At 41.2% G+C, this 72,089-nt stretch overlaps 2 protein-coding genes across 2 annotated transcripts; one reads left to right on the forward strand and one right to left on the reverse strand.

Moving 5' to 3' along the window:
- Positions 1–18,751: 18,751 nt before the first annotated feature.
- Positions 18,752–22,038, reverse strand: LOC145284586 (uncharacterized). The gene is made up of 2 exons (XM_080133498.1): positions 21,931–22,038; positions 18,752–20,182 (listed from the first exon to the last, which is right to left on the reverse strand). The coding sequence occupies exons 1-2, from the start codon at positions 22,036–22,038 to the stop codon at positions 18,752–18,754; spliced, it is 1,539 nt and encodes a 512-aa protein (XP_079989624.1).
- Positions 22,039–35,988: 13,950 nt separating this feature from the next.
- Positions 35,989–37,356, forward strand: LOC145284587 (uncharacterized). The gene has a single exon (XM_080133499.1). It carries the CDS (start codon positions 35,989–35,991, stop codon positions 37,354–37,356), a length of 1,368 nt encoding a protein of 455 aa, XP_079989625.1.
- The last annotated feature ends 34,733 nt before the right edge of the window (positions 37,357–72,089 follow it).

A 72,089-nucleotide genomic window follows, 5' to 3' on the forward strand; every position in this document is an offset into this window, starting at 1 on the left:
CCTACTGCATTGAAAAGGTCACATATGGTCATTGTCGATCAGAATAGTGACACAAAGGGAATAGAGTCACAAAGGGAACTTTCTGTCCTGAGTTTGAGATTCATTGTCTCAAATATCAGTCTGCTATTCTTCATCTTTCTTCTGATAATCCATACTATATTTCTTCCTAAAGTTAACAAACCTAAATTTTGTTATGAGCAAACCAACTCACACAACAAAGCATAATGTTGGAACCACTGGTACTCCTGCGTTTTCATTCCCTTGCTGCCTCCCTACAAAGAAATTAAAAGCAGCAAAGTTCAAGGTTAACCACATGCTGTAACTGAGAAGCATACATCTTTGTCCATGGACTTTTCCTCTGTATTTGTTGTCCAACTATCGACAACTGAATGCCATTTGATGGTTACTCAATTCTACATGTGCACGATTCTATTTCATCTTTGCTCGATTGTAAGATTTTCTACAAACTAGATTTGGTTAAAGTCTTAGCATCAAATCACAGCGAATCCAGCTGATATATCAAAAACTGCACTAAGAACTTCATTTGGAGTGTTCAAATGCCTTCCTATGTCTTTTGGTTAGAGTACATCTAGTGTTTCATTGAAGAAGTAGTGCGAGATCTTGAATTTATCTACAATTATATAGATGACATTCTAACCTGAGGAACATTTCACTCATCTCCTTCTACGATTCAAATGGTTTTAGCAATTCCAGGTAAAGATTCATCATCATCATTGGGGGTTTTTATCAATCTTGGGGGAGGAATCTCTCCCTGGTTTTCTTCCACCTTGTTTTACTTCTAGCTAGGTTTGTCCATGGTTTTGGCCTCACTCTATGTCTTTTTCTCGGGGATTCTGTCACTTTATATAATCACCTGTTGTCTATATATCTCATAGGTCATCTGCCCGTCTATGTTTTGCCGTCCATATGTCAAATTAACAAACTTTATAAAAACAATGAACGAAATCTGAATGACACTTGCAGCGTGTTTTGACTATCGGCAACAACAACCACTCATCCAAGTAACAACAATTGAAGTACCCCAAATTCCTAAAATTCCTGTAAACATAACTGCAGTGACAGGTAATCTCTCTCTCTCTCTCTCTCTCTCTCTCTCTCTCTCTCTCTCTCTCTCTCTCTCTCTCTCTCTCACACACACACACACACACACACACACACACACACACACACACACACACATACATACATACATACATACATGCACAATGGAACTTTAAAACAAGCATCCAAACTAGGAAGGCAGAATGTCTCATTAAACCCTATGTATCGCTTTATTGTAGGTCAATATTTTTTTAATTTTGAAATAGCTATGAAACGCACAGAAGTGAAATTTGGTACACTGGAAAAGTATAAAAAGGTGCCTTATTTAATTAATTTTGTGGAATTTGAAGAAGAATATTTTGAAAATTATGCTAATTTTTCTATTTTCTTGTAATTTTAAGTGTGTATTACTTCATTGCAAGTGTCTAAAAATGTATATTTTCGCTAATAAAACAATATTCTAACTTCATATTTCTATTTATATGAAATAAAGAACATATCAAGTAACAATATTAACCAAAAGCAAGAACGAATTTCACATTATTTTGTTTAAGAAAATATTTATTTATCAACATAACTCCCATGCTTCAAAATCACTTTGAATAGCCTCTTGTCGACTGATTTCAATCGGTGGATTTGAAATGATGTTATGCTACAGGAAACTTCCAAAATCTTCCCCCAAAGTTCATCCTTCAACGAAAATTGAACACCTTCCTCAAAAACTTTTATCTTTATTATTGACCAGAGCTGCTCAATGTTGCCATGTCATCAAATTTTCTTCACTAATGCCTAATGACTTAAGGTAGAATGTCATAGCCTTGGCTAAGTGGGATGGCACATTGTCGTGCATAAAAATCAATTTGCGGTGACGCGCCAATGGAAGATCATCAAGCCATGGTGATAAATGCTCATTTAAAAATAAAATAGAAGACTGGCTTGTCAGTTTGACACCTTCTGGCACTTGAAATGGTCCAATTAGTTCATTGCAGATTATTCCAGACCAAAACATGACACCTCCACCTCCCTGTTGACGACAGAATCAATGAGAAGTAGGGAATCCAAATGGACTCCAAACTTAGGCCCACCCATCTGGTCTATCAAGGATTGCTCTGGCCTCATCGGTGAAAAGAACATTTTCAAAGCGGGTTTTCATGTATTTCTGAGCCCAAGCCAAACGTTTTTCCTTATGAGTTTGGTTTAAAACGGGTCCTGCTATGGGTTAAATGCCTCTTGCAATTTCGTTTAAGACATTGCAATGTGTCTTTCTGGGCAAAGAAGGTATTCCAGTCTCCGTCAAATATAGCAGCACTGTTGCTGCCCGGCTGCTTGATAAGTTGACGGCGAAATTTTCTAACATCACAAGCAGAAACTAACTTTCACATGTTCTTGTCCTCCATTGGTTTGATGTTTTGATTTTCAACGAATGAAGACAATGTTCTTCAATCTCTTTCAAGCTCCTTGGCTAGATCTCCGAGAGATAAACCTTCTGCAAGGCCTGCAACAACATGTTCCTTTTCACTAGCTGTCAATCGACCTTTTCATTTTGGGAGACCTGCAATAAAGTGATACACATTTAAATTACTAGAAAATCTTCTTCACAGTTCTTGGTATCAAAATTCAATACACAGCTGATTCTTTTCTTTCTCACAATTCCCAATCTCAACATTCAATACACATCTGACAAAACTCACTTCTGCCAAAAAGAATGCCCTTTATTGATTGTTGTGGGGACATACAAACCCTTATTACCGATAAGATGGACTTGTAACCAGCAAGTCTAGACCGCTCAATGACAGCTATCTCGGATGTCATACAGAGACGACTCCCCACGGACTTACTAACCTTTTCTGTACCGCTAACCCTTGCTTGATATAAATGTTCTTCTTATTCTCACCAAGTCGTCGTGTTCCTACTTTCACCGTTTCCGGCTCCACTACAATGGCGACAAGGATGCAAAAAAAAAAAAAAAAAATTTTTCAAAGAACTCATGCGCAAAACTTCAACTTTCAAACGTATGAAATGATGAATTGCAAACTTTCTAAGTTACAACGCAAAACCACAAAAGTTCAACGACGGAAAATTCCAGTGTAAAAAAAAAAGACTACAAAACTTAAATTTATCTACTCAAAGAAATTGTTAGTGGAATTTCTTTTTTCATGCTTTGCTAAAAAAAGTAATCTTGTTTTAATTTGCCGTAGAACGTGTTGACCCAATTGTTTATGCAAATTACACATGGACTTTATGTTAGAAGATTTTTTTCTTCTGTTACTGAAATTTTGGGAAATGAGTTCTTGTTTTATGACAAAGTGGCTATTGTTGACCGACTAGTTGTTTGTTTGAACTGTACCGAGAAGAAAATAAAAAGAGACAGTTGTGATAAAAAGGGCAAATATTCTTGCTGGGAAGGCATTTTTTTTTGTTTTTGATGATTTGGAAAAAAAAAAAAAATTTTCCGCCCCATTTATTTTTTCAACGGCACGCATGCACACTGAAGAGAAATGGTACCTTCTTTTTTTTTCTTTCACCTGTCAATTTTTTTTAAAGCACTTTTAAAATGAGACTCTTTTAGTTGTTGGATAATTTTTTGCTTGCCAGCGGAGTGAGAAAATATACTACTTGTGCAACAATATCTATTACTGAAAACAGGAATCAGGAACAATTTTTTTTTGTAAAACCGTAACTTTGCTGAAGACAAGTCGACTTGTATATTGTATATTTTATATTGTATATTTTATATTGTATGTTTTATATTGTATGTTGTATGTTGTATATTGTATGGTGTATATTGTACTATTATTTTTCTACGGTAAAACAAAAATCTGTCTCCATTTCCGAACTTGTTGCGAACTAACATAATATTATTTACACACTAACCGCTACAAAATAAAGTATATTAATGAAACAAATGGAAGGAAGGAAGGAAGAAACACAATTGTTGAATAAACAAACGTGTCGTTTATTTTCTGGCGGAAAAATGGTTTAGGGAAACACGTGTTCAGTTCAGTCATTGACGACTATGCACGTGGAAAAGGTATAATGTAGTAGAAAGAGAAATAGCTGTCGAGCATGTAGAAAAAATGAGAGGGAGAATTGACTCCAGTAAATTCGCACATGCATGATAATAGTCAGCTACGTGGGAGTGCCTTCAGACCATAAGCTGTGGACACGACCTTGTTTGGTTGAAGAGCCAAGGCAAAAGCAAAAAAGAGGAAATTGAAACGTGTTGTTATCTTTTATACCGGAGTCAATGTTCTGACTGCACATGTCTGGATTTCACTTAAAAGGAAGTGACGTCACCAAATGTGTGCATATATATATATATATATATATATATATATATATATATATATATATATATATATATAATAAGTTATGTACTGTTTGAAATGTTTGGGCCAATGTATTTTTTGGCCTGTTTTTGTTGTTGTCGGTGTTGTATTTTTTATAATCTCTTTCTGAGTTTTTGTGGGTCTATTTTCTTCTTGTATTGGTATAGGAGATGTATACAGGTTTTGCTACATTGTCTTTTTTTCTCTTTTTAAAACGGTGAAATATTTTTCACTTCTGTCCAAAACTAGATATGGTCCTGAATAATTCAAGCAGGATGGCTTTTTGACAGCGTCGTTCCTGATGAAAGCATATTTACAAGTATGAATGTCGTTTGGAACGAAAATGTTTGCGTCTGACTTTCTGGTGGGAATAAATTTTATCTGTGACATTTTACGTTTCAACTCTGTCACAAAAGTTGTTGTTGGTGAAATGTCTGCCTTGTGTTCACAGTACTGTCCTGGTAAAGTCAGTACCGATCCGAAAACTAATTCTGCAGGTGTGCTCTGTAAGTCTTCTTTCACTGTGTTACAAATTGCCAAGAGAATGAGCGGCAAATGGTCTGACCAGTCTGCGTTGTTTTCATACATCGCCAAGTAAGCCTCAATTGCCTGTAGAACCTTTCTACCATACCGTTTGCATAAGGGTGGTACGCAGTCGTTTTGATGTGTTCCCTTCCTAACAATTGATTAAATTCTGTGAAGAGAATTGATTGGAACTGTGAGCTCCTGTCTGTTGTGATTACCGAGGGTACTCTGAAAGTCGCTATGCAATTAATTAGAATAACTTTGGCTAAGGTTGCGGCTGATGTGTCTCTTACTGCTATCGCTGTCAGCCATCTGCTGAATATATTAACTATAGTAAGGATATGAATGTGTCCTTTTGAGGTGGGCAAGGGTCCAACTAAGTCGATATGAACATTGGTGAATCTAGCATTTGGTCCACTGAAAGTTCCTGACGGAGATTTTGTGTGCCTGTGAACTTTGTTTTTTTGGCACGAAATGCAAGTTTTAGTCCAATTGCACTATTAATTTAACCGTGGCGCGTTTTCCTGGGTGAGATAAATTGTGGAAATGCTCGAAAACTTGTCATCTGATGCTAGGTGAAATATATGGCCGAGGCTGTTTTTGCGATGCATAGCAGTAAAAGTTTGTTGTGCCGAATGGTATCGGCATTTCTTTCAGCTTTAGTGAGGTTTTTTCCATCACCACTGGGAGCGTGATATCGGCTAATTGTTCTTGTGCTGTTAATTCCATACTTAGTGGAGTGGAATCTAAAGAAGCAATTGTTATGTGAGATAAAGCATCAGTTACAATGTTTTCCTGTCCTTTAACATATCGTATATCGGTGGAAAATGGGGCGATATAGTCAAGGTGTCGAATTTCTTGGGGACCATATTTGTTGACATGCGTGTGTAGAGCAAATGTTAAAGGTTTATGGTCAGTATAAATGGAAAAATTCATACCTTCGAGTAGGTGCTTGAAATGTTTAATTGCAAGGTAAATTGCAAGTAACTCTCTCGAAAAAGTGCTGCACTTTGTTTAGCTTGGCAGAAAAGAATGAAATAGGGGTCATTATGTTGTTAGAAATTTGATGAATGACAGCTCCTGCTGCTATTTCAGATGCATCTGTTGTAAGTGTCAGTTTTGTTGTATCGTTATCTTGGATGTATGTTAGTTTAGTAAAATTCGCCTAAGCAGTTTTCGTTTGTTCAAAAGCCTGTAATGCAGGTCCCTCCAAAATTAACTGTTGGTTTTTTGTTCTGTTTTTTTAACATATCCGTTGTTCGAACATGTTTTCCCACACATATACACACCCACACATACGCACGCACATACGCACACACACACACACGCATATACACATCCTCATACACACACTCACATTCATGCACATACACGCACACATACTAACATGCACACACACACACACCCGAGCTGTGATGTCACTTCCTTTAAAGCAAAAACCAGACATGCGCACCCAGAACACTAACTCCAGTATAAAAGTCACCAAAACCTGTTTACTAGCCTTTTTCGTCTGGACCAGCGTTCGAGCTGCTTAGTCAACGAACCGACCATGTGTTCTAACGTCACTTTCCCTGTGAGGTAAGCACAAGCACACTTTATACGCTTTCTCTCTTCATGAACTGGATTGACTTTTCTCACTCTATCTCCCCTTCGCTTTGGCCCATCGACACAGACATGTGCGCGACGTTCTACTGAGCTTAACCCTTTCTTTCTACAGACGGCTTGCCACTTCGCGTTTCTCTATTGCATTCCCTTTCCTTCCATGCGTGTAGTCGTCAACGGCTGAATGAACACGTGTACACCGAAGACTTTCATTTCTCAACAGAAAATAAACGACATGTTTATTTTATTCCAGCATTTGAGTTCTTTGTTTCTTTCATTCAATTCGTTTTATTATTTTTTCTTGTAGCGAGTTAGGGTATTTTATATCCTGGTCCGCAACACCGTTAATGGCGCGAGTAACGTTGAATAGTTAGGCAAAAACGTCTGTAATAGTTAATTATGCCTATAAAATGGTGTCCTTGTCTGACAGATGTGGGTAGTGGTAAATTTGAAATAGCACTTCCTTTTTCAAGTAGAGGTGATACTCTGTCCTTGTCCATTAAATGTCCAAGAAATTTAACTTCTTGATGGCCGAAAACGCATTTTTTGGTGTTTAGTTTCAGATCGAAATGTGACAGTCTTTGGAAGGTCTGTTCTAAGTGTTTCTTGTGTTCATCCAAGTTTCTGCTGGCGATTAAAATGTCATCCACATATGCCATAATATATGCAAATATGAATGGCAGACCTCTGAAAACTTTGTCAATTAACCATTGAAAGGTTTGACAGGCGTTTCGAGGGTCGGATTATTCCCATGTGTAGCAGGTTTTGAAACTCAGATTTTGCAAGCTTGTATTTATCCAGTTTCAAACGTCTGGGAGTGGCATAGAAGGTTGTCCCGTGATCTTAATGTAGTGCTTAGCGCTATGTTTGATGGGAGTCAGTATTTTTAAATGGCTGGGAAAGTTTCGGATATTTTTTAAGTAACCAGCGAACATGCATATCTTCGGGTAAGGCAGTGCTGATTCCAGTGATTAAAAATTTCGAGGTAGTTCCTCTCACTAAAATCTTAGTTTCGTTGTCTGTCAATATGTGATGAGTCATGTCGACAGACAGGTTGAAATTGGCTAAAAAGTCTGCCCCCAAAATAGGAGTGGTCACGCTGGCTATGGTGAAATTCCATAAAAAATTCCTTCGCATTCTTTATCGGCAAAAGTTGGTATTTTCGTTCCATTGGCGGCTTGTAGTGTGAAAAACTGGGTCTTTGTTAGATGACTATGTAGTGGCGGTATCACACTAATTTCTGCTCCAGTGTCTATTAAAAAATTATATCCGTGGATTTTGTCATGGATATTAATAATATATAATAAATTATAATAAAACAGACGACTTTTTCTAGAGCTTCCAGCGACAGTCATCGTTGTCATTGGTTTCTTGAACGAACAAGGTTTTGCACATTCGTCTAGCATTAGCACCAAATTTTTTGTGATAGTAAAATTCATTTTGTCTATCATGTGAAACGGGTCGACTTCCGCTGGAACATCTTCTGTACCATTGGCGAGTGTCGTTGTTGTTTCTGGGGTAACGTCGACGCGTTTGGAGAACGTCCGCCAAATTGTTGCGAAAACTTTTACAGGGTGGACTTTAATTCCACTAATTCCTCATCTCGGGTTTGAACTGGTTGCCGTTGGTGTATACCTGTTGGCTTTGGGAACTTTTGTTATCCGGTCAGCTATGTCGGCGAGTTTTTCTATTGTCGTCTCTTCCGATATTGGTGCGAGGATTTGTTTAGTTGCTGCAGGTAGTTTATCCATCCAAAGGCTTCGCATAATGCTGTCCAACATTTTGTTGTCTCCCAGCAAGGCTTTCATGTTACGGAGTAACTACAACAGCGTGCGGTCTCCCAATTCGACTTGCGTGAACAAGTTTCGCAGCATGGCTTCGTTAGAAACGCCGGTCCGCTGTAAAATTGCCTGCTTGAGTGTGCCATACCGGTTTTCCTCTGGCAGATTTTCTGAAAATCATTTTCAAGCACATCTAAAACTTCTTCAACAATCTCCAAAGCCAGTTTTTTGAGGTAGCAATAATATGCTCTTTGTGACGTTATCCGTTTGGCGTCAAATAAGGCTTGTATCAGAATGAATCATGTCTTTGTATTCACCAGGTTGAAGGGTGGAATGTTTAATGTCATTATTTTGTGCTGGGGTTCTGTCGGTTGTAGCTCCATTGTCTTTTTGTGTTTTGAAATTCGTTTCCTGTTTTTTTCTTTTTTTTTTTTTTTTAGGAAAAATGCACGCTTCCTTCAAAAATATCCATTTAAAAAAAATTGAGGGGTCACCAACTTTGTTGCGGACTAGCGTAATATTATTTACACACTAACCGCTACAAAATAAAGTATATTAATGAAACGAATGGAAGGAAGGAAGAAACACAATTGTTGAATAATTAAACATGTCGTTTATTTTCCGTTGGAAAAATAGTTTAGGGAAACACGTGTTCAGTTCAGTCGTTGATGACTACGCGCGTGGAAAAGGGATAATGTAGTAGAAAGAGAAATAGCAGTCCAGCATGTAGAAAAAATGAGAGGGAGAATTGACTCCAGTAAATTCGCACATGCATGATAGAAGTCTTCAGAGCACAAACTGTGGACGCGACCTTGTTTGGTTGAAGAGCCAAGGCAAAAGAAAAAAGAGGAAGTTGAAACGTGTTGTTGGCTTTTATACCGGAGTCAATGTTCTGACTGCACATGTCTGGATTTCACTTAAAAGGAAGTATGACCTTCACCTTCACCGAGGTGAACGATTTATATGACCTTCACCGAGGTGCGCAACTTGACACACAAAAATAAACCGCCTCTTAATCACCTGCTAACGCACGCGTCACTGTAACGTCCAATGACAACAACAACAACAACCTTCTCACTCGACCTGCCTTTATACCACTATGTCAATCCCTTCTCTTGCGCATGCGCCTGTAGATTCCTGACAACCTCGAGACTTCCGCTTATAAAAACCCAAGTTTTGTTGTCGCACATGCCTATACAAGGCACAAACATGAGGACGTTTGTTGTGTTGGTAAGTACTGCAGGAAGTGACGTCATCAATGTGTACATGTTTGCGTGCACGCGAGCATGCATGTGTGTGTACGTGAATGTGTGTATACGTGCGTTTGTATGTGTGTATGGGGATGTGTGTATATGTGCGGGTGTGTGTGTACATGGATGTGTGTATACGTGCGTGTGCGTGTTTGAAGAAAAGTATGTTGCACAAACTATTGGTATATCTGAGACTAAAGGAACACGTGTCAACGAGTAAATAAGTGTATGCAAAATTAATCAATAATTTTTGTATTTCTGCTACAGCTACTGAAGAGTACACTAGTCCATAAATCATAAAAGATTTCCCTTGCTGTGACTTCAGTTTAAATTACAAATTCCTTTAAAAGAATAGAATTTTCTTCTTTTTTTCTTCTCTTAAAAAGAGACACAATGGAAGATGTGAAAGAGACGATAACACATCTAATTAAATATCAAATGAACCAGAAAAGAAGAGCTCACGATAGACTACAGCAGAAGAAAGAATGATCCAAATGCAAAAGATGATGACAGACTCTTCGCATTAAAAACAGAACAGAAAGAGAGAACTGAAACATGCGCGAGCCTTTTCAAGTCTCACACAAAAACATGCGTTTACATTTCAAGCTATATTACTTGTCGCCGCGTACATACACTCATATTCACATGTATATACACACACGCTAACGTACACACATGTACTCACACACGCACACACGTACGCACACAGATGAACGACGTCACTTCCTTTCTAAGGAAATACACACATGCGCAAAAGACCACCGGAAACAAGTATAAAACAAAGAGCAATAACCGGTTTCTTCCTTTTAGGCCCAGCTTTCGAGCTGGTCGGTCTACAGACTGACCGCGTGCGTCACGTCCACTTACTACTATGTGGGACAAAAAGCTAACAGACCGTATGTACACATTCTCACTCTTTCTCTCTCTATTTACTACTGGTCCCTGAGAACACCTTCCCGTAGCTGACTGCTAACTGACGTCAACTCTCCATTCTATTTCTTTGCCTACACGCTGGTCTATCATTCTCATTTCTACTACTCACTTCTTCTCCCACGCGTGAACAAGCGATAGTGACCCGAACTTGAGATTCCACTCCATTTCCTTTTCTTGCAACACACAACAGTGACATGGTGACCCCGTTATTTTTAAAATGAAATGGATGAGGTTGAACGAAACACTCATACACACACAGACTTTCTCTCTACAACAATAAACCAGCTAACAATGAGAGACGCACGGCAAAATATAGACTCTTTCTCACCAGCTAACAACGAGAGATGCACGCCAAACAATACACTTTTCTTCTCACCAGTTAACAGCGAGAGACGCACGCCAAACTAAACACGTGTGATACCCTTTTCTTTCATTTGTTTCTTTCACGAAAGAAATTCCTGTTCGTTTAATTCAATTTAACACGTCGTTCGTTTTTTCCTTGAGACCATTCATTTTCCCTATTTTGCACCACCACCACAAAATGGTGACAACCGAACGCGAGACGAACAAGCACTGCCTCCTATGCCACAAGTCCACAACAAACTGGCGCCCAATTGATGCGAAACGAACAAGCGTGGCGACCCTATCTTTTTGAAATTAACTTTTTGAGCGAGACGTGCGTTTTATTTGATAAAGAAAAAAACGAACTTTTCAACAAGAAAACTGCTACCGACAAGGACCTCAACGAACAACAATGATGAAACCCTTCGTCAGACTCAGCAGAAAATAAACACGGAGCTCTCGACTTCATACCGAATTTAAAGAAAAATTTGAGCTCGACAAACATTTTTCACAGTTTCCTGACATTACCCTGCAACAAGCGCGACGAGCAAAATCACATAGGCCTATACACATTCCCTCCCGCACAGCAGACGCAACAAAAAAGAAACAGGGCATCCCTATCAACACATAGGAAAAAGTTGAATCAACAATACGAGTTGAAGTTGGAAGTTTCGTTGACAGCCGGCAACCACGAACGAATGCACAACAAACGCCCGTACAGAAAATGTACACACACTACCGCAGATTCACATGCGAAGACAACGGCAACCTGAACCTCGTTCAACAAGAACGAATGCGCAACTAGCACCCGTCCAAACGATGCACACATTACCAGCCTAAAAAAAAAGAGTAAACGCTTTTCCACGCGTAAGTAAATACTTTTTTTACGAACACTCTCCGTTTTTGACATTCCGTTTTTTTTTTTTTGAAGTTTTTCAAACAACCACACCAACAGCAAAAAAAAAACAAAAAAAAACAAGACGAACAGTCAACTGCCGAAAACATTACTTACAAAATATATTTATATATATATATATATATATATATATATATATATATATATAGATAGATAGATAGATAGATAGATAGATATATATATATAGATATATATATATATATATATATAAATATATATACACTGCATATATTTTCTTTTCCTAGGAAGGGGAGTATTGCGCGAGCCTTTTCAAGTCTCACACAAAAACACGCGTTTACATTTCAAGCTATATTACTTGTCACATGCATACGTGCACACAAACATACGCGCCCACGTCCATACACGTACATATATTCACGTTCGCATACATACACTCACATTCACGTGTATATACACACACGCTAACGTACACACATGTACTCACACACACGCACACGTACGCACACAGATGAACGACGTCACTTCCTTTCTAAGGAAATACACACATGCGCAAAAGACCACCGGAAACAAGTATAAAACAAAGAGCAATAACCGGTTTCTTCCTTTTAGGCCCAGCTTTCGAGCTGGTCGTGCGTCACGTCCACTTACTACTATGTGGGACAAAAAGCTAACAGACCGTATGTACACATTCTCACTCTTTCTCTCTCTATTTACTACTGGTCCCTGAGAACACCTTCCCGTAGCTGACTGCTAACTGACGTCAACTCTCCATTCTATTTCTTTGCCTACACGCTGGACTATCATTTTCATTTCTACTACTCACTTCTTCTCCCACGCGCGAACAAACGATAGTGACCCGAACTTGAGATGAACACACATTTCCTTTTCTTTCTACAACACCAGTCCCGCAACGAACATTGGTTACAAACGCGCGGACATGAACACTGTTACATTTTCAACAGTAAATAAACGACGTTTATCTTATCCATCAATTGAGTCTTTGTTTCCTTCAATTCTATTCGTTTCATTATTTTCTTGTAGCGAGTTAGGGTATTATTATATCCTGGTCCACAACAAGCACTACTCCATGTTTTAATGAATAGGAATCAAGCTACAGAGAGCTGTCCTGAACAAAATCAAACGTTTGAAACGTATTTCAGACGGTATGAAGATCTGTACAATATCGACTGTGAAAATTGGGTAGACCAAAAAAATCCGTTTGCTACTCAGCAAATTAGGGGCTATATCCTGCCACAAAACACTAGCGATCTGACGTTTACGGAAACCGTTAAACGACTAACTGAACTATTCAGCTCGAAGACGTTATTGTTCCACAGATGGTGGAAAAGCTTGAACCTTACGGGAAAAGACGATGTGGACTACTTGACTTTCGCTTCGATTGTCAACAAACTCTATGACGATTTCAAATTGTCAGAATTGAGTGCCGATGATTTCAAGTACCTCATATTCGTCCAATGATTAACTTCGACAAGAGATTCTGAGATCCGTCAAAGAGTTTTGTCAAAACTGGAAAGTGAACCAGGCTTAACTGTACAAAAGCTGGTGGAAGATTGCCAAAGGATCATTAGTATCAAGAAGAACTCAAAGAACACCGAAGACGCTGGTATTGCACACATAAAGAACATACAGAGAAGAACTAAGGGGTACTCTCCTAAAACCAAAACGGAAACTGGACGCTATCTTCCACTCAAGCACGAAAGACAAGGTAACCAGAAGCTTTCAACCCCTTGTTTTTGCTGTGGAAACTTGCATTGAATTGCCCCTTTCGCACCAAAGAATATTTTAATTGCAAAGAACTAGGACACAAAAGCTCACACTGCAAATGGCAGAGGAAAAGTAAAATTTGGGTTCAACAGACGAGAATGAATAAGAAAGACGAAAATAACAGTCGAAAATACGTCTTAGTTAGAATTTTAGACAACGAAGTTGACTCAGGGTCGGACTTATCAATAATAAATTTACAGACATGGAGAAATGTAATAGGCTGCAAAAAAGTCAGCAAAAACGGTAACTGGAAAAAAAAACTTTTGAAGGAGAACTAACTACAAATTTCACTTTTAGTAGTACAACGAAAAAACTGAAATTATTTGTGCTCAAGAACACAGAAAATTTATTTGGGACCAACTGGTTTCAGGAATTTGATCTGTGGGATGTACCGATCAACACCTTTTGCCAAAAAGTAGAATCGTTTTCTACATAAAAACAAGAACTTAAAGCTGATCTAAAAAAGCTTTTTCCTGAAATTTTTACAGTGGGCCTGGGTAAATGCAGGAAAGCAATAGCCAAAACAGAAACCCGATGCAGAACCAGTTTTTAGGAAAAAAGGAACGTACCATTTGCTTCGCTAGAGAAAATCAATGAGGAACTTAATAGACTAGTCAAGACAGACATCTTATCAAAAGTGGAATCCAGCCAATGGACAGCTCCTGCCGTGTATGTCCAAAAAAAAAAATCGAAAGAAATCCACGTTTGCACTGATTTTTCTACTGGGCTAAATGCCGTCTTGAAAGACTACTATTACCCACTGCTTAGTCCCAAGGAGATTTTCACAAAACTGAACGGAGGTAAGATCTTCTCTAAGGTCGATCTCAGTGAGGCTTATCTTCAGATTCCGGTTGAGGAAAATAGCTCAAAGCTACTTTGCATAAACACCCACAGGGGTTTATACAAATTTGAGAGACTAGCATTTTGGGTCAAGGTCACTCCGGCGATTTTTCAAGAAATAATGGGCGGACTCGATTTCGCAACTGCACACTTGGACGATATAATTATCATCAGCAAATCCAAGGAACAACATAGAGAGCACATGCAAAAAGTATTTTCACGGATACAGGATTTCGGTTTCAAAGTCAAGGAAGGAAAGGGCGAATTTTTCGTAGAAGAAATTAAATACCTAGGATGCATAATTGACAAAGAGGGAAGGAGATCAGATCCTGACAGGACAACTGCAATAAAGAACATGCCAACGCCCGGGTCTAGAACTGGCCAACTATTAGCAGTCATTTATTCCCAACATGCATAATCTTCGGGCCCTACTTAGCAAACTTTTGAAGAAAGACAGTACTTGGGAATGGACATCTGAATGCCAGGAAGTATTCAACAAAATTAAAACTGCACTGACGTCCGATCTATCTCTTACACATTACAATCCAGAATTAGATATCACAGACCAATCTTGGTCGAGAATGCATGTGGATTTCGCAGGGCCAGTGGAGGATATCTACTACTTGATTGTAGTAGATAGCTATTCGAAATGGCCAGAAGTACTCAGGTGCAAGAAACCCACCACAGGGGTCACTATCTCTTTCCTCCATGAACTTTTTGCCTTATTTGGCGTTTTCGATTGCTTAGTCAGCGACAATGGGATACAGTTCATATCAACTGATTTTAAAGAATTCTGCAACAGTTTTCAAATAAAACACATCACTATACCTCCGTATCATCCAACATCTAATTGACAGACAGAACGCTTCATAGACACTTTGAAAAAAGCATTAAAGAAAGCTTCTGGAACACCTTCAGATAAGGCCTTACTGTTGTATAGCCGGGGTCTTTTTAAAGAGATGGGATGAGGACAGTCATTACTTATGATAGAAAGACACATTACTTAGGATGGGTTATACAAAGTTCATTAAAGATGATTACACATTACCTTTGTTGTTGAAAGACGGCACTACACAGTTTTACAAAAACATGATGATTACTTCTTTATTATCACATCGACCAGTCGAAGGATGATGACGTCAAGGAATTCAAAGTCGTTTTTACATGTTTAAAACGTTCTCCCTTCGCTTCTAAAGGGATCCACCTCTGATTATGTGAGCTCTGTCCGGCGGACTGTGCTGACTTCGATCCGGATTCGACTGCCTCTGATCTTCGTCTCCCCTCTGTCTGCCTAATCTCACTAAAACAAGCAAACTATATTGAGAATCTGCCTTTCTGCTATGACGTCATGTATGGCTCTCAACGTGACCCACTCACGTGGGGAACTCACATGGCCTAAACATACGTGGTTTGGCACATGTTCTCAAACCATTTCTGCAGACAAAGAATTCTCACTAACCTATTTTTCCTAACCTATTTTTTGACATATTTAAATTGTATTGTTCATTATTTGCTAGCTGACCTTATTTTAATTCAATTTTCATAAAAAGAATTGAACAATTAAATTCTTTTTGCAAACAAACATATCTAAACTATTTTATGTGAAATTGAACAATGCGAAATTCTGCATTCCATTTCCGAACCTATTTCTGAACCTTGCTTACAAAGTTCGAATCTCGGTCTATCCTAATCTCATTTTCCACTTATCTAATGTTTTTCTTACTTACAAGAAAAGGTTCCTCTTTTCTTGTAACATTCCTCTCCTTCCTATTTTCAAAAAATGTACGCATTTTTAATTCGAGTACATTTTTTCTATATCTATACAACCACTTGGCTAAGAAAGATCAGACCCCCTTAAAAACTCCTGTCGTTAGCCCTTTCCAACTGACTTCATAATTTTATTTATTTATTTTAGATCAGAACCTCTCTGATCTTCCTGGCATTTACTTTTTGAGTGTAGGGTATACCTCCCCTGGTCCACATCAGCTGCCTCATCCAGCCACCATTACGCCATAAACCGAGGTCTCATTTTACCTCTCTTGAAATCGACGACTTCTTTCGTCCAAAAGTGTCCTGATCGTTTCTTTCGCCTGGGTGTTCTAATTATGGCTTTGTTTCATTTTGTAACTATCTTATTTATTTTGGAGAGATATTCAAAGATCATTTACTTAAATCTTTGTGGTTGGCTTCTAATTATTAAGATATACCTTTTCATCGCACTGATTCGCTCGGATTTCCCTGCTTGAACTCTTGGAACTTGATAAAGACAGAAAATATCACCCTTAACTAAATAACCCTGTTGTAGGGTAAGGAAACTTGGTTGTGCAGACCAAGCTTTACTCAACTTAAATCCAAGGTACAGCCTGCAATACAAAAGAACATAACGCTCCTGAGACATATTGTAAAGACAGTAACATATGAACAATGTACATATACAACAATACATAAATAGTGAGGTAAAGTAAGTAATGAAAGCGAGACACCCATATGTCTGCACCGATGCTGAGTTTGTTTCCCGCCAGTCTCCAAAACATAAACAAATATGAAAACGCTCGCTAGCGAAGTATGAAAATGTCACAGTAACAACAAAGTTAACCTACAAAACCAATATAACATTCTTCCCTCCTAGAAAGAAAATGATAGCACTGTAGGTATGCGCTGACACAGCAGACCTTAGACAAACTAGAACAGAATTAATAACATACACAAACACATGTACACATCACCCCTCCTCTCAGCCAAAGACATCTATACACCTGATTTAGTCCAAGCCATAGCGTATAGGAGGTTTTGAGATACGAGTAGATTTCCTTGTTTCACATGGAGTGTCATTTTCACAGTTCAAGTGTTGTATCTCCTCAGCAGCAGTCTCCTCCTGCACTGAGGCTGTCTGATCCTCTATGTTAGGTACCACAGGTGTTAGATGAGTCTGTCCAGGTTCCTTAAGGTAAGTTCCTTGAATAGTTGAGGTGTCATGACACCGGGCTAGATCACGGACAGATACCGTAGACTCTTGCCCGTCAGAGTACCTGATGGTGGCATAGGTGGGATTGCAGTCAAGAAGTTCAACCTGATCCACAAGAAGGTCATTCTTGCTGCTTCTTACAAACCGTCGCAGCAACACAGTACCAGGTGTCATTAACCAAGAGGGCAGAGAGTTTCCATGAGTCGAACGTCGTTGAAGTGTAAAGAACCTTTCATGTGGCGTGGTGTTGGTAGAGGTAGATAAGAGTGACCTTAAGGAGTGCAGCACATCTGGAAGAACCAGGTTCCAGTGAATATCAGGCAAGTTACGGGACTTGAGAGCTAATTTGACAGATTTCCAAACTATGCCATTACATCGTTCCACTTGAGAGTTGCTTGTGGGGTGGTATGGGGTCATGCAACTCCCTTTTGCGAAAGGTAGTCTTTTAGGTCCTTAGACATGAAGGAAGTCCCTTGGTCAGAATGACTGCAGTGTGGCATTCCACAAAGAGTAAAGATCTGCTCCAGACATTTTATCACTGTCGAAGTGTTCATATTAGGACAAGGGAATGCGAAGGGAAGCGTAAATACTCATCAACCACTTTCAGCATATAAGAGTTACGTGAAGCAGTAGGTAAGGGTCCCTTGAAGTCAATGCTGAGCCGCTCCATCGGTTGTGTTGCTTTTATTAGCCTCCCTTCTGCAGGATTGTAAAACCGAGGTTTTAAGTCTGCACAGATCCTGCAGGAAGCACAAGTTTGTGGAAAAGGGGAGATTTTTTGTTCTCACAAAATGCAGAAGTCTGGTTACCCCTGGATGACAAAGTCCATTATGAAGATCTGTGAGGGTTGATGATGTAAAATCTGAACAACAAAATGCTCGAGTGAGAGTTTCTGGCACCACATTTTCCTTCCCTGGTCGATATCTTATAGTATAACTGAAGGCTGCAAGCTCCAGTCTCCATTCTTGGATCTTGCTATTCTTGATCTTGGTACGTTTTCTACAGTCAAACGTGAATGCCACAGAACGTTGATCAGTCACAAGGTTGAAGTGACGACGTGCTAAGAAGTGGCTCCATTTCCTTACTGCTTCAATAATAGCAGTAGCCTCCTTTTCGACTATGTGGTAATACAGCTCACTCCCTTGTATTGTCCTGGACATAAAAGCAACAGGTCTGCCTCCCTTGTTGAGTACTGCAGAAACAGCAACATCAGATGCATCACACTCAAAGGCAGATTTTCATCCACAGAGTGAAGAATGGCCGCCTCCAGTTCACCTTTGAGTTCATTAAATGCTTGTAGTGCTTTTTCATCAAGTGGAAACTTTTTTACTTTCACCAACGGTTGTATTTTCTGCGAGAAGTTTTGAATCCATTTAGCATAGTAGGCAAACATTCCTAGTGCCCTTTTTAAAGATCCAGCATTTGATGGTGCTGGAAGCTCCTGTAAAGGACGAAGTCTCTCAGGATCTGGCCTTATGACTCCCTCCCCCACACAGTACCCAAGAACATTGATTGACAGATTTTATAGTTTTTGACTCATTTTGGTCGTGCTCCTCTTGCTTGTGACCAGCAATAGTAATATTATCAAGGTATGGGAAGGTATCTTGCAAGTGTTCATCCTTGATTAACTTGTCCATAGCCTGCTGAAAAATGGCTACACCATTTGTGACTCCAAACAGCACCCTGCAAAACTGGTATAGGCAACCATTGGCTTCAAAGGCAGTGTATTTCCTCTCGGCCTCCTTTAATGGTATCTGATGGTAAGCACTTTTCAGGTCGAAAGTAGAGAATACACTGTAGTTTGCCAAGTTGTTGACCATCTCATCAATTCTTGGAAGGGGGTACGCATCCAGTTCTGTGTACTGATTAATTGTCTGTGAGTAGTCAATACACATTCGTTTCTTGTGTCTGTGTGTGGGATCCTTCACCACTACAACTTGAGCTCGCCAAGGGGACAAACTAGTCTCAATTATGTCTTCTTTGAGTAATCTGTTTACTTCTTCCCCAATAAATTCTTTGTCTTCCTTACAGAAGCGTCTTGACCTGGAAGCAATCGGCTTGCAATTAGGTGATAAATTAGGGAACAGAGAGGGCTCATCTAATGATGCTGTAGCAAGAGCACAGTATGCATTGTCTCCTTTCAGAGTCAACTCAGGCCTGGTTCCTCCATACTCAAACTTTACACTCAAATACATCTGCTGGAAATCCTGACCAAGGATCAAGTCTGAACAAAGATCTTTCATTATTCCTAGTCGTATACCTGAATAGTATTGGTTATTAGGGTTGAGTTGAAGGTCTGCTATTACAAATCCTGGAGAACTAGTTGTCAGAGATATCTGGGCCAAAGAGATACCCCTACTGGTTTTGTGCACTTTCAGCCCTAACTCCCGGGCAATCCACTCATCAATGTAGCTGTCCATGCTGCAAGAATCCACGAGAGCACTCACCCTTCGACCACCAATGATTGCCGAGGCAACAGCCTTCGAGAGACCCTGGGGAACATTAGTGGCCAAAATATGAGAGGTGGAGCCGAAAGTTGTGGGCATTAAGCCTAAGGACACCCTTGACTTGAACTCGTCCGACTTACACACCCGGGCAAAATGCCCCTTTTTGGCACATTTGTTACAAGTAGCCTCACGTGCTGGGCAGCGATTCCGTCCGTGGTAAGGACCACCACAAAAGAAGCACTTTTTGGTATTACTACAGGTTGCAGCCACAGCTGATTTCTCAGATGCCAGCACTTCCTGAGCTCCACCCTCCTCAGTAGTAGTCGCCGAAGAACCTTCCGAGGTCCGTGAAGCAACTACAGCAGCAGTGTGAGCAGTGCATGGAGTATAGGCATCAGCATTACACTGAGCCAGGTCTAGTGTGTAGGCTCTGTTGTAAGCAGCCTGCAGATCAAGAGTGTCACTTTCAAGGAGGCGTTCACATATCAGGGGTGAGGCAATGCCATTGATAAAAGCATCGCGAATTGATTCCTCACGGTACTTTTACACACTCACAGCCTTAAAGTTACAATCCTTGCTTAACTTACGGAGTTCTCTGAGAAACTCGTCAAGGGATTCACCCGGCTTCTGCTGTATTGCAGGCTGTACCTTGGGTTTAAGTTGAGTAAATTGTTGTGGGGTAAGGAAACTTGGTTGTGCAGACCAAGCTTTACTCAACTTAAACCCAAGGTACAGCCTGCAATACAAAAGAACATAATGCTCCTGAGACATATCGTAAAGACAGTGACATATGAACAATCCCTTGCGCCAAAATTCCTATTTGCTCACTAAATTCTAAAAAGAATTCTCACTAACCTATTTTTCCTAACCTATTTTTCAACATATTTAAATTGCATTGTTCATTATTTTCTAGCTGACCTTATTTTAATTCAATTTTCATAAAAAGAATTGAACAATTAAATTCTTTTTTGCAAACAAACATATCTAAACTATTTTATGTGAAATTGAACAATGCGAAATTCTACATTCCATTTTCCGAATCTATTTCTGAACTTTGCTTACAAAGTTCGAATCTCGGCTTATCCTAATCTCATTTTCACTTATCTAATGTTCTTCTTACTTACAAGAAAAGGGGACCCATTTTCTTGTAACATTACAACAGTTCTTACAGGTTTTCAGGATTGCATCGAACTCGAATACCCCTGAAGCAACGTCTCCTACAGAGACCATGTTTGCGCAAAAAATATGACCAGTCTTTGAAAAACTACTGCCAAAACAAGCAAATTCGGATAGGACCACTACCGTTCTCACGAAAAAAGTATAACCCAGAAGAAAAAGTTTTCTTTAAAGCATACAGAAACAATACATCGTTTTGGGAACAGGGAACAATTCACAAAAGACTTGGAAATTCAACCTTCATCGTTCTAGGCCCTACCATCACTCATAAGAGACACCTAAATCAAATTAGATGTCGTCGTGACAATGGCAGAAACACACCTCAAAGTCGAGGAAGAAACTAGCGGTACATTATATATGTTCGATATCGAGTCTCCCCAAGCAAACCTAGAACAGCGCCGATCGATAAGAAAGAGAAAGGTTACTGAATCCCTTATCATCGATCCAAAAAGGAAGAAATATTAACGCTTTTTTTTCCTGAACAAAAAACGTGAGAGGGGGGAGTTGTGGGGACATACACACCCTTATAATTGCTAAGATGGACTTGTCCATTAGACATATAACCAGGAAGTCTAGACCACTCAATGACAGCTATCCCGGATGTCATACAGAGAGGACTCCCCACGAACTTACTAACCTTTTCTGTACCATTAACCCTTGCTTAATATAAATGTTCTTCTTATTCTCACCAAGTCGTCGTGTTCCTACTTTCACCCTTTCTGGATCCACTACAGTTAATCAACAGGTTTTTATTGAAACCGTCTGCTTTTCATATGCATATTACATGCCCTGAAGTCTCATTACCTCATAAGATTGCTAGCCTATAAGTAAATACAATGGCTATTTTTTCTTTAGTCTTCTTTGCTGACGCGAACACTGAATGCTGTAAAAAATAAGGTTAGTACTAATTTTTAATCACAGTATTCTCCTCTTATATTATGGTTAAACTATCTCTGTTGTCAAAACTTCCAACTCCACAACTCGACACTCTTTCAAGCTAACTTGCACACACTTACGTACGTAGCAGACGCCTTCTTCCAACTCAATTCCTTTTCTTCACGTCCATTTTTATTCACCTGTCTCATTTGCATAGAAACAGTGTTGCTCACGTGATTGTCGACCATAAAGCCAAGTGGGTGTTGCCATTTTAGCCTTTCTTTCTTTTTGCTTTTTGTTACACGATCGATCCTTTGAAGAACACACATATGCTAGCCAAGTAAGTTACGATTGTCTTTACATATATTGATACCTCAGTCTTCTTTGTCAATTTTATTGTTCATTGAATCTTGCAGGTAGAATGTAAAAAGATTCAATGGACTGTTGTTGCCTTGTCTGGCACCTGTTTCTGTATTAATATTTGTGGGGTATATGCAAAAGGGAAGAAAAAGAAAAGAGTCGTGAACATCTTCTCTTGAAAAGTATTTCGTGTAGCTGACGTTCAGATTGTGCAGTGTGACATTGGTGGTGAGAGGCCAGGTGTGGTCGATTGGAAAAGAAGAGGGCAGAAATATGCTGTTGTCGAGTGAGTGACTCACTCCTTCCCGAACCACAGAACCGAATCCTGATCGTAACCTTAGAAGCTATTTCAGCTTGTCAAGCAGATTAACATGGCTGACTGGAGACTGAACACTCAGATGTTGAGACACTTCAGAGGAGGGTGATCTAATTAAATGGCTGGAAAAATTATACTTAGAGGGGGAAGCCCTCACAATTTACCAGCAGATGTGTGATGAAGATACGGGAGACCTTGCCTCAGTGGAGCAAAGACTGAAATTGGCTTTCACTTAGTCCATTTGAAGCACTCGGCAAGCTTGCAAGTTTGAGGTGGACTGACGAGTCTGTTGGCGTCATGCTGCAGAGATTAGTAGACTGGCAGGATTGGCTGGTTACGTGGGGAGGAGCCTGGAGATGATGGTAAAGCTATACCTAGTGAACGGCTTCCCAGAAGAAATCTCCGCGAATGTACAGAGAATCGCTGAGATCAATACTATGGAAGTGGACGAGCTCTTGGTCCACGCCAGAGTCCTAGTCAAGAATGTCAAGGGCCCAATCATGGCTGCAGCTGTGAGTGGAAATACGTGCACGAGGCCCCACTTGAATGATAAGAGACAGGCGGCGAGGTAACAGGAGGGGAGACCTGTCATCAAGTGCTTCTGGAGCTAGAGTCCTCGCCTACTTAAGGACTGCAAAGATCCGAGACCAGGGGTCACCTGCTACCGATGTAGACGAGTGGGGCACATTAGCTGCTATTGCATCGCTTTGTGGGACCAGGGAAACGAGTGAAGGGGAGCCATTGCACCAGTGGTTTCTCCTTCTATGTGGAAATGGTGCACAATGAAACATTGCCTCAGTTACCGGTAGTAGTCAATGGGAAGAGAGCCATGGCCCTTGTTGACACAGGCTGCACCATGACGTTGGTAGTGAAGAATGTCGCTAGGTCATGGAGCGGAGCCAGGAGTATTAAGACTGTAGATGGCAGGGAGGTGAAATGCCTAGGAGAGACAACAGCGGAAGTACTGGTGCAAGGTGTGCCCATCGCACTGCGAGCCCTGGTGTTGGATCGTCTGGTCAGTGATATTGATGTGGTTTTAGATGTAGGTGCAATCAACCAACTGGGGGGGGGCGCTATGTTGAGAGGGGGCCAAGTAACTTTCAGACACCTCGGCGCAGTAGGGATGGCAGGAGTGGAAGGTGATAGAAACATCAAAACACAAAAACCGGAGGTTTGTTGCATCGAGGATGAGGATTTTCTGGCGAGGTTCGATGGCAAGAGGTGGACGATGAAATGAAAATGGATCTCTGGGCTTCTGGAACTACAAAACAAATTAAGCTGCTCTGAGAAAACACTGTGAGGAGAAATAAGAAAAGGATTCAAGGAAGAAGTTGAGAGGTGGACAGAAGAGGGAATTCTGAAACTGTGGACAGGGGAAGAAAAAGGAGTGCTACCATTACTGGCGGTTGTTCAACCCACCAAGAACAAAATTAGACTGGTACTGGATTTCAGAGAATTAAACAGATACGTAGCCTGCCATACTGAAAAGGGGATTGACGTATGCGAAGAGTTTATGAGGAAATGGAGGAGGATTGAGCAGGCCACTAAGATTGTCGACCTGAAGTCGGCTTATCTCCAGATCCATGTAGATGAAAAACTCTGGCAATATTAATTGGTCCGGTACAAGGGGAAGATGTATTGCCTGACGAAGTTAGGCTTTGGGCTGAGCTCAACCCCCAAAATTATGACTGCCGTGCTGAAGATGGTGCTGAGTAAAGACTGTACAGTGGGCAAGGCCACTAGTTTGTACATTGACGACATTCTTGTGGAGAAAGCAGAGGTGACAGCAGAGAAAGTGAGAGGCCATGTCGAGAGGTATGGGTTGACTGCAAAACCGGCAGAATCCCTGGATGGAGGAGCAGCGTTGGGGTTGAAACTATGCTGAGATGGCAAAGGAAGCCTTGTCTTTAGACGAGGGAATGTGATATCCGAAGTCAGAGCTGACCTGACAAAACAAGAACTCTTCTCGGTCTGCGGGAGACTAGTGAGACACTATCCAATCGCCGGCTGACTCAGGATAGCGTGCAGCTTTATTAAACGACAAACAGGCACTGATGGCTGGGAGGGCCGTGTGACAAATGAGGTCACGAACATGCTACAAGAAATCATCACGAGAGTGACGAAAGAAGACCCAGTGAAGGGGGAATGGTATGTCAGTGGCGGAGACGCGGGGTTTATTTGGTGCGATCCCAGCAGCCTGGCATTGGGCATCGTATTAGGGATGGGAGGTGTAACTGTAGAAGATGCGGTGTGGCTAAGAAAGAAAAACGACTATTCCCATATCAATGTAGCTGAACTGGAGGCCGCTATGAAAGGAATCAATCTGGCCCTGAAATGGGGATTGAAAACAATTGAAATCAAATCCGATTTGACAACGGTAATTTCATGGATCAGGTCAGCAGTGACTGGCGATAAGAGAGTTAGGACCAGAGGTGCTGCAGAAATGCTGATCAAGCGCAGGCTCGGAGCACTCGCAGATTTGATAGGGGAATTCCAGTTGAGGGTATCTGTAATGCTGGTCCCATTGGAAAAGAACAAGACGGATTCAATGATACGGGTAAAAAAAGGCCTGGCTGCAAGAGGGAAAGGAGGTTTCCTCGTTATGCTGTGCAAGGGAGGAAGTTAAAGAGTTACATAAAATGCACCACTTTGGTCGAGAAGGACGTTATTCGTGGCAAGAGAGGTTTACCCAGAAACCACCGAGAAGGAGGTCAAGGAGGTAGTGGAGCACTGTCAGGAGTGCCAATCGGTAGACCCCGGACCGTTCAGACACAAAGCAGGAGAGTTACACATTGTAGAGAACTGGAAGCGATTGGCCATTGATGTGACTCATTATCGCCATAAGCTGTATCTGTTGATGGACCGGGGAAGTTTGCCATCTGGAGAGAGATCAGGGCAGAAGCTGCATGTGCGATCAGAGGGGTCATTGAAGAAATATTTTTGGAGAAAGGGCCGATTGAGGAACTGTTAATGGGCAATGGCCCCGCTTTCCGATCAGAAGCCTTTAAAAAGGTGTGTGATAAGTGGGGAGTAAGGTTGCTGCAGAGAAAAGCAACATTTCACCCATGGAGGCGGTGTTTTGGTGCAACATTTCACCGAAAACCAGACAAGATGAGACAACTGTGCGGCATCTGTGCAACAAAAGGGTAGGAATTGAGGGTGAAGAAGCTACCGTTAAAGTGGGTGAGGAGGTGTGCGTGAAACCCCCCAATGCAAAATGTACCACTCGCTGGGGGAGAGGGTCGTAACAGGAACGCAGTCAAAAAAGAACGTGATGATGAATGGCATTCCCCGGCATATCCTAGACCTGCATGATGTGACCCTGCTGGTATGCAGTGATGGCAGTGAAGAGGAGGAAGTCGAGATCCACTGAGAAGCTAATGATGCACCCCAATTTAACTGTGCCCCACATTGCAGTTCTTTACAACTGGACAAGAATGTCTGTAGTGAACCTGAAAATGTCAACCCCCAAGAAGTTGTCCCCCAGAGGCCTCAACGTGAGAGGAGGAGGCCTGCTTGGATGAAGGATTATGAAGTGTCTTATTGATCTCGAAGATCAGGGGTGCATGTGGGGTATATGCGAAAGGGAAGAAAAAGAAAAGAGTCGTGAACATCTTCTCTTGAAAAGTATTTTGTGTTGCTGACATTCAGATTGTGCGGTGTGACATTGGTGACGAAAGGCCAGGTGTGGTTGATTGGAAAAGAAGAAGGCAGAAACGTGCTGTTGTCGAGCGAGTGACTCACTCCTTCATGAACCCCGGAACTGAATCCTAATCGTAACCTTAGAATATTTTCACTATCCTGTTAAAGTTTTAACGTTTTAACTCTCTCATAAATGTCCTAAGCTGTAGATATAAGAGTGAATCTGATAACTCAAATGCTTTTTCATAACCTACAAAAGCAAAAACAAAGTAGTATACTGTGCTCATTAGCTTCTCCTTGAGTTAGCTTACAAAACCCCAGGTCAAAAACCAACATGTTCTTATGTAAGTTTCTGTCAGATGTAAGAGAACACATAAAAAATAGAAAGTAGGCTTTCTTCTGGAGGATGGTAAATAATGAATTCTTCCAGTTGCTAGGTGAAAATCTCTTCAATTGTGTCACCCCTATTTTGGAAAATGTCTGCAGCAATTCCACTCAATGGGGATTTATCTCTATTTAGTCATTTGATTGCAGACTGTATTTCAACATTAGTGTGGGATGGGTTAGTTTGTTTTTTTTTTTTTTTTTTTTTTTTTTTTTTACAAAGGCATCACCACATTATCAAGGCCCAGAGACCACTCAAGGATAAGGGTTAAAGAGTGTACAGTAGAAATTGGTCAATATAGTAATCATTAGTAATGAAAATTTGGTAAATTTAATAACTTATATGGAACGGCTCATCAAGAACTTATTTACTTTAGACTTGAACACAACCATATTGTAGTCAGCCGGAAAGCAGGAAAACGGAAGACAATTCCACAGGCGTGCAGTTCTAAGAAAGAAGCTTTGTTCATGGAATCTACGTTTAGGTTTAGGCACAGATAAAGAGTGGGGGAAATTATTGATAGTGTTTACAGCTAGACGAGTGTTTCTTGTGAAAGTTTGGCGAGGGGGGACCAAAGATTGAAGCTCAGTTGAACACTTTCCATGAAAATAACGATACATCAGAGACAAACTCGCAACATCTCTTCAGTGAGATAGAGGTTGCAAGGAGGAGAAAAGGACATCTCCTACGAGGCTACGAAGTCTATTTTGAACTCTATCAAGGCAGGACAAGTCCTTTCTAGCAGCTCCTGCCCAGATGTGGCAACAGTATTCCATCCTTGGACGTACCTGGCTCTTATATAGGTAGAGAATAGCATCAGCAGTGAGATATCTACTGGATCGATAGAAAGATCCCACCATTTTTCCAGCGGCCTTGGCAACAGATTTGATATACGTGTTCCATTTAAGATCAGGAGTAATGGTCAAGCCCAGAAGCTTGTCAAAACTTGAGGCCTCCTGAAGACGAGAGCCATTCATTTCAATTGATGACAAATGTGGATTAGAATGTTGATGATGTAAAGAGAGAAGCTTGGTTTTAGATGCATTAAAAGTAACCAGCCACTCCTTTCCCCATTGTACTACGTGCTCAAGATCAGAGGAGAGAGAATTGGAGAGAACTTGGTCGTTTACTGTCTTAGATGTGCTACCATAAATGGTAGTGTCGTCAGCATAAATGTCTACAAATGATGTAAGGATATGATTTGGAAGATCATTAATGTAGATCAGGAAAAGAGTTGGGCCCAGGATGGATCCCTGAGGGACACCGGCATTAATACTGTGAGCTTCTGATTTTTGCCCCTCAACTACTACTCTTATGAACCTATCAGAAAGAAATGATTTAATAATTGAGAAGACTTTTCCAGCTATACCATAGCTAGCGATCTTATGAAGTAAACCTTTATGCCATACCCTATCAAAGGCTTTAGATATGTCAAGAGCAATTGCCCTAGAAAGATTGCCACCGTCGAGAGATTTGCTAATCCTATGCGATATAACTGTAAGGACATCTGCTGTAGATCTAGCAGAACGGAAACCATATTGAGTGTCACTAAGAAGGTAATTTTTGTTGAGATGTTTGATTACTTCGGTATTTAACACAGATTCTAGCAACTTACTCATGACGCACAGGAGACTTATTGGTCTGTACTGAGAGGGGAATGAGCGATCACCTGAATTCTTAAATACAGGGCATACTGATGAGATTTTCCAGGGAGATGGGAAACTATTCTCCTTAAGACAACGTTTAAACAGTTTTGTAAGTATGGGCGCTAATTCAGGTTGAAGTTTTTTGAGTCCCTGTCTCTGTAAAGGGCTAAGTTTGGAGTCTCCTGATTTTGTAGAGTTTCTCATCTTCTGATTGACAAATTTAAATCAGTTGTGAGAATCGTTTTCTTTGAATGATGATATTTTTTTTGTTTTTAATGGTTTTGAGACCTTTGTTCTCTCGCAAAGCTTTTATCTATTTCTCATTATTATAAGCCATTATTTCTTCATCCATTCAATAACGTACGATCTTGCTTACTTCAGAATATTCAATGTTCAGAATATTCGTGCTCCCTCTTTTATATCTGTTTCCTTATTTATCTTAGTAGTTTGGTCTCCTCTGAAAGCTTATCCATGTCTTGGTGGCTTGTCTCTTCCAGCGGTATCTGGTGCCGTTTCTAAAATAGTGGAGGTGATAAAATGCTGTATGGACATCTGATCCTGCTAATGTTGCTTTAAGTGCTTTAAATCTGTTAGAATTCTCAAGCTTTGGCAAATAAAAAGTCATAGTTCGATCTTGGGGATTTTTTCATGAATTTTTCTTTCTCTAATTAGGTGTTGATGCAGAACAGGCACATATCAGACGGTGGACTCTCTCGGTGTTAAATATGCTATGAACTGTGATATCTGTAAGGGTGTGTTTTATTAGTATGTATGCTATCAATTTCGTTCTTTGTGATGCTGTTTGAAGAAATCCAAGTCCAGTATATATATATATATATTTTTTACGCAGGCATCACCACTTATCAAGGCTCAGGGGCCACTCGAGGATCAGGGTAAAAGAGTGTACAGTAGTCAATTGAACAATATAGTAATTGTCAGTAATGGAAATTCAGTAAATTTGTTAACTTAAAGGGAACGGCTTATCAAGAACTTGTTTACATTGGACTTGAAGACAACCATATTGTAGTCAGCTGGAAAGCAGGAAAACGGAAGACAGTTCCACAGGTGTGCAGTTCTAAGAAAGAAGCTTTGTTCATAGAATCTACATTTAGGTTTAGGCACAGATAAAGAGTAGGGGGAATTATTGATAGTGATTTCAGCTCGACAAATGTTTTTGTGAAAGTTTGGCGAGGGGGGACCATAGATTGAACGTGTCGAGCACTTGCCATGAAAATGACGATAAAGCAAAGACAAACTCATTACATCTCTTCTGTGAGATAGAGGTTGCAGAGAAGAGAAAAGGACATCTCCTATGAGGCTACAAAGTCTATTTTGAACTCTATCAAGGCAAGATAAGTCCTTTCTCGCAGCTCCTGCCCAGATGTGGCAACAGTACTCCATCCTTGGACGAACTTGGCTCTTATATAGATAGAGAATTGCATCAGTCGTGAGATATCTACTGGATCGATAGAAGGATCCTACCATTTTTCCAGCGACCTTGGCAACAGATTTGATGTATGTGTTCTATTTCAGATCAGAAGCTTGTCAAAACATGAGGCCTCCCCAAGACGAGAGCTATTCATTTCAATTGATGCCAGATGAAGATCAGAGCGTTGATGATGTAAAGATAGAAGCTTGATTTTAGATGCATTAAAAGTAACCAGCTACTCCTTTCTCCATTGTACTACATGCTCAAGATAAGAGGAGAGAGAATCGGAGAGAACTTGGTCGTTTACGATCTTAGATGTGCTACCATAGATGGTAGTGTCGTCAGCATAAATGTCTACGAATGATCTTAGGATGTGATTTGGAAGATCATTAATGCAAATCAGGAAGAGAGTTGGGCCCAAGATAGAACCCTGAGGGACTCCAGCATTAATACTGTGAGCTTCTGATTTCTGCCCATCAACTACTACTCTTATGAACCTATCAGAGAGAAATGATTTGATAATTGAGAAGACATTTCCAGCTATACCATAGCTGGAGATCTTGTGAAGTAAACCTTTATGCCATACCCTATCAAAGGCTTTTGATATGTCAAGAGCAATTGCCCTAGAAAGTTGCCTCCGGCGAGAGATTCGCTAATCCTATGTGATATAACTGTAAGCACATCTCTTGTAGATCTAGCACAACGGAAACCATATTGTGTGTCACTAAGAAGGTTATTTTTGCTGATAGGGTTGATTACTTCTCTATTTAACAAAGATTCCAACAACTTACTCATGACGCACAGGTGACTTATTGGCCTGTACTGAGAGGGAGATGAGCGATTATCTGAATTCTTAAATACAGGGCAAACTGATGAAATTTTCCAGAGCGATGGGAAGCAATTCTCCTTAAGACAACATTTAAACAGTTTTGTAAGTATGGGCGCTAGTTCTGGTTGAAGTTTTTTGAGTACTATAATTGGATTACCGTCAGGGCGGTTGCTTTACTGGAATCAAGGTTTTTGATTAGCTTGGCAACAAGAATGTGTTCATGATCTTCAGCTGATGTCTCTCAGAAAAATTAATAGATATTCTGTTCTCTGAGACTAAAAATGATCAGTACTGGTTGCCCTCTCCTAACTTAAGCATGGCATCACTCATTGCTATTTTATAATAAATTTTGCTGTTTGTTATAAAGTCTTTTATTTCCTCGTGCGATTTATTCGTCTGTGTGGTTGAAAGGTATAACTGTATCTGACACTGATTTTCATGATAATTTGGGTTACTCTATCTGACTTGCTTTTGAAGCTTGTAATGTTGCCTAAGATGTTCTTATTTATCACAGAATCAACGCCACCATAACAGGTGTCTCCACATTTCTGGTATAAGTTTTGGCCACTTTTATTGAGGCTTATGAAGGTCCTTTAAGGTTTTGCTAATGATATCAAAATTTATTCTAATCAGCTCATCCTCCAGTTCTTCAATGTGCATATATGAAGGTCTCGACATTTTATATTCCAATCGTTAAGTTTCAATGGTAGCCTGTTGAAACAAAGGGATTCTTAGGAGCCTCTATTCTATTGTTCTTCATCTGAATGTCTTGGTGGTGACTCCAGAGCTGCTGGAACTGAAGATTTGTTGTTTTTTTATGGTGTCTATCTTTAAGAGTTACAACATTATTTAGTTACAACATTATTTATCAAGATGGCCTCTTCTCTCTCATCCTGGTCAACTTGATCCAAACAACTGAAGATATTTTGCTTCAAGACTTTTCTTACTTTCTTCACTGTTTTGATAACCTACACCCAACGGTGTACGTCACAATCGTTGTAATTTATAGAATAGCGTTTTTCTCTTCAGTTGATGATTCTGATATTACAAAATACTATAGAAATTGGTCTTTTAATCAATGTGAAGACAGGTTCCTATAAAACTATAGCAATTATTTGAATCCTGTAACATTGTGGAGATCTCTTAAATGTGTCATATGAAATATAAAGAAACATTTTGAACTATGAAGACAAATTTTAACAATTATTCAACTGTTACAATTTATTGCGTAACAAAGACCATTTTTTCTAAAATTACCTATGCCACACTAAAAACAACCTTACGTTCAATCTTACTTTAATGAAGAGCGATGAGCGTAAATGCATTCGGTACAAAGATAAAAGTTTGAATGTTATTGTACGGATAGTAAGACAAAAAGAAAAACTAACCCATTTGATTCAGTGACATTTTCAAGTCGTGTGTGTGTGTGTGTGTGTGTGTGTGTGTGTGTGTGTGTGTGTGTGTGTGTGTGTGTGTGTGTGTGTGTGCGTGTGTGTGCACACGCAAGCATACAAGCATGCATGGGATGAGAACATTAGAGAAAAATGCAATTGAAGAAAATTTTAAGGGATTATATAACGAAAAAAATGTTCTGAGATCAAATTTGTGTTTTTTTGTTAATAATATTTAAATATTGTGCATCGGATCAATTTTTTCAGGAAAACCTGACCTCGTTTCAACAAAGCTTATTTTGATTTATTTGAAGTTAGAAACTTCTTTTTACATCAACTGTTCTCTCATAGCTTCATTTTATTATTGGTTATTTTACATTTCTATTGAAGTTGAAATTGCACCATCTGCATTGCAGACATATTCTGTATTTATACATGAACATGCAAACAATATTATATGTTAAAGATGATTGCATCGGACATAACATCATGATGATGATGATGATGATGATGATGATGATGATGATCGTCGTCGTCGTCGTCGTTATCATCGTCGTCGTGGAAACGTTGTTTGTTCTAAAATATAAAAATGAATAAACTGTCTTTAAATCTAGACAAGAAGGGAGGTAAAAAAGAAAAAGAACGCATGTGAATTGTACAAATTTATTGCTAGAAACTGGTACAAATAAGAAAATACAATTCACATTTCGCGCTAAGCAAACATGTTTCTCTTGCTAGTATGAACAATACGACGAAATCTTACACACATGCATACAAATGTGTGTGTGTGTGTGTGTGTGTGTGTGTGTGTGTGTGTGTGTGTGTGTGTGTGTGTTCTCTGTTTAGCAACACTGTGACACTAGGGTTTCTACTGCTGCCTTGTTTGTCTTTATGTCTGTAATGCTGTAAATGCCCCAGCTCGCGGTTGTCAACAAGACAATAGAACAGAACAATAATAGTATAATTAATAACAGCAAGCTCGCCAAGTAACTGACTTGCATGCTTTTTTTTTATCATATCATTTCAGGGATAGGTAACTCTCTTGGGACATTTCCCTTTAATTGCAAGATTACATCCCTCCCATTCTCATTCTTGGTGGAATGTATTATCCACTTGTTTTTTTTTCTTTTCTTGTTTTTTTGTTTTTTTTTTTTGCATATATGTTATTTCATTAGGAAGTCTTTGAGTCTGGCTGAGGGCAGTTTTTTCCGTAATGGGTTTCATCTCAGAAGTTGGCCAGCCATTATGGTTGATGGTGTTTCATAAGGTTTTTCTTGTATGCGCAGGTTGCATTCACTCTTAGAGTCAGAGTCGGACTCCTCTTCCTTATGGGTTGTGTTCAAGCTTAATCGCATCAACAGAGATAAGTTTCTGGTGACTTGGTTTCCTCTCTGCACGGTTATCATGATACTTTTTTGTGTGACTGTATATGGTTTAAGGTTGTACGATGGGGGTAGCTTGTTTTGTTTCTTTTGCCTAACCAGAACTTTATCACCTAGGCAGAGGCGTGTTGGCTTTGCATTTTTGTTTTTGTCTGCATAAGATTGTCATGCATCACGTGTTTCAGTTTCTTCTTGCCTTTGGAATCATTTCTTCTATACTATCATGCATCGGCTTTAGTGTTAGTTTCTCAACAGTATTAAGTATATCGATATTCATTTTTCTGCCAGTATAGGCTTCAAAAGGAGATATTATTGTGGTGACATGAGGGTAGCTCTATATTGAGGCAACTGGGTTTTCAATTGTGACCTTCCACCATGGTAGCAAGTATAAATCTTTTTAATGTACATATGAAGCGCTCCACTTCTCCATTTGCCTCAGGCCATAGAGGTGTGATTTTTCTGTGTCTAAAACCTGACTGAATGGAAAAGCCTCTGAAATATTGTCCTTGAAATGGGGGGGGGAGGGCATGATCGGACTTCAAAACAGTTGGATACCCTTGTCTAGTGAAAGTCATGTTCAGGCTAGGGATGACTGCACTTGCCGATAGTGAGGGGAGTATTTCAACTTCAGGGAATCGGTTATAGTCATCTCTTGTGACTAGCAGATACTCTCCAGATGGAAAAAGACTTGTAAAATCAACCGAAATTTCAGTCCATGGAGCAGTAGGGAGAGAAGTGATTGGTTTATGGTGTGCGTGTCTTGGGTTCAAGGTTTGGCAAAAGATTTTGTAGAGTTTCTCATCTTCTGTTTCTTTCATTAGTTTGTCTATTCCTGGAGCCATACCTTTTCTCTTATTGTTTTGTCTTGACAATGTCTTGATGTGCATGATGGGTTATGTCGACTGTCCTTTTCATTAATTTAGAAGAGATCACAAGACGATTCCTCAAAGGATGAGACCGTCATGCACTGATAGTTCATCCTCAAAAACTTGATAGTTGGGGGGCATTCCATCGTCCATCTATAACTGCAGCTTTCACTTTCTGTAACAGGCAGGTCTTCCTCTGTAGCTTGCTTAACTTCTTTTGGCGTGATGGCTTTGGGTATAGTGTTTTGAATCATATAGGCTTCTGCTGCATTGTCTTTTAATGGTAAATGGTGTGGGTGGCGACTGAAATAATCTGCACGGTTCAGATCATTTTTCCCAGGCTGTAATATCAATCCTAGTCGTTGTGTAACGAAGCCGGGCGACACCGGATAACCTTGCTTCCTAGGTTGAGGGTGAGTGGGGTGGAGCTGGGCGAGAGGTCTCAGTCCCATCTCGTGAGAAACCAACGAATTGTCATCGGTTGACAAGTAAATTATTGGAGTTCAAAAGGGCCAGACTAAAGATAAGCCAGATGTCGGGTTGGCGAGGAAAACGCAAGGAGGTCTAGGACGGGCCGACGAGTAAAGTCGGCGATCCGAGTGTAATGATAACATGATTCACTTAAATCAACAAGTTGGAGGTGATAATAGAGAAAGACCGAACCCGAAAACAATTGAATTAGTCATTCTAATTTTAAGGGAACAAATTGGTTAATTGCCTAGAGAGATAAATAATTCTCGGAATTGAATCGAGAGGGGGTCGGTTGGGAAGGAGAGAGAGAGAGAGAGAGAGAGAAAGAATTATGATTACCCGTCGAATAGAGAGATTGGGTCGACTACAGAAGGAAGGGGAGGATGACGTTTAATAAAACGACTGCGGAGATAGAAAAAAGAGGAGAATCAGACAGTTTGTCGAACAGACCAGTTGGGAAGCCACGCACGCCACCAGCCTCTTCTAATTGAGACGAAGAGAACTAACAAGACCGCACTTAGAGTTTTTGTTTGAATACACTGTTGGGGTTGCATTTCAAGCCTGACGAACGTATAAGGGACGAGCCGAGCCTTAATGTATACCGAATCACTAAATGAACAGCCTAAACTATCCTCATCGTTGTTGATTGTTTCCATTATACTTGTGAAGACTGCCTTCGATTTCAGCATAACCAACTTGACTTTCCAGCCGTCGCAGAATAGAGAGAGAGACGGCCACCGACGAGGAGACGATCACGACAGAAATTACCAAGAATTCCCGATTGGGCGCTACAACACTAGACGACCAGATACCAACGTCCAATTCGGAGAGACTCAGCAGAGAGAGAGAGGGAGAGAGACAGATGCTTGTGCGGGGTCCGAGGCTCGAAGGAGCGAAAATATAGCCAACCATCCTTAGGGTTAGTGCGCGTCGTTTTCCACCGTGCGCACGCGGCCCCTGCAAGGGAGAAAGGGTTATATTAATGGTGCCGTGAAGCCAGAATGCCACACTGGTTGTCACGAAAAACAGCATCCAGATCTATCCAATAAATGATCACCGAGACGGAGGGAAGATCAGAAGAGTTCAAAGAAAAAGAAAAGTAAACTAAACAGAACTTTTAGGGCTTAGCTAAGACCGAGTCGGTCAAGTTGGAGCCGGGCGTGGACGATAAGGCGTATCAGATAAACGTCATAAATTCTCATCGAAAGGGCCAGCGGCCTGAGTGGGGAAGTAGTGATGAGGAGGAACCAGAAACGATCAGGGATCCCTACTGGAGGAGCCTCATCGAGAAAGCTCAAGAGGATCAAGAAATAGCTAGTCTCCGAGCTAGTGTAGAGAAGGGTACAGCGACCAGATTTGTAATACAAGAGGGGGTGCTGTGTTATCTCTCCCAGAGGGAGGGCCGAGTGAGCGCCAAGCTGGTCGTGCCGGAGGGGTTGAGAAGGAAAATATTGACCCAGTGCCACGAGGGAACTGGGCACATGGGGATCGAGAAGACATACGAATTGATAGGCCGGAATTATTACTGGCCGAGGCTGTACCAGGACGTGATAGCCCACCTGGAGAGCTGCCGCACCTGCCTACTCCAGAGTAGGAGTGGAAGATCGGCCCCTCTGATGGAAACAGACGTGCTGAGTTTTCCATTTCAAAAGGTGAGCATGGATATCTCAGGGCCATATGGAGAAACCACCGTGGGTAATCTCTACATACTTCGCTTCGTGGACTGGTTGACGAACTGGCCGGAGGCATTCGCCATACCAGATAAACGGGCACAGACTGTGTCCCATATAATACTATCCGAGATATTTCCCCGATATGGAGCCCCAGAACAGCTGGTCACGGATAACGGACCAGAGAATGTGAACCAGATCATGGCCGAGACGTTGCGAGGTCTGAACGTCCAGCACGTGACTACCTCTGTGTATCGGCCCCAAAGTAACGCCAAGGTCGAGCGGTTCCACCAGACCCTGGCTGATGTGCTGGCCAAACTAGCTGAGGGCAACAGGGAGAATTGGGATTTATATCTTCCCCAAGCACTGGCGGCGGTAAGATTCACTATGAATGAAACCACGAAGGCCACCCCTTATTACTTGCTGTTTGGAAGGGGCGTGGTGTTGCCTATCGATAACTTGCTGAAACCACGCCGCAAATACCTGAGGGAAGACCACCATAAGTTGATTTTAGAAAAGCAGCACCAGATTTTTACCCAAGTTAGGAGGAGGGCCCAGAGGGCCCAGAATAAAAGGTATAAACGAGTAAATAAGGGAAGGAAGGAAGTTGGCTTACAAGTATACTACAGGTTGCCCCTAAGAGAAGGGAAGTTAGACCAGAGATGGGCCCCCTTTTACCGGATCGTACAGCAGACGGGAGCGGTATCCTTTGTCATCTGGGACCAGGTGGCGGGGAAAACGAAACGAGTGCATGTCAATGATCTAAAGCTGGCAGAAGTGGAAGGATGGGAAGAGCCAGAGTCCATAAGAGCGAAGAGGAGGAAAATGAGACGGACCACTCTCGTGGACCCAGAGGGAGTGGAATCCGATAGTGAATCAGAGTGGGGAGGAGCGGGATGTCAGTTTCCCCCTCCAGCTGGTGACAGGCTTGTAAAGGAGGCGACGACCTCCTCGAGGGAGGGAGCTAAGACGGCTCCCACGGACAGAGGAGGTCGGATCGGTGAGAATCAGGGATTAAGCCCGGGGGATGCACCAAGCGAGTGGGAAGAAGAGGATGAAGTCCCCCTTGCTCGGCTCCGGGAGAAGTGGGAAAGGGAGAAGGAAACATTGGGCGTCGAGAAGGAATTGCCCCTGAAGTTAAGGCTAAGAGGAGTAGACCACCCCGGGGGACCAGAATAGAAGGAAGAAGAATGGTAGTGAAGAGAAGGAAAGCTATAATTATTATTTTTTTTCTGTTGATTAGCCACCTTGGGGAAGCGGCGGTGCACCCCCAGGCCATCATGTGTGCGGAAGGGCCCCCGTGCATGTGAGGGGCCTGGAGGGCGTGGCGCTCGCGACTCTCGGATGTGCTGAGGAAGCGAGAATAGTCTGTTGTTGAGAGTGATTTTAAAGCCTTTAAACTGTCGAGTAAGGACAAAAATGATTGGAACAGGTTGGAAAGAGTTTAACAGTCAGAGTGATTTTGGAGCCTTGTAACTGTCGAGCAGGGACAAAAATGATTGGAACAGATTGGAAAGAGTTTAACAGTGAGGGTGATTTTAAAGCCTTTAAACTGTCGAGTAGGGACAAAAATGATTGGAACAGGTTGGAAAGAGTTTAACAGTCAGAGTGATTTTAAAGCATTTAAACTGTCGAGTAAGGACAGAATGATTGGAACGGGTTGGAAGGAATTTAACAGCCAGAGTGATTTTAAAGCCTTTAAACTGTCGAGTAATGACAGAAGGATTGAAACGGGGTTGGAAGGAATTTAACAGCCAGAGTGATTTTAAAGCCTTTAAACTGTCGAGTAATGACAGAAGGATTGAAACAGGTTGGAAGGAATTTGACAGTCAGAGTGGTTCTAAAGTCTTTCGAGTAATGACAGAGTGATTGGAACCTGTTGGAAAGAGTCTAACATAGAGAGCTCAGACCGGTTCTCTACTTGTATCATTTCAGGAATGTATGGACGAAAAGTAGTGGTACTATTGGCGGCCTTAGCGGTAGCAAGTATGTGGGAGCAGAGCCGGAATACCGTGTTTAAAAAGACCAGTGAAGTAGTGATCACCAGATCAAGGTGGTTGGTCACGCTAGTGATAGACCTGCAGCCGTATAGAGTGGTGATCGAGCGGTTGAGTGAACAAGCGGCCAAATTGGCCAAGATCGAGAGCCAAATAATCCAAGAATATAGGGGTCGTAGCGAGTACGTGCAGTTACTGGCCTCCCTGAGGAGGGAGACCATCGTAATGGAGGCTCAGTGGGAGGATATGCGGTTCTACCTAAAGGGGGTAGAGTTGCTCCAAACGAAACCGAAGAGATCGGTGCTGCCGATAGTGGGAAAGGCCCTCCACGTATTGTTTGGGACGGTATCCGAGAGTGATGTAAGGATCATTCGGAGGAGATTGGAACAGGTCGAGAAGGACCAGGGGGTGTTGGCACATGTAGTCGAAGAGAGCGTATCGATCCTAAATGTTACCAGGTTAGAACTGGCCAAGAACAGGGCCAGCATAGGGAGGCTGTTTTCCCAGATTCGAGGATTCAGGGAAGAGGTAGCGAATATAACCCAGCTGATATCCACGGAATTACGAGAGTTGGATGGTTTTGTGCAGAGGTACCTGCAATTGTTGGCCATAACGAACAGGGTCCATCAGACAGGGCGACAGGTAATGATACAATTGGAACACGTGCGGGCGCAGCTGGATATGTTGTCGTTGGGACATTTGTCGCCGAGTATAGTGGCTCCAGGGAGGTTAAGAGAAGTGCTGTTGGAGATACAGTCGAAGTTGCCCCCCCACTTGAGACTGCCGGTAGACCCCACCGAGCGGTTATGGAGATACTATAATGCCCTGTGCTGTGTTACACTGTTGGAAGAGGATAGACTCGTTGTACTAGTGTCGATCCCCTTGTTGGACCACGACAGTACTTTCGAGATATACCAAGTCATGAACCTAGCCATGCCCTACCCCAGAGCGGACCAGAAGCTAGGGGCAGTGGCTAGATATAAGATGGAAACGGACTTTATCGCGTTAAACATGGCGAGAACAAGATTCATGTTGCTGACCGGTGAGGAAGCCGGCCGATGCAGGGCTGACGCCCTTGGAACGTGTGGGTCAACCAGCCCCATTTATGTAGTGAGTCGATACCGGTTGTGCGTACTAGAGCTGTTTAGAAAAAACGAACCGGGGATCAAAGAGAGTTGTGAGGTAGAAATCTTAATGAAGGTGACATTACCTTCCGCAGTGGGGGTGTCCGACGGGATTTGGGCGGTGGTAACCCAAGAGGGAATAGAGTTAACCCAAGTTTGTGACGGGAAGCCCCCGAGAACAGTGAGAGTCGCTGCGCCATTGTCTGTTATAGAGCTACCCATGGGTTGTGCCGTGCACGGGGCCTCGATTTCCTTGCCCCCGTACTATCAGGCGGAAGAGAGATTCGAAGATAGGAGGTCCCTTAAGAAGCTAATAGAAACCAACTCCAGCGGTTGGGTGGAGCTATGGGAACCAATAATAAGGGAATTCCCCAATATTACCTTACAGAAGATGCCCGAAGTGTTGGGACCGATCGAAAAAATCAGTCTAGAGAAATTGAGGGTTAAATTAAGCCGAGTCGGTAGAGAAGAGTCAGGGGGGAGGCCAGAAGTGGTTGGAAAAATAGCTTGGCCGATCATGAGTATTCTAATGGTAGTGATAGTTTTAGCCGTTTTGGTAAGGTATCTATGGGGAGGATGGAGGAGATTACGTGATGGTAAACCGCCGACGACAACGCACCAGAGTGGAGCGGGGATACCAATGGGCGCCCTTTCTCGGGGCGTGGAAGAAGAGCCTGAGTTGCGGCTATCAGAGAATCAAGCCGAGGACCTGGTAAACCAGATCCGCGTTGAGGAGGAACCCAAGCCGGCAGTGAGACCCTCGAAAATCGTCCAGCGACCCAGGACGGAAAGGAAGTAAGAGAGACAGGGAAATCTATATCCCCAGGTGATTTTGTGACATAAACTGTACATGGCTTCTTATGTGAAGAGAGGGAGAGGGGACCACCGGAGGATTCCTTGTGTGTGTGTGTGTTTTTTTTTCTCTTTTCTTTATTGGATTTTGGGTACCTCACTGAAAAAAAAAAAGAGGAGAAGATCCTTCCGTTACCGCACGCTAACTATTGAGTAATTCAAGGAAAAATGATTTTTTTTTTTGTTTTGGTTGTTATATTTATTTATTTTTTTGCTTGCATGCTTCGGATTAAAGAACGATTTCGTGAGACAAAGAAGGGAAGGAATCTATGAATTGAACATCAATGTTGTCCTTATGACACTTAGGAAGAGGAAGGGAAATGGACTCAACGACCCTACCTTATCAATTGCATGCTAACTGTTGAGTCGTTATGAACTCTTTGTTTTTTAATTGTTTTGAACAAAAATGCAGACGAAATGAGATGAAAAAGAAATTTGCAAAATTTTCGAGATGAACAATTTTATGCATATCAGATGGACTGTTAATCCAAGAACATTTTTTTTCTCTTTCTATCTTATTTTGTTTGGTTCGTCCTATTTTATTAATCATCTTCTTTTGCATGCTGAAAGAGAAGAAAGATTTTTTTTCCCCTCGTCGGGTTCTCAACTGTGGAAAAAAAGGAAACGGGGGAATGGAATGCAACCCACACGCCTACCTACATACATAAGTACATATACGACCCACACTGGTTCGGAGCAGAAGCTAGAGGCAGGGGACGGGCGTGTAATTGATGACAATGACACGAAAAACGGGGGGTCGTATGTAACGAAGCCGGGCAACACCGGATAACCTTGCTTCCTAGGTTGAGGGTGAGTGGGGTGGAGCTGGGCGAGAGGTCTCAGTCCCATCTCGTGAGAAACCAACGAATTGTCATCGGTTGACAAGTAAATTATTGGAGTTCAAAAGGGCCAGACTAAAGATAAGCCAGATGTCGGGTTGGCGAGGAAAACGCAAGGAGGTCTAGGACGGGCCGACGAGTAAAGTCGGCGATCCGAGTGTAATGATAACATGATTCACTTAAATCAACAAGTTGGAGGTGATAATAGAGAAAGACCGAACCCGAAAACAATTGAATTAGTCATTCTAATTTTAAGGGAACAAATTGGTTAATTGCCTAGAGAGATAAATAATTCTCGGAATTGAATCGAGAGGGGGTCGGTTGGGAAGGAGAGAGAGAGAGAGAGAGAGAGAAAGAATTATGATTACCCGTCGAATAGAGAGATTGGGTCGACTACAGAAGGAAGGGGAGGATGACGTTTAATAAAACGACTGCGGAGATAGAAAAAAGAGGAGAATCAGACAGTTTGTCGAACAGACCAGTTGGGAAGCCACGCACGCCACCAGCCTCTTCTAATTGAGACGAAGAGAACTAACAAGACCGCACTTAGAGTTTTTGTTTGAATACACTGAGGGGGTTGCATTCCAAGCCTGACGAACGTATAAGGGACGAGCCGAGCCTTAATGTATACCGAATCACTAAATGAACAGCCTAAACTATCCTCATCGTTGTTGATTGTTTCCATTATACTTGTGAAGACTGCCTTCGATTTCAGCATAACCAACTTGACTTTCCAGCCGTCGCAGAATAGAGAGAGAGACGGCCACCGACGAGGAGACGATTACGACAGAAATTACCAAGAATTCCCGATTGGGCGCTACAACACTAGACGGCCAGATACCAACGTCCAATTCGGAGAGACTCAGCAGAGAGAGAGAGAAGGAGAGAGACGGATGCTTGTGCGGGGTCCGAGGCTCGAAGGAGCGAAAATATAGCCAACCGTCCTTAGGGTTAGTGCGCGTCATTTTCCACCGTGCGCACGCGGCCCCTGCAAGGAAGAAAGGGTTATAGTTGTTGGTTTGAAACATTTCACAATACCAAGAAGTGGTAATGGTGAAGTTTGCTCCATACAAATAGAGATGAAAATGTTTGGTCTGCCATCTATTTTTTGTACATCATCTGTTCAGGTATTCGAGGTGTCATGGCAGCAATTTTTATCTAGGGTGTTTGTCTTGACTACAGCTATTGCTATTTTTAACATCATTTTTGTTAGTATTGCGCTTATGGTTTTCACTTCTGTTTAGCATGTTTAATTCTTTGTTTCATGTCTGCGACTCGTATATGTGCTATTTTGATACTTAAAGCATTTCTTTTAATTTTAGAGGATACACATGCCTGTAGAATTTGCGTACGAATTTCTCCAGTCAGCATTTTCAAAATCGCACGTGGAAACTATTCTGTAGCCTCACATGGTATGATTCTTAAGCCTCACATGGTATGAGTCTGTAGCCTCACATAGTATGAGTCTGTAACCTCACATAGTATGGGTCTGTAGCCTCACAAAGTACGAGTCTTAAGCCTACCATGGTAGGAGTCTTTAGCCTCACATGGTATGAGTCTGTAGTCTCACATGGTATGAGTCTGTAGCCTCACATCGTATGAGTCTGTAGCCTCACATGGTATGAGTCTGTAGCCTCACATGGTATGAGTCAGTAGCCTAACATGGTATGAGCCTGTAGCCTCACATGGTATGAGTATGTAGCCTCACATGGTATGAGTCTGTAGCCTCACATGGTATGAGTCAGTAGCCTCACATGGTATGAGTCTTTAGCTTCACATAGTATGGGTCTGTAGTCTCACATGGTATGAGTCTGTAGCCTCACATGGTATGAGTCTGTAGCCTAACATGGTATGAGTCTGTAGCCTCACATGGTATGAGTCTGCAGCCTCACATGGTATGAGTCAGTAGCCTCACATTGTATGAGTCTTTAGCCTCACATGGTATGAGTCTGTAGCCTCACATGGTATGAGTCTGTAGCCTCACATGGTATGAGTCTGTAGCCTCACATGGTATGAGTCTTTAGCCTCACATGGTATGAGTCCGTAGTCTCACATGGTATGAGTCTGTAGCCTCACATGGTATGAGTCTTTAGCCTCACATGGTATGGGTCTGTAGCCTAACATGGTATGAGTCTGTAGCCTCACATGGTATGAGTCGGTAGCCTCACATGGTATGAGTCTGTAGCCTTACATGGTATGAGTCTGTAGCCTAACATAGTATGGGTCTGTAGCCTCACATGGTATGAGTCTGTAGCCTCACATGGTATGAGTCTGTAGCCTCACATGGTATGAGTCAGTAGCCTCACATGGTATGAGTCAGTAGCCTCACATGGTATGAGTCTTTAGGCTCACATGGTATGAGTCTGTAGCCTCACATGGTATGAGTCTTTAGGCTCACATGGTGTGAGTCTGTAGCCGCACATGGTATGAGTCGGTAGCCTCACATGGTATGAGTCTGTAACCTATCATGGTATGAGTCTTTAGCCTAACATGGTATGAGTCTGTAGCCTCACATGGTATGAGTCTATAGCCTAACATGGTATGAGTCTGTAGCCTCACATGGTATGAGTCTGTAGTCTCACATGGTATGAGCCTTTAGCATCACATGGTATGAGTCTGTAGCCTCACATGGTATGAGTCTTTAACCTCACATGGTATGAGTCTGTAGCCTCACATGGTATGAGTCTGTAGGCTCACATGGTATGAGTCTTTAGCCTCACATGGTATAAGTCTGTAGCCTCACATGGTATGAGTCTTTTGCCTCACATGGTATGAGTCTGTAGCCTCACATGGTATGAGTCTGTAGGCTCACATGGTATGAGTCTTTAGCCTCACATGGTATGAGTCTGTAGCCTCACATGGTATGAGTCAGTAGCCTCACATGGTAGGAGTCTTTAGCCTCACATGGTATGAGTCTGTAGTCTCACATGGTATGAGTCTGTAGCCTCACATCGTATGAGTCTGTAGCCTCACATGGTATGAGTCTGTAGCCTCACATGGTATGAGTCTGTAGCCTCACATGGTATAGGTCAGTAGCCTAACATGGTATGAGCCTGTAGCCTCACATGGTATGAGTATGTAGCCTCACATGGTATGAGTCTGTAGCCTCACATGGTATGAGTCAGTAGCCTCACATGCTATGAGTCTTTAGCTTCACATAGTATGGGTCTGTAGTCTCACATGGTATGAGTCTGTAGCCTCACATGGTATGAGTCTGTAGCCTAACATGGTATGAGTCTGTAGCCTCACATGGTATGAGTCTGCAGCCTCACATGGTATGAGTCAGTAGCCTCACATTGTATGAGTCTTTAGCCTCACATGGTATGAGTCTGTAGCCTCACATGGTATGAGTCTGTAGCCTCACATGGTATGAGTCTGTAGCCTCACATGGTATGAGTCTTTAGCCTCACATGGTATGAGTCCGTAGTCTCACATGGTATGAGTCTGTAGCCTCACATGGTATGAGTCCGTAGTCTCACATTGTATGGGTCTGTAGCCTAACATGGTATGAGTCTGTAGCCTCACATGGTATGAGTCGGTAGCTTCACATGGTATGAGTCTGTAGCCTTACATGGTATGAGTCTGTAGCCTAACATAGTATGGGTCTGTAGCCTCACATGGTATGAGTCTGTAGCCTCACATGGTATGAGTCTGTAGCCTCACATGGTATGAGTCAGTAGCCTCACATGGTATGAGTCAGTAGCCTCACATGGTATGAGTCTTTAGGCTCACATGGTATGAGTCTGTAGCCTCACATGGTATGAGACTTTAGGCTCACATGGCGTGAGTCTGTAGCCGCACATGGTATGAGTCGGTAGCCTCACATGGTATGAGTCTGTAACCTATCATGGTATGAGTCTTTAGCCTCACATGGTATGAGTCTGTAGCCTCACATGGTATGAGTCTATAGCCTAACATGGTATGAGTCTGTAGCCTCACATGGTATGAGTCTGTAGTCACACATGGTATGAGCCTTTAGCATCACATGGTATGAGTCTGTAGCCTCACATGGTATGAGTCTTTAACCTCACATGGTATGAGTCTGTAGCCTCACATGGTATGAGTCTGTAGGCTCACATGGTATGAGTCTTTAGCCTCACATGGTATAAGTCTGTAGCCTCACATGGTATGAGTCTTTTGCCTCACATGGTATGAGTCTGTAGCCTCACATGGTATGAGTCTGTAGGCTCACATGGTATGAGTCTTTAGCCTCACATGGTATGAGTCTGTAGCCTCACATGGTATGAGTCAGTAGCCTCACATGGTATGAGTCTTAAGCTTCACATCGTATGGGTCTGTAGTCTCACATGGTATGAGTCTGTAGCCTCACATGGTATGAGTCTGTAGCCTCACATGGTATGAGTCTTTAGCCTCACATAGTATGAGTCTGTAGCCTCACATGGTATGAGTCTGTAGCCTCACATAGTATGAGCCAGTAGCCTCACATGGTATGAGTCTGTAGCCTCACATGGTATGAGCCTGATGCCTCAAATGGTATGAGTCAGTAGCCTCACATTGTATGAGTCTTTAGCCTCACATGGTATGAGTCTGTAGACTCACATGGTATGAGTCTGTAGCCTCACATGGTATGAGTGTAGCCTCACAGGGTATGAGTCTGTAACCTCACATGGTATGAGTCATTAGCCTCACATGGGGTGAGTCTATAACCTCACATAGTATGGGTCTGTAGCCTCACATGGTATGAGTCTGTAGCCTCACATGGTATGAGTTTGTAGCCTCACATTTATGAGTCTGTAGCCTCACATGGTATTAATCTGTAGTCCACCATTGTATTAGTCTATAACCTCACATAGTATGGGTCTGTAGCCTTACATGGTATGTGTCTGTAGCCTCACATGGTATGAGTCTGTAGCCTCACATGGTATTAGTCTGTAGTCTCACATGATATGAGTCTTTAGCCTCAAATGGTATGAGTCTGTAGTCTCACATGGTATAAGTCTTTAGCCTCCCATGATATGAGTCTGTAGTCTAACATGGTATGAGTCTGTAGTCTCACATGGTATTAGTCTGTAGGCTCACATGGTGTGAGTCTGTAGTCTCACATGGTATGAGTCTGTAGCCTCACATGGTAGGAGTCTGTAGCCTCACATAGTATGAGTCTTAAGCTTCACATGGTATGAGTCTGTAGTCTCACATGGTATGAGTCTGTAGCCTCACATTGTATGAGTCTTTAGCCTCACATGGTATGAGTCTTTAGCTTCACATGGTATGAGTTTTTAACCTCACATGGCCTCACATTATATGAGTCTTTAGCCTCACATGGTATGAGTCTTTAGCTTCACATGGTATGAGTCTGTAGCCTCACATAGTATGAGTCTTTAGCCTCACATGGAATGAGTCTGTAGCCTCATATTGTATGAGTCTGTAGTCTCACATGGTATGAGTCTATAACCTCACATAGTATGGGTCTGTAGCCTAACATGTTATGAGTCAGTAGCCTCACATGGTATGAGTCTGTAGCCTCACATGGTATGAGTCTGTAGTCTCACATCGTATGAGTCTTTAGCCTCGCATTGTATGAGTCTGTAGTCTCACATGGTATGAGTCTTAAGCCTAACATGGTATGAGTCTGTAGTCTCACATTGTATGAGTCTGTAGCCTCACATGCTATGAGTCTGTAGCCTCACATGGTATGAGTCTTTAGCTTCACATGGTATTAGTCTGTAGTCTCACATGGTATGGGTCTTTGCCTCACATGGTATTAGTCTGTGGTCTTACATGGTAGGAGTCTATAACCTCACATAATTTGGGTCTGTAGCCTCACATTGTACGAGTCTGTAGTCTCACATGATATGAGTCTGTAGCCTCAAATGCTATGAGTGTGTAGCCTCACATGGTATGAGTCTGTAGCCTCACATGATATGAGTCTTTAGCCTTACATGGTATCAGTCTTTAGCTTCACATAGTATGAGTCTATAACCTCACATATTATGGGTCTGTTGCCTTACATGGTATGAGTCTTTAGTCTGACATGGTATGAGTCTGTAGACTCACATGGTATGAGTCTTTAGCCTCACATGGTATGAGTCTGTTGCCTCACATGGTATGAGTCTTTAGCTTCACATGGTATGAGTATTTAGCCTCACATGGTATGAGTCTGTAGCCTCACATGGTATGAGTCTATAGCCTCACATTGTATGGGTCTATAGCCTCACATGGTATGAGTCTGTAGTCTCACGTTGTATTAGTCTTTAGCTTCACATTGTATGAGTCTTTAGCCTCACATGTTATGGGTCTATTGCCTCACATTGTATTAGTCTGTAGTCTCACATGGTATGAGTCTTTAGCTTCACATGGTATGAGTCTGTAGCCTCACATGGTATGAGTCTGTAGCCTCACATGGAATGAGTCTGTAGCCTCACATCGTATAAGTCTTTAGCCTCACATGGTATGAGTCTGCAGTCTCACATTGTATGAGTCTGTAGCCCCACATGGTATGAGTCTGTAGCCCCACATTGTATGAGTCTGTAGCCTCACATGGTATGAGTCTTTAGCCTCACATGGTATGAGTCTGTAATCTCACATGGTATGAGTATTTAGCCTCACATGGTGTGTGTCTGTAGCCTCACAGGGTATGAGTCTTTAGCCTCACATGGTATGAGTCTGTAGTCTTACATGGTATGAGTCTGTAGCCTCACATGGTATGAGTCTGTAGCCTCACATTGTATGAGTCTTTAGCCTCACATCGTATGAGTCTGTAGCCTTACATGGTATGAGTCTGTAGCCTCACATGGTATGAGTCTGTAGCCTCACATGGTATGAGTCTTTAGCCTCACATGGTATGAGTGTGTAGTCTCACATGGTATGAGTCTGTAGCCTCAAATTGTATGAGTCTGTAGCCTCACATAGTATGAGTCTTTAGCTTCACATGGAATGAGTCTGTAGTCTAACATGGTATGAGTCTGTAGTCTCACATGGTATGAGTCCGTAGCCTCACATTGTATGAGTCTGTAGTCTCACATGGTATGAGTCTTTAGCCTCACATTGTATGAGTCTGTAGTCTCACATGATATGAGTCTGTAGCCTCACATAGTATGAGCATTTACCCTCACATGGTATGAGTCTGTAGTCTCACATGGTATGAGTGTAGCCTCACAGGGTATGAGTCTGTAGCCTCACATGGTATGAGTCATTAGCCTCACATGGGGTGAGTCTATAACCTCACATAGTATGGGTCTATAGCCTCACATGGTATGAGTCTGTTGCCTCACATGGTATGAGTTTGTAGCCTCACATGGTATGAGTCTGTAGCCTTACATGGTATTAGTCTTAAGCCTCACATGGTATCAGTCTTTAGCTTCACATGGTATGAGTCTATAACCTCACATAGTATGGGTCTGTAGCCTCATATGGTATGAGTCTGTAGTCTCACATGGTATTAGTCTGTAGCCTCGCATGGTATGAGTCTTAAGCTTCACATGGTCTGAGTCTGTAGTCTCACATGGTATGAGTCTGTAGCCTCACATGGTATGAGTCTTTAGCCTCACATGGTATGAGTCTTTAGCTTCACATGGTATGAGTCTCTACCCTCACATGGCCTCACATGATATGAGTCTTTAGCCTCACATGGTATGAGTCTTTAGCTTTACATGGTATGAGTCTGTAGCCTCACATGGTATGAGTCTTTAGCCTCACATTGTATGAGTCTGTAGTCTCACATTGTATGAGTCTTTAGCCTCCTATCGTATTAGTCTGTAGTCTCACATGGTATGAGTCTGTAGTCTCACATGGTATGAATCTTTAGCTTCACATGGTATGAGTCTGTAGCCTCACATGTTATGAGTCTGTAGCCTCACATGGGATGAGTCTTTAGCCTCACATGGTATGAGTCTGTAGCCTCACATTGTATGAGACTTTAGCCTCACATGGTAAGAGTCTGTAGCCTCACATGGTTGAAGTCTGTAGCCTCACATAGTATGAGTCTGTAGCCTCACATGGTATGAGTCTTTAGCCTCACATGGTATGAGTCTGTAGTCTCAAATGGTATTAGTCTGTAGCCTCACATTGTATGTGTCTGTAGCCTCACATGGTACAAGTCTTTAGCTTCACATGGTATGAGTCTGTAGTCTCACATTGTATGAGTCTGGAGTCTCACAGGGTATGAGTCTTTAGTCTCATATAGTATGAGTCTAGAGCCTCACATGGTATGAGTCTGTAGCCTCACATGGTATGAGTCTGTAGTCTCACATGGTATGAGTCTGTAGCCTCACATGGTATGAGTCTGTAGCCTCACATGGTATTAGTCATTAGCCTCACATGGGGTGAGTCTATAACCTCACATAGTATGGGTCTGTAGCCTCACATGGTATGAGTCTGTAGCCTCACATGGTATGAGTTTGTACCCTCACATTTATGAGTTTGTAGCCTCACATGGTATTAGTCTGTAGTCTACCATTGTATTAGTCTATAACCTCACATTATATGGGTCTGTAGCCTCACATGGTATGAGTCTGTAGCCTCACATGGTATGAGTCTGTACCCTCACATGGTATTAGTCTATAGTCGCACATGGTATGAGTCTTTAGCCTGACATGGTATGAGTCTGTAGTCTCACATGGTATGAGTCTTTAGCCTCACATGATATGAGTCTGTAGTCTCACATGGTATGAGTCTGTAGTCTCACATGGTATGAGTCTGTAGGCTCACATGGTATTAGTCTGTAGTCTCACATGGTATGAGTCTGTAGCCTCACATTGTATGAGTCTTTAGCCTCACATGGTATGAGTCTTTAGCTTCACATGGTATGAGTCTTTAGCCTCACATGGCCTCACATTATATGAGTCTTTAGCCTCACATGGTATGAGTCTTTAGCTTCACATGGTATGAGTCTGTAGCCTCACAGTGTATGAGTCTATAGCCTCACATGGTATGGGTCTATAGCCTCACAGGGTATGAGTCTGTAGTCTCACGTTGTATGAGTCTTTAGCTTCACATGGTATGAGTCTTTAGCCTCACATGGTATGGGTCTATTGCCTCACATTGTATTAGTCTTTAGTCTCACATGGTATGAGTCTTTAGCTTCACATGGTATGAGTCTGTAGCCTCACATGGCATGAGTGTGTAGCCTCACATGGTATGAGTCTGTAGTCTCACATAGTATGAGTCTTTTGTTTTACCTGGTATGAGTCTGTAGCCTCACATTGTATGGGTCTATAGCTTCACATGTTATGAGTCTGTAGTCTCACATGGTATGAGTCTTTAGCTTCACATTGTATGAGTCTGTTGTCTAACATGGTATGAGTCTGTAGCCTCACATGGTATGAGTCTTTAGCCTCACATGGTATGGGTCTATAGCCTCACATGGTATTAGTCTGTAGTCTCATATGGTATGAGTCTGTAGCTTCACATGGTATGAGTGTAGCCTTACATTTTATGGGTCTGAAGCCTAACATGGTATGAGTCTTTAACCTCACATGGTATGAGTCTTTTCCCTCACATGGTATGGGTCTATAGCCTCACATGGTATGAGTCCGTAGTCTCACATGGTATGAGTCTTTAGCTTCACATGGTATGAGTCTGTAGTTTCACATGGTATGAGTCTGTAGCCTCACATGGTATGAGTCTTTAGCCTCACATGGTATGGGTCTATAGCCTCACATGGTATTAGTCTTTAACCTCACATGGTATGAGTCTTTTCCCTCACATGGTATGGGTCTATAGCCTCACATGGTATGAGTCCGTAGTCTCACATGGTATGAGTCTTTAGCTTCACATGGTATGAGTCTGTAGTCTCACATAGTATGGGTCTGTAGCCTCACATGGTATGAGTCTGTAGCCTTACATGGTATGAGTCTTTAGCCTCACATGGTATGGGTCTGTAGCCTCACATGGTATGAGTCTTTAGTCTCACATAGTATGAGTCTTTAGCTTCACATGGTAAGAGTCTTTAGCCTCACATTGTATGGGTCTGTAGCCTCACATGTTATGAGTCTGTAGCCTCACATGGTATTGGTCTGTAGGCTCACATGGTATTTGTCTATAGCCTCACGTGGTATGAGTCTGTAGTCTCACATTGTATGAGTCTTTAGCTTCACATGGTATGAGTCTGTAGCCTCACATGGTATGTGTCTGTAGCCTCACATGGTATGAGTCTGTAGCCTAACATGGTATGAGTCTGTAGCTTCACATGGTATGAGTCGGTAGTCTCACATGGTATGAGTCTGTAGCCTCACATTGTATGAGTCTGTAGCCTCACATGGTATGGGTCTATAGCCTTACATGGTATTAGTCTGTAGCCTCTCACATGGTATGAGTCTGTAGCCTCACATAGTATTAGTCTTTAGCCTCACATGGTATGAGTCCTTAGTCTCACATGGTATGAGTCCGTAGTCTCACATGGTATGAGTCTGTAGCCTCACATTGTATGTGTCTATAGCCTCACATGGTATGGGTCTATAGCCTCACAGGGTATGAGTCTGTAGTCTCACGTTGTATGAGTCTTTAGCTTCACATGGTATGAGTCTTTAGCCTCACATGGTATGGGTCTATTGCCTCACATTGTATTAGTCTTTAGTCTCACATGGTATGAGTCTTTAGCTTCACATGGTATGAGTCTGTAGCCTCACATGGCATGAGTGTGTAGCCTCACATGGTATGAGTCTGTAGTCTCACATGGTATGAGTCTTTAGCCTCACATGGTATGAGTCTGTAGTCTCACATAGTATGAGTCTGTAGCCCCACATGGTATGAGTCTGTAGCCTCACATGGTATGAGTCTTTAGCCTCACATGGTATGAGTCTGTAGTCTCACATGGTATGAGTCTGTAGCCTCACATGGTATGAGTCTTTAGCCTCACATAGGAATGGGTCTATAGCCTCACATTGTATGAGTCTGTAGTCTCACATAGTATGAGTCTTTTGTTTTACATGGTATGAGTCTGTAGCCTCACATGGTATGGGTCTATAGCTTCACATGGTATGAGTCTGTAGTCTCACATGGTATGAGTCTTTAGCTTCACATTGTATGAGTCTGTAGTCTAACATGGTATGAGTCTGTAGCCTCACATGGTATGAGTCTTTAGCCTCACATGGTATGGGTCTATAGCCTCACATGGTATTAGTCTGTAGTCTCACATGGTATGAGTCTGTAGCTTCACATGGTATGAGTGTAGCCTTACATTTTATGGGTCTGTAGCCTCACATGGTATGAGTCTTTAACCTCACATGGTATGAGTCTTTTCCCTCACATGGTATGGGTCTATAGCCTCACATGGTATGAGTCCGTAGTCTCACATGGTATGAGTCTTTAGCTTCACATGGTATGAGTCTGTAGTCTCACATGGTATGAGTCTGTAGTCTCACATGTTATGAGTCTGTAGCCTCACATGCAATGAGTCTGTAGCCTCACATGGTATGAGTCTTTAGCCTCACATGGTATCAGTTTTAACTCCACATGGTATGAGTCTATAACCTCACATATTATGGGTCTGTAGCCTTACATGGTATGAGGCTTTAGTCTCACATGGTATGAGTCTGTAGCCTCACATGGTATGAGTCTTGAGCCTCACATGGTATGAGTCTGTAGCCTCACATGGTATGAGTCTTTACCTTCACATGGTATGAGTCCGTAGTCTCACATGGTATGAGAGTGTAGCCTCACATTGTATGAGTCTATAGCCTAACATGGTATGGGTCTATAGCCTCACAGGGTATCAGTCTGTAGTCTCACGTTGTATGAGTCTTTAGCTTCACATGGTATGAGTCTTTAGCCTCACATGGTATGGGTCTATTGCCTCACATTGTATTAGTCTTTAGTCTCACATGGTTTGAGTCTTTAGCTGTACATGGTATGAGTCTGTAGCCTCACATGGCATGAGTGTGTAGCCTCACATGGTATGGGTCTATAGCTTCACATGGTATTAGTCTGTAGCCTCACATGGTATGAGTCTGTAGCCTCACATGGTATGGGTCTATAGCCTCACATGGTATTAGTCTGTAGCCTCACATGGTATGAGTCTGTAGTCTCACATGGTATGAGTCTGTAGCCTCACATTGTATGAGTCTGTAGCCTCACATGGTATGGGTCTATAGCCTCACATGGTATTAGTCTGTAGCCTCACATGGTATGAGTCTGTAGCCTCACATGGTATTAGTCTTTAGCCTCACATGGTATGAGTCCTTAGTCTCACATGGTATGAGTCTGTAGCCTCACATGGTATGAGTCTTTAGCTTCACATGGTATGAGTCCGTAGTCTCACATGGTATGAGTCTGTAGCCTCACATTGTATGAGTCTATAGCCTCACATGGTATGGGTCTATAGCCTCACAGGGTATGAGTCTGTAGTCTCACGTTGTATGAGTCTTTAGCTTCACATGGTATGAGTCTTTAGCCTCACATGGTATGGGTCTATTGCCTCACATTGTATTAGTCTTTAGTCTCACATGGTATGAGTCTTTAGCTTCACATGGTATGAGTCTGTAGCCTCACATGGCATGAGTGTGTAGCCTCACATGGTATGAGTCTGTAGCCTCACATGGTATGAGTCTTTAGCCTCACATGGTATGAGTCTGAAGTCTCACATAGTATGTGTCTGTAGCCCCACATGGTATGAGTCTGTAGCCTCACATGGTATGAGTCTTTAGCCTCACATGGTATGAGTCTGTAGTCTCACATGGTATGAGTCTTTAGCCTCACATAGGAATGGGTCTATAGCCTCACATTGTATGAGTCTGTAGTCTCACATAGTATGAGTCTTTTGTTTTACATGGTATGAGTCTGTAGCCTCACATGGTATGGGTCTATAGCTTCACATGGTATGAGTCTGTAGTATCACATGGTATGAGTCTTTAGCTTCACATTGTATGAGTCTGTAGTCTAACATGGTATGAGTCTGTAGCCTCACATTGTATGTGTCTTTAGCCTCACATGGTATGGGTCTATAGCCTCACATGGTATTAGTCTGTAGTCTCACATGGTATGAGTCTGTAGCTTCACATGGTATGAGTGTAGCCTTACATTTTATGGGTCTGTAGCCTCACATGGTATGAGTCTTTAACCTCACATGGTATGAGTCTTTTCCCTCACATGGTATGGGTCTATAGCCTCACATGGTATGAGTCCGTAGTCTCACATGGTATGAGTCTTTAGCTTCACATGGTATGAGTCTGTAGTCTCACATGGTATGAGTCTGTAGCCTCACATGGTATGAGTCTTTAGCCTCACATGGTATGGGTCTATAGCCTCACATGGTATGAGTCTTTAACCTCACATTGTATGAGTCTTTTCCCTCACATGGTATGGGTCTATAGCCTCACATGGTATGAGTCCGTAGTCTCACATGGTATGAGTCTTTAGCTTCACATGGTATGAGTCTGTAGTCTCACATAGTATGGGTCTGTAGCCTCACATGGTATGAGTCTGTAGCCTCACATGGTATGAGTCTTTAGCCTCACATGGTATGGGTCTATAGCCTCACATGATATGAGTCTTTAGTCTCACATGGTATGAGTCTTTAGGTTCACATGGTAAGAGTCTGTAGCCTCACATTGTATGGGTCTGTAGCCTCACATGGTATGAGTCTGTAGCCTCACATGGTATGGGTCTATAGCCTCACATGGTATTGGTCTATAGCCTCACGTGGTATGAGTCTGTAGTCTCACATTGTATGAGTCTTTAGCTTCACATGGTATGAGTCTGTAGCCTCACATGGTATGAGTCTGTAGCCTCACATGGTATTAGTCTGTAGCCTCACATGGTATGAGTCTGTAGCTTTACATGGTATGAGTTGGTAGTCTCACATGGTATGAGTCTGTAGCCTCACATTGTATGAGTCTGTAGTCTCACATGGTATGGGTCTTTAGCCTCACATGGTATTAGTCTTTAGCCTCACATGGTATGAGTCTTTAGCCTCGCATGGTAGGAGTCTATAACCTCACATATTATAGGTCTGTAGCCTCACATGGTATGAGTCTGTAGTCTCACATGGTATGAGTCTGGAGCCTCACGCGATATGAGTCTGTAGCCTCACATGGTATTATTCTGTAGCCTCACATGGTATGAGTCTGTAGCCTCACATAGAATGAGTCTGTAGTCTCACATGGTATGAGTCTGTAGCATCACATGGTATGAGTCTGTAGCCTCACATGGTATGAGTCTTTAGCTTCACATTGTATGAGTCTGTAGTCTCACATGGTATGAGTCTGTAGCCTCACATTGTATGAGTCTGTAGCCTCACATGGTATGGGTCTATAGCCTCACATGGTATTAGTCTGTAGGCTCACATTGTATGAGTCTTTAGCTTCACATGGTATTAGTCTTTAGCCTCACATGGTATGAGTCCTTAGTCTCACATGGTATGAGTCTGTAGCCTCACATGGTATGAGTCTTTAGCCTCACATGGTATGGGTCTATAGCCTCACATGGTATGAGTCTGTAGTCTCACATGGTATGAGTCTTTAGCTTCACAAGGTATGAGTCTTTATCCTCACATTGTATGGGTCTATAGCCTCACATGGTATGAGTCTGTAGTCTCACATGGTATGAGTCTTTAGCTTCACATGGTATGAGTCTGTAGTCTCACATGGTATTAGTCTGTAGCCTCACATGGTATGAGTCTTTAGCCTCACATGGTATGGGTCTATAGCCTCACATTGTATGAGTCTGTAGTCTCACATGGTATGAGTCTGTAGCTTCACATGGTATCAGTGTAGCCTTACATGTTATGGGTCTGTAGCCTCACATGGTATGAGTCTGTAGCCTCACATGGTATGACTCTTTAGCCTCACAGTGTATGGGTCTATTGCCTCACATGGTATTAGTCCGTAGTCTCACATGGTATGAGTCTTTAGCTTCACATGGTATGAGTCTGTAGTCTCACATGGTATGAGTCTGTAGCCTCACATGGTAATAGTCTGTAGCGTCACATAGTATGAGTCTTTAGCCTCACATGGTATTGGTCTATAGCTTCACATGGTATGAGTCTTTAGTCTCACATGGTATGAGTCTTTAGCTTCACATGGTATTAGTCTTTAGCCTCACATTTTATGGGTCTGTAGCCTCACATGGTATGAGTCTTTAGCCTCACATTGTATGGGTCTATAGCCTCACATGGTAGTGGTCTTTAGCCTCACATGGTATGGGTCTATAGCCTCACGTGGTATGAGTCTGTAGTCTCACATGGTATGAGTCTGTAGCTTCACATGGTATGAGTCTGTAGTCACACATGGTATGAGTCTGTAGCCTCACATGGTATTAGTCTGTAGCCTCACATGGTATGAGTCTTTAGCTTCACATGGTATGAGTCTTTAGCTTCACATGGTATGAGTCTGTAGCCTCACATTGTATGAGTCCGTAGCCTCACATGGTATGGGTGTATAGCCTCACATGGTATGAGTCTGTAGTCTCACATGGTATGAGTCTTTAGCTTCACATGGTATGAGTCTGTAGCCTCACATAGTATGGGTCTGTAGCCTCACATGGTATGAGTCTTTCGCCTCACATGGTATGAGTCTTTAGCCTCACATGGTATGGGTCTATAGCGTCACATTGTATTAGTCTGTAGCCTCACATGGTATGAGTCTTTAGCTTCACAGGGTATGAGTCTGTAGTCTCACATAGTATTGGTCTGTAGCCTCACATGGTATGAGTCTTTAGCCCCACAGTGTATGGGTCTATAGCCTCACATGGTATGAGTCTAGGCAAGGTCCACAACTTACGGGCAGGATCATGTTATGACGACTTGTCATGGGATGGACGAAGGTCATTAATTAATAATTAAGGAAAATTACATATGCAGACACTTTTCAGGGTAAATATTTAAAACTATAATGAAAGTAAATATTAAGAAATCAGAAAAGCCAAATAAAATCTAAAATTAAAAGAATACCTGACAAAAATGTATTTTCAAGGAACGTCCAATTATTTAAAAGTGAAAAACTCGGCATATTTTGAAACTGGTTTTGAAAATTGTGCAACAAATAAGCCGCATACACACACAAACAAAAAGGGCACACATATAAGCATACATAATAGTACAAATAGTTGCAAACACAAATACGTGCATCAATCATCATCATCATGTATAATGCGTGCATGGTTAATTATCATTGGATTCCTGCTACCTCACATATCAGTCCATTCCTGTTTCTTTTGCTTTATAGTTTCTTTTCGCTTGTTATATTTTAATATAGCAGATATATATGTCCATTATTTGACAGTATACATAGGTAAAGCGACTTGGTAAAATAAGTCTTATGAAAGATAAATGACCATCTAATATTTTTATTGCTGCACTGCTATTCTATGGAAAATGAGATATAACAAATTTCATTTGAAGGTCAGTCATATAGTTAAATTGAGAAGTACTCCCAGATCTGCGTATTCACATTTAATCACAAGTTTTTAATATACATAGAAATGATTTATATCAACAACAGATGAATATAGTAGTTAAAAACATTCAATGGAAAACATTGTTAGATAATTTGTTTATAAATGCATAGCAGATCTATTAAGCTATCACCAACAACTAAAGAATTAATGAGAAATTTGGTGATTTTAATAAATTAAGTGTCTCAATATTTGATTTCAAACTTGTTTATGTTAAGTGCAAAATGTCATCAAAATATCAGTTATTAGTTAATCTTGTTCAAAATTGTAGCAGAATTAGCAATAACCAAAATGAGGAGAAATAGAGAGCTTACCTCGGATACGACTGTTGTGTTTCGGGCTGAGCGGAAGAGAGAGTTTCAAGATGGCGTCCATGGGTTTTTATTAGCGTTGACCCCATGCAATTCTCATAGAATCGCGTCTACTCTCGCGCAATTATGCAAATATATAATTCCCGGCCGCTATATAGGCATGACGCTGGAAAGCAGTCAGGCTGTGTCCTGCAGATTGTATGTAGGTGGTTCTGGCGATTGGATTGTTCTTTGTGACAAACCACGTGTCTGCGAGAAGTGAGTTTTTTTTCTGCTTCTTTTTTTCTCTACGGTTATTACAGCCAAGAAATCCCTCTCTTCTAGAGATGGGTGATACTATTTCCTATCTGTGTTTCTGATTTTTTTTTGCCTACTACATTTTGCTACAAAAATTATTAACTAAATAACTCAAATGTTATTTATTCTGCACTTCAAATCACCAATGTGTCGGTTAAATTCGACTCTGTTGTCAAAACTTGAGACTTCCAAACGCAACAATCTTTCCAGCTAACTGCCACGGCCACATAAGTAACACACCTTCTCTCAACTCGCCTCATACTCGTTTCACGTCCGCTTTTATAGACCAGTCTCATTTGCATAAACATTCACAGTCACGTGATTATTCACCATAAAACAAACTGTCTCAACATGTTAGCTTTTCCTTTCTTTCTCTTTCATTTCGTTCCACAACCGGCCCTTTGAATCATGCTAGTCAAGTAAGTCACGCGTTTCCCTACAAATTGTTCTTAATTTGCTTTAATATTGCAAAAAAGTTTTTCACGCTGATAGGCAAATATGCCGTTTTAGGGTTTTAAAATTATACCGTCTTTTTGCGTGTGTCACTAATTATAAATTCTTTCCACTTGAAAAATATATTTTACGTAAAAATCAATATTGACTGTAGTTTCTGCGGCAGAAGGTAGTCACACATGAGCATAGTAAGGAGTGATACCTAAAAGAGTAACTGGAGTAATAGGAGTGTCGAGCTTACTAGTTCTAGTGTGATTTCTCATATATATTGGACCCGGTTTTTCCCAAGAAACAATCAATGTTCCGGAGGAGGATTTATGGCTGTATTTAAATAGTCTGTCATGAGGAGTCACATTAGTGGCAGTGCAGAGTAACGATCTGATTAAGTAGAGGACATCAGGTAATACTTCTTCCCAACAGGGCAGCTACATGTTGCTAAAGTGTAAGATTACTTGAATGCCCTTCCATAAAATGCCGTTCAGTTTCTCAACCTATCCCTTATCTTCAGGGTGGTATCTACTTGTGTTAGAGGTAGCAGTACTTTTTCCATGTAAGAAGTCTCTAATTTCCCGTGCTAGGAAATCAGTAGCCTGATTAGTGTGTATCATATCAGGCATCCCAAAAATTGAAAATAGCTGATTAAGACAACGGATGATTGTTTTGCTTGTCATATTCTTACAGGAAAAGCAAAGGGAAAGTGAGAATACTCATCAATTATAGTAAGGAGGTATTTGTTACCATGTAAAAAAGTTGGTAATGGGCTTTTAAAATCTATGTTCAATCGCTGGAAAGGTAGTATGACCTTTATGAGTGTCCCCTTGTTACTACTGACAAATTTGGGCTTCAGATGTAGAAAAATGTGTAAGAAAAGTCCTTTAAAAAAATTACTGGGCCCTCTGTAGATGTATAAGGAAAAATTCAAGATGGCGCCCGACTCCCTCTTCAACACAGTAAGTTCAGGAAAAGATGTTATAAATGTTGCAGTAACGTAGAGCAATTCAATAACCAGTAAACACCGGTTCTGCATGGAATCCAACTAGCAAGGTGCCTAGACGGACGCGAACGGTTACTCAGACCGGACCCAACAACGGTAAGATATCCTCACACGGCACGAGAAGCAACAGCAACACGATTCCCGACCAAGTCAATCGTCGCTCCCCCCACGTCTTTTCTATCACCCGCTTTTATGGTCGTTGTAGGCCGGCTTAATTTGCATATTGCGAGAATTCGTGTGACTTTGCGAGATATCATCCTTTACAAAAGACGGCGGCCGCCATCTTGATCTTTCTTTATCTATTTTCGGTCGGCGACGCTGAGCCGGTCTCAAGGTAAGTCTTTCCTTTTCATCCGTCTCTCTTACGCACCCACACAACACACAAACATGCGGGCGCTTATCTCCTGGATGCACATTACACTCCCCCCTGATCTGATGATCACATAGAGAGCACTGGGGGGGGGGGTAGCCTTTTAGTGCGTGTGCTTCTGCGAAGAGGTACATTCACTGTTTCAGATTCGGGCTCTGGATCTGGTTCCACCTCATTAGATGAAGTATTGCTATCAGTCTCTGGAGGAGGCTCACTGAATCCGTGCATCGGCAGCTCATCACTAGACGCTTCACTGCTTTCTTCTGTAGTTGTGTGACGCACCTCGGGCAAAGATCTCGCACATGTCGTGGGGTTCCATCGACCAAAACAGACTGCTGGCTAATCACTCCAGATATTTGTCCTCGCTTAAACTTGTCGGTGCACCGATTTCCTGGGGGCCGCACCCACACTGGATCTCCCACTTCATATCTGTTACATGTTCCCTTGTCGGCTGGCTGTGTAGTGTTGATTCCCTTCACTCCGACTCGGTACGTGTAAATAGCATTCGCATGTGCGGTTGAAGGAGGCGTCCCGTCCTTTGGTGTAATGTTGTACCAATATGTGGCTTCCGTAATAGTACATCGCTTCCTGGCAGCAATTCTCTTGATGCTGCAATGGCTTCTTTCAGCAATACCATTTCCTGACGGCACATGCGCACATCGCAACCGTAGTCGGACGCCCCACTCATCTAACAACTGCCGGACTTGCTGGCTACAAAACACTGCATCATTGTCAGTCAGGAGCTCTTCCGGCACACCTCGCTCAAAAAAAATGGATGATAGGTGGCGAACATTTGCTGAATCCTGTCTGGTCATCTGGCGCCACACCACAAATCTCGTGGGCCCGCAATCAATGAGAGTTAGAAAGGGCTTGCCACTGTAATGGGTAATATCCATGGCCAGCCGCTGCCACACAATCTCAACTTCCAATCGACCCTTCTGCCATCACTCTGGTGCAGGATCAATAGACTGGCAAGCCTCACAATTTCTGATGATCTGTCTGACATCCATCTTGGTCACTGCTGGGTATACGCGCCTCACAAAATAAAGGGTCCTCTTGATACCCGGATGTCCGCTCTGTGCATGAATTTTTTGTATTTGACATGGGTCGATTGCAACTGCACACGATCGAGCAGTAATCTCCATTCCCATCTTCGCGACTTCATACCATTGTGAGGTACTCGGGTCAGTTGGTCAGCACGATTACAATGTGATGGCACCAGAGTGACGCTCAGTGATAGCCCATACTCAGATACCAGGTTTTTTAGCGTGTCTAGCCTTCTCCGTATTAACATTTCGTTTGCTGCCTTGGTACGGATTCGTGTCCGTCCTGAAAGTGTGTCAGACACCCAGTGGTAGACACAGAGAGAATCTGTGTACAAGGTCAACTTCTTAGACTGCCACTGCAGGGCCAGATTTATCCCCTTTACAACAGCATCCAGCTCTGCCAGGTTGATATGCTGAGAATCTGTTACGGGCCGCAGCCAACATGCATCCTCGAACATGTTTCCTCCTTGCTCCAACGATACTCCCAACACCAAAGAACTGGCATCAACCCACACACCTACGTTGTCTCCGTTAACACACCACCGCCCACAGGCAGGGTCCTTCTTGTTCACTCTCTCCAGTGTCTCTTTAATCATCAGAGTTAGTAGGACATCATCGGATATGTCATCCCAACCCGTGGTTGTTAAATTTGCTCTGCGTTTAATTACACCAACAGCTGTGTGGAGTCAGCCACAGACCGGTAAGTGACCAACAAGTTTTCCACACAAAGAAAAAACGGTCTGCCTTGTAACGATGTTGGGGATGCTTGGAATTTCACTCCCACGCCTCCATTGTAGGGTGCCATCTTCTTCATAAAGATCCAATCCCAATACACGTGCTCCTTCCCTTAAACGTTCAGGATTCTTGCATTCCAGACCAAACTGAGCCAACTTTTCTTTGACACACGACGCAGACTGTACATCTTCATTGACGTATACGTCATCAATGTAAGCTGATGTTGAGTCCCTCATGGGCTTTTCTTGGGACAATACTGTGTTGACAATAGTCTTCATGATTTGTGGTGCCACATTTAGGCCAAAGCCGAGGCGTGTAAGGCAGTACCTCTGCCCCTGGAACCAAACTGTCTGGAACGGCCACAACGTCTCATCAACTCGCACCTGTAAATAGGCTTTTCGCAAATCCAATATCAAGACATTAGTGCCTTTCTGATGCCATTCCCTCAACTTGCTGGCGCATACATCAGCATCGGCAGTGTAGGCTTCAATATGCTTGTTAAGCTCCCTATAGTCCAGCACGGGCCGTACTTTCGACTTGTTATGCTGGACTACTGCCATCAAGGGTATTAGACCCTTGGGAGGCCCAAGCTTGTCCTCAGGGTAGGGGATTAACCAGCCATCTTGGATCCACGCCTTTAGTTCCCTTCGTATTCTGCTCGGGCCTCACTGGGTATAGGGTACTCTGCAACCCCATTCTTGAGTTTAGTCGGTGCCATTCCCTCGGTCCACTTCCAAGATGCAATCCAGGCCCTCTTGCGAGAGTTGTAGTCCACTGTAAAATCCGGCCGATCGATGTGGAGCGCTGCATACACTGGGGCCTCCAAGAATCGCACCTTTCCATCCCGATGAATTGCGACTCCCCCCAGCACCTTGATGGCATCGTATCCGAGCAACAGGTCAAACCCCAGGAGATTTCCTTGGGTCACGAGCACATTGATCTTAGTGGCTGCACCGGTGTCCGTGTAGATCTTGACAGTTCCAGCTCCACAGCATGTCTGGGTCTCGCCTCCTATCGTGGTGACTTTGATCTTTCTCTTAGTCCAACTTGGACACAGCCTGGCGCTCACTATAGTATGCGAACAGCCTGAGTCGAGAAGTGCTGAGCAGGGTATCCTGTTTACGTAGACGGTCATCACTGGTTGCGCCTTGTTCAAATTTTGCTTGGGGAGCAGAGCGGCGCTGACGTCCTCTCCCCTGATACGTTTCCCGCACAGTTTTGGGCTAGATGCCCCAAACCGCCACAATTAAAACAGTGCACACGCCCCCTGTTGGTGCAATTCCTTGCAAAATGTCCGCGTCGGCCGCAGCGAAAACATTTCCCATTGCTTGCAGGGTTCTGATTCGGAATCTCCCGAGTGCCAATCTGGCCTGTCTGTGTCGCCATCAAAACTGGTTCCCCCAGGTCTTCCTCATCTTTGATGATGGCTCGAGCACGTTCCATCAAGTGTTCCATGGTCATTGTTGAAACGCTGGTTGAGGTTCTCAGTAGCTGCTTCACCGAGTGGGAAGGCCCACCACAAACGCATACGCAAGCGTCCGCTCCGACACCCCTCCACCGAATAGGACTGCGAGTTTCTTTAACTCCGCGAAGAAAACGTCCACGCTTTCCTCCGGTAGAAGTTTTCGGGAAGCAAATTTTTCATAGGCCATACAAGGATCCATGGCGAATGCCTTGTACAGCGTAGCTTTAATTGCGGTGACATCTCCCTTTTCGGCAGCACTGAGTTGCTGATATACACTCAAGGCACCCCCAGCCAATCTCAGGGGAATCACAGTGTGTACCCTTTTTACCTCACAAAGGTCGCATGTCAGCTCGACCCTTTCAACCCAGTCGACAATGGACATGGACCCGTCAAACTCGGGTATGAGCTGTCCTAGAGGCCAAATAGCCGAAATAGCTTGTAGAAAAATGTGCAAGGAAAGTCCTTTAAAAAAATCTACGCCCTCTGTAGATGTATAAGGAAAAATTCAAGATGGCGCCTGACTCCCTCTTCAACACGGTAAGTTCAGGAAAAGATGTTATAAATGTTGCAGCAACGTAGAGCAATTCAATAACCAGTAAACACCGGTTCTGCATGGAATCCAACTAGCAAGGTGCCTAGATGGACGCGAACGGTTACTCAGACCGGACCCAACAACGGTAAGATATCCTCACATGGTACGATTCCCGACCAAGTCAATCGTCGCTCCCCCCACGTCTTTTCCATCACCCGCTTTTATGGTCGTTGTAGGCCGGCTTAATTTGCATATTGCGAGAATTCGTGTGACTTTGCGAGATATCATCCTTTACAAAAGACGGCGGCCGCCATCTTGATCTTTCTTTATCTATTTTCGGTCGGCGACGCCGAGCCGGTCTCGAGGTAAGTCTTTTCTTTTACATCCGTCTCTCTTATGCACCCACACAACACACAAACACGCGGGCGCTTATCTCCTGGATGCACATTACATCAGATATTGGCAGGACGAGCAGGAGTTGGTTGTGCTTTTTATCTGGTCTAAAGAAAACAGCAGATTCTTCATTCTGATAAAATAGCAGAGCCGTGGAACACCAGAATGGAATAATCGAATATGCAAACCACGTAGGTCTTGCAAAATATCTATAAGAGCTGAGATGCGAGAGAATTTGTCAGCAGCTGCATTTTCTATACCCGAATAGCAGAAAATACTGAATTTGAACTGTAACAGTTCAATGCGCCATCAACATATTTTGTCGTTTTTAATTTTCGATTTTCTACTATTGTCGAACATAAAACTAATGATCATTTGATCCATAATGAGTTTGAAGTGTCTGCCAAGTAATAAGTTGCACCACTTTCAAAGAGCTTCAATGATCGCAGCAGCTTCTTCTCAACAGCATGATGCTTCCGTGAAAAGAATGCAATGGGTCGATCTGATTGGTTTAATGTAACAGCTATGCAGCAATTACTTGCATCCGTCTCTACTGCAAACTTTTTATCTGGGTCAGCTGTTATTAGAGTAGCGTTTTTAAGTCATTTTTTAAAGTCTGAAAAGAGTTTAAAACAGATGGAGGCAGTGGAAATCCCTTGTTATGATTGAGCAATAGTATCTTGGAGAAGTTGCAATAGTGTGAAAACATTCCAACTACTCATTTTTGAGATGCGAATTTAGAGGTGGTGGCATTTCGAGAAGTGGTTTCAGTCTTTGGTAGTTGGGAGCAATTTGTTGTTTTGTAAAGTGCATCTAAATAGAGTAATTATAATAGCCGAAATAATGATCTTTCATTCAGGATAATGTTATGTGGGAGCCTTTCCTAGTCTCACACAAAAAGACGCGTTCACATCTCAAGCTATATTACTTGTCATATACATACGCGCACACAAACATACGTGCGCACATCCACACACGTACATATATTCACGTTCGCGCATATACACTCACATTCACGTGTATACACACATGTACTCACACACGCGCACACGTATGCACACAAGGACAACGTCACTTCCCCTTTCAAAGGAAATCCACACATGCACAAAAGACCACCGGAAACAATTATAAAAGCAAGAGAAATAAGCAGCATCTTTTCTTTTCGGACAAGCTTCCGAGCTGAGTGGTTGGCGCACCAGCCGCCATTTTGGCAGGTGCGCGCATGCGCGTGCCTCACGCCACTGTGTTAATAAGTGTTCCTAGGCTGAAGGTCCGGTTCTGACTGGCTGATGTTCCCTCAAGACTTTTTACGGAGCAGATGAATCACTGCGCCCTGTTAGCTGATAGGTCAGCTTGTGGCTGAAGAACTCAGAGGGGGGGGCATTGATTCGCCACAGAAAATAGTTCTCTGTAACTATTTATGGTATCACTGTAGTCAATGACCATTTTTTTTTTTGTGATTTCCAAAGTAAGAGTATCAACATTAGCAATATCAACTTTATTTTCGATTTTAACATGATTTTTGCCTTCTGTTTCCACCATTTCAGCCGTAGAAGTCTTTTTGATGAATTTGAACAGCGCGCCTTATTCTTTTTTGCTTTTTCTTTTGTTTTTCGCTTTTTACAGAATGCTGCATCACTCTCCTTCATTCTCTTCATTATGGTACCTTCTTTGAAAATTCACATAAATATTCTGAAAAATTTCAAAATAATATTTTAAAAATAAAAATTTCAAAATAATATTTTAAAAATAAAAATTTCAAAATAATATTTTAAAAATAAAAATTTCAAAATGATATTTTAAAAATAAAAATTTCAAAATAATATTTTAAAAATAAAAATTTCAAAATAATATTTTAAAAATAAAATTTCAAAATAATATTTTAAAAATAAAAATTTCAAAATAATATTTTAAAAATAAAAATTTCAAAATAATATTTTAAAAATAAAATTTCAAAATAATATTTTAAAAATAAAAATTTCAAAATAATATTTTAAAAATAAAAATTTCAAAATAATATTTTAAAAATAAAAATTTCAAAATAATATTTTAAAAATAAAATTTCAAAATAATATTTTAAAAATAAAAATTTCAAAATAATATTTTAAAAATAAAAATTTCAAAATAATATTTTAAAAATAAAAATTTCAAAATAATATTTTAAAAATAAAATTTCAAAATAATATTTTAAAAATAAAAATTTCAAAATAATATTTTAAAAATAAAAATTTCAAAATAATATTTTAAAAATAAAATTTCAAAATAATATTTTAAAAATAAAAATTTCAAAATAATATTTTAAAAATAAAAATTTCAAAATAATATTTTAAAAATAAAAATTTCAAAATAATATTTTAAAAATAAAAATTTCAAAATAATATTTTAAAAATAAAATTTCAAAATAATATTTTAAAAATAGCACGGTATTTCTTTGCATAAGCACCTTCTTGTGTTGTTCTCTACTAATTCCACAAAAGGTGAGATATCCTCCCCCCCGCAAAAATCAGTTTTCTTAAAATACCTATCCCTAATATATATATATATATATATATATATATATATATATATATAGAGAGAGAGAGAGAGAGAGAGAGAGAGAGAGAGAGAGAGAGAGAGAGAGAGAGAAAAGCCCGTAACTACCTTCTTCCCCCCTCCCCCAAAAAAGAAACTTGCGTGGAATGAATCTTTCATTTCATTTTATTTTATTTTTTAAATGTTGTTGCCCACTTTTCTATTCTGTTGAGTATTTTATTTTCTATTTTTGCGCGAATCAGTATTCAAAAAATGTGCACGAAACAAATCTGAAAACGAGGCTCCTCGCTTCTTCCTTACAATAGGGGAGGCATTTTTCTCCATCTTGAATTCTTACGACTCTTAAAAAGTTAATATTTGAGATGATATAAAGAGCGTTTAAAACTACTTTAAAACACCATTTAATGATTCAGGTAGATTGCAAAGTAACTTTTATATCCAATAGTAACATTTAGTTGTTGTATATATTTTTTTTTTACCACGTATTCAAATCTCTGTGCATTTTAAAACAAACCCAAAATAATAATTAAAATAATAAATAAATACTTTTAAAATAATAATTAAATACTTTTCAAAGTATTTCCTTATTTAGAAAAATACAAGGAACGTGCAATCTTGACTAAAGTCGTACGCAAGATGGTAGCTGTAAACGGATGTAAAAAATGGAACGGAACGTAAATTTTAGCGAAACGAAATTAGCGAGTCGAGTGTATAGCCTAGCAAGACCCCCCCCCCCCTCAAAAAAGACAATAATAACTCGACTGCTGATAACAACAACTAATAATAAACGGTTTTAATTTTTAACTACTCTGTACTTATTATGAATATGTTAATAATGATAATGAAATAACTAAATATTTTTTGTTGTTTCAACTAGACGGTAGTTTCACAAAACATTTTAATAAACAAAAGATATCGTAAAATTGAATTTCATGGTTCTTTCTCTGTATAATTACCAAAACCTTTTTCTATCTAGTGAATTTTAAACTATTCTGTTAAATATTTGTAGTGGAGCATATCATGGTCGTGCAAAAAGCTATACTCAGGCAGAACATTTCGTGGGCATGTTTAAAAAAGCACCTAAGAAAGCAATATAATAAGAAATGAACGAGCAGTCTTTCTGTAACATACTATTCTGTACTTATGTACACCAACGTTTTATCTTATTTATTATAACCGCTTCAAGGTTACAACACTATGAAAATAATTTAACAGCATTGAGTGAGATCTACTTTGCTAAGTAAGATAGCATTATGACCATGAGATCATTGTGGAGTAGAAAAATGAAGTGAAGGTAGAGGGAGGCATTAATAAAAGTATAAAACTTGAAGCAATAAAAGTCATATCTTAATGATTATTATCTTAAAATTTCTACTTTCAGAATCCGTATGCAGTAATAATCAATGTATATTTTCTGATTATGTGGCAAAAAAATAAAGGAGCATTTCTCCAGAGAAACAATAAGAAAATTACAATTTGGAAACATTGTAAATGACTTTAACGAATAGTAAGAATTGAAGCAAAGAAATATCTCAATATGGCCACCATGAAAGGCAACTCTAATGGTTTTTGTAGTCTGCTCTCATCATTCAAGGACGAACACATAAAAAATCCAAATCATTGCATTCTTGATCTATTGTCACCTCATTGACTAGGTAATCACTAGACAGAAAGAGAGAAATTATATACAAATAATTAGACACTAAGACCAAAGATAAAATCCTATACAAAGTTAAAGTAGAAGTTTTGGCCGAAATGATCCAGAAAGTGATCAACAATCTAGTAGATAACTAGATTACAGCCTGCATGGAAAAAAAAAGATCAAGAGTAATAGAATTGTAATAAGCTGGTGTTGACCAAGCAGATTTAGAGAAAATAATTGATAACACTAAAAGAATAGTTTACAGTTTAGCTGAGGAAGTATAGGTCAAAAAAGGGGAAGTGCTCAATTGATGACTATAAATGGGGAAACCGTGTTGCAAGAGAAGTAGGTGATATTTGACAAGCTTTGAGATCACTTTAAGCAACTGCTAGACATTCAAGTAGGACTGGATACTGAAGCCGGCAGAAAGACACAACAAAGAAGAATTATCATCTTGCTAAATGATATAGAAATGATATGATAGAAAATATAATAGAAAGAAAATATAATAGAACTGATATAATAGAGACCATAGTGATGCCTTCACCAGCCGATCCTACAAATCTGGAGCTTGGAACAGATGCCTTAAGATTGAAAAGATTCATACAATATTTAAGAATGACAAATAAAAGAACTGTGACAATTATTGTTACTTCTATCTATGGCTGGTAAGAGCCTTTTTAATGATTTTCTGAATAGAGTTAACAATACTTTCATACCAAATGTGCTACCGGTCAAAAATTATGTATGGAGTAAAACATGCACCTATATTCGAATCTGATAGCTATGCTTGAAGTAGCATTCAGAAACCCAGCTAAAGGTGTATATATACAGACAATGATCAATGTTTCATTTTCCAACGCAAAAAATAAATTATCAATAATGATTGTGAGTGAAATGCTATTTGGCAATAATTGTGTATGAATTGTTCACGATATGCAGAAACAGTGAAATTTTGTTGGAAGATCAGACATTAGGATTTCTAAGTAATGCAAAATTATTCGGTGTGAAAATCAAATACAATACAAGCACTTCACTAAGAAGCACAGTCTCATAAGGTTTAGAAAGTAACTGAATAAGTTGCTCTGGTATTGTGTCGGATCGTATCGACAGAATAGTTCGCACTGTGTCGGTTGCTTGCTTAGGATAGACAGAACAAGAACAGATTACCAAGAAAACCTAAATGATCCCCATGGCAAAAACTGTGCAAAGGAAAAATCGAAGACCCGGACTCAGATTCAAAGATAGAGTAAAAAGAAACTTGAAATGAACGAATATTAATAGCAGTGACTGACAAGTGTAATAGAAATTATCACTCTCGCAAACGACCTTCTGTTTGCTTAGCCTATAAAATGACAGCAGAAAATGTAGAAAAGAAGAAAAGACAAGCATAATTTTGAAGGTCGCTCATTGGTGAACGTATGCCATTAATTTGCATATGTACACAATTGGTAATTGTTAAAAGGGGTGAATTCTAAAGCATGATCATTGAGTTTTGTTTTTGTTGGACATCTCAGAACAAGAACGAATGGTGGAAGATAATATTAAATTCATGAAAAGTTGTTGAGGAAGGAAAGGAAAAAAAAGGACTTTTTATTGACAAGAGGACGTTTTGACACTGTCATTTTTTTGTTTGTTTTGTTCCCTTTCCATTTTACAAGCTATCTCAGCGTTTATATATATATATATATATATATATATATATATATATATATATATATATATATATTTCATTTTATTTTCAAGCGACTCTGATAAGGTCGGGGAGAAGATACTGTCGCCACCTTTGCCGCTGTCAAACAATCACCGCAGCATTACCTGTTGTCGGCATCAAAATTAATGATGTGCAATGTTCCCGGTCTATAGTTAGCTCAAATCGCTGTCAAATATGGAGGAAGCAACAAGTGAAGGTCATGATTATTAATGGCTTATCCCAAGCATGTTGTGGTATAGGAACTGTCACAATCTGCACTGAGAAAGGTGACACAGCTAAAGTTGACATCTTGGTGATGCAGGAAAACCTCCTTGGATATTACATGGAATTAATGCAATAAGAACTCTAGGAGGTGTCATGATTACAGCAGCCAGAGGTATAATGCTTGGGAGAAGGAAAGAAGTCTGTGCAACTATTTCTATTGAAGATAAGGACTTCTATGCTACATTTAATAACTAAGAAAGGGCTTGGATTGCGAGGTGGAACTGGATCATGATCGAACTGCCAGATCGGTTATACAATACCATTCTAGAGTATGCAGTTTCTACCAAGAATTGGGCTGCATATGAAGAACTTCAGGCGTGGATTGATAACATTTGACCCGTGGTGGATTCTCAAGAATTGACTCAGCATGTTGATACTTTTACTAGAAATGCAGATGTGTGCGCTGCTAAACTACAAATGGGGTGTCATAAAGGGAGTAATGTAGCACTGCTGGATTTGAAGAGAGCCTATCTATAGATACGGTCCATGAGTAACTGTGGTCATTTCAGACAGTGATAATCAAGGGAAAACGATACTGTTTGACATGCTTAAGTTTTGCCCTCAACGTAGCACTCTTAATAATGATATTAAAACTGTTTGGACGCAAGAAAGTTACTGCAGTTTACATTGACAACATCTACATTAATGAAGAAATAATGTCTGCAGATGCGGTTCAAATGAAACGGGAATCTTTCGGTTTAATAAGCAAGGACTCTAAGCATTTAAAGGATGAGACACTCATGTTGGGTCTTAAGGCCCGGGAGGAATGTAATACTTTACTATAGAAGCAAGGAAACTCGATTCCAGTGTGTTAACGCGGCGCATCACGTTTTCTATTCGCGGTAAATTAGTAGGACATTTACCTGTCTGTGAATGGATTGGAGTGGCAACGGGAGCACTGAAAAGACTATTGCGGTAACAATAGGATGGGACAACATAGTAGATGACGATTCTCTCCAGCAAATGATGGTTAAAACGTTGACTAAAGGACTCTTCCCGAGGAGAGTGACATGTATCCTGACACAAACTGAATGCATGGTTTGGTGTGAGTTCTTTGGCTACGAGTGTAGTGTTGAGTTTTGATTTTTGTTGGACAGCTTAAAACGAGAACGAATGGTGAAAGATAATATCGAATACACAAGGATTTGTTGCAAGTTTAGAAAAAAAAGGAAAAAAGGACTTTCGTACATTGTATCGACAAGAGGACGTTTTAACACTGTCATATTCTTTTGTTTGTTTTTGTTCTCCCTTTCATTTTACAAGACTGCGGAAGACAGAAGCAAATAGAAAATTTAATCATGACCTTGTGATATTTATGAAACGGTCATCGTCTTTTCGATGGAAGATTGAATGGTGGTGGTGTTGTTGGTGGTGATGCATTTCAAGGTTATGGTGAGAAAGATAAGTGTAGAAATAAATCATCTGCACCGACGATCATGAACATCTTAAAAGGTATGTGCAATAGTTTATGTGAAATAATCTCATGCGTCATGCGAAGATTAAACCAAATAATGGAGGAATGTTTCATTTGTGAAGCATTTCATTTTGTTTTTCAATCGAACGTTATGTCATCTTATTATTCTTTATACTTAATCTCTAAATGAATATAATTGTGTATATCAGAGAGTAAAAATGTCAGTCATGAAAAATTATAAAAAAAAGCAAAAATGCTTTTTGTAATTTGAATTGTAATTTTCTTAAACTTAAAAATTGTCTTATAGCTATTCACTATATTTTCTTGATAACAACTAAAAATAATATTGCTTTCATTTTTCAATTAATTTTTCATTGTATTATCTTCGTAATAACAGAAATAATATATTTTTCATTGAAAATATTGGCCATTGTTTGTGTGAAAAAAAAATCACAAACTTGGCGCTTCTACAGTATTAGCACGAAATTTCGGAAATCGTAATACTGAATTTCACATTAAAACAATAGTACTTAGTATTCCTCGTATTGTAAAGATGATCATGTCCAAAAATTACGAAAATCGATAAAGTAG

This window comes from Euprymna scolopes, chromosome 9 (genome assembly GCF_053919585.1).
Source record: "Euprymna scolopes isolate OS-2025 chromosome 9, ASM5391958v1, whole genome shotgun sequence".
NCBI lineage: Eukaryota > Metazoa > Mollusca > Cephalopoda > Sepiida > Sepiolidae > Euprymna > Euprymna scolopes.

Coding starts and splice junctions, on each gene's coding strand:
- LOC145284586 (XM_080133498.1), bottom strand. CDS start 22,038: ATGGTCGACAATCACGTGAGCAACACTGTTTCTATGCAAATGAGACAG. Junction 20,183..21,930: donor AGAAGGCGTCTGCTACGTAC/GTAAGTGTGTGC, acceptor CTTGATCTGCAG/GCTGCTTACAACAGAGCCTA.
- LOC145284587 (XM_080133499.1), top strand. CDS start 35,989: ATGGGGATCGAGAAGACATACGAATTGATAGGCCGGAATTATTACTGG.